Source organism: Gobio gobio (assembly GCF_949357685.1).
Source record: "Gobio gobio genome assembly, chromosome: 4".
In the NCBI taxonomy this organism is placed as follows: domain Eukaryota; kingdom Metazoa; phylum Chordata; class Actinopteri; order Cypriniformes; family Gobionidae; genus Gobio; species Gobio gobio.
Window position 1 is genome coordinate 35730059 of NC_137100.1, and position 59095 is coordinate 35789153.

At 40.8% G+C, this 59095-nt stretch overlaps 3 protein-coding genes across 3 annotated transcripts; 1 reads left to right on the forward strand and 2 right to left on the reverse strand.

Moving 5' to 3' along the window:
- Nucleotides 1-1411: 1411 nt before the first annotated feature.
- Nucleotides 1412-11049, forward strand: ftr84 (finTRIM family, member 84; the record flags this gene model as incomplete). The annotated part of the gene is given in 9 exon segments (XM_079814293.1): nt 1412-1442; nt 1445-1977; nt 2725-2820; nt 3690-3815; nt 8008-8115; nt 8268-8424; nt 9913-9966; nt 10057-10110; nt 10216-11049. Coding segments are annotated over 9 exon segments (1704 nt in total). The 3' UTR covers nt 10761-11049.
- Nucleotides 11050-17868: 6819 nt separating this feature from the next.
- nfkbib (nuclear factor of kappa light polypeptide gene enhancer in B-cells inhibitor, beta) lies at nt 17869-23038 on the reverse strand. Its single transcript, XM_079814480.1, has 6 exons — nt 22198-23038; nt 21991-22108; nt 20368-20572; nt 20146-20234; nt 19771-20007; nt 17869-19685 (listed from the first exon to the last, which is right to left on the reverse strand). Exons 1-6 carry the CDS (start codon nt 22686-22688, stop codon nt 19641-19643), a joined length of 1185 nt encoding a protein of 394 aa, XP_079670606.1. The 5' UTR covers nt 22689-23038; the 3' UTR covers nt 17869-19640.
- Nucleotides 23039-43098: 20060 nt separating this feature from the next.
- On the reverse strand, nt 43099-56110 carry gjd1a (gap junction protein delta 1a). The gene is made up of 2 exons (XM_079815373.1): nt 55201-56110; nt 43099-44854 (listed from the first exon to the last, which is right to left on the reverse strand). The coding sequence occupies exons 1-2, from the start codon at nt 55269-55271 to the stop codon at nt 44026-44028; spliced, it is 900 nt and encodes a 299-aa protein (XP_079671499.1). The 5' UTR covers nt 55272-56110; the 3' UTR covers nt 43099-44025.
- Between the last annotated feature and the right edge of the window lie 2985 nt (nt 56111-59095).

Consider the following 59095-nt stretch of genomic DNA (forward strand, 5'->3'; position numbering starts at 1 on the left):
AAATGTATTCTTTTAAACTGACCAATCAGACCAAAACTCACACATAACATTCAAACTGACCAATCAGACCAAACTTCCCCAACAGTAAAAGGTGTGGCACCCCCTGCAGCCTACAGGCCTCTCTATTGGTCTTTCAGATGGTCCTTTCGGATAAGCAAATGTTGTTGACACCAGTAAAGCAAATTTCTTTGTTGGATTTCAAAATATCAAATATCTTTGATTATTTTCAATCCTTTCAGCTCTAAAAAATGTTTCAAACAAATCCCCAGTAGAGCCATTGATTGCATAGAGTAGGGTGACCAAACGTCCTGTTTTCCCAGGACATTTCCTGTTTTCAAGTCCTGTCCTGGCCCTAATATAACAATTTTCTATCCATACAGAGGGGGCATACTTTAAATGTATTGCAATAATAAGGAGTCTTTGAGTAAACTTCGAATATCATTTGAGTATCTCCATTGCCGGGTCCGAATGTCCTGGATTTTGGTAATCAAAATATGGTCACCCTAGCATATAGCCCCCCATATATTTGGGGGGTGACTCCCAGCTGTTTCTTTGAAACGGGCCTCCGAATTGCAAAGGCCACCCCTAGTTAAGAGCAGAGAAATATGCACACACATCTACCCTGTACTAAATTTCCCTTCATGACACCAAACAGTTTGACCTTGAAATTCTGCCTCTCTCAGATCCAGCAATTGTGTTTGTCCTCTACCTGCATGACACTAGGCTGAGTGTGTACAGTACACACTGTGCTGTCATGTCACAGTAGTTTACTCACAGAATGCAAGCACTGACTAGACAAATTTATTCTAATCGCTTTCCATATTTACAGACAAAACAGTTTCACATTTCGCTGCAGTGCATACATTGGCTGTACACTCTTTTGTGCTCTCTATTTGAGGGAGAGCACATTGGCTGTCTTTTTCTTTTTAGTTTACTTTACCATTTACTTTAAGTCACTTTAACAAAAAATGTAACTTTGTTCTCGTGTCATTCCAATTCTGTATGAGATATACTTTATTCTGTGGAACATAAAAGAAGGTATTTTGAACCAATTTCCCCCCCAAACAATGAAAGTCAATAGATCCAGTGTTGTTTTTGGACCCCATTGACTTTCATTGTATGAACAAAATTCCGCAGAATAAAGAAAAATCATATATGTTTGGAATGACATGAGGGCAAGTAAATGATCATTTTAATTTCTGGGTGTACTATCAGTTTAATGCTTGCTTTAACATTTGCTCTAATTTTGTTCTAAGTGACTTCCTGGAACAGGATACATGTGCCTCTTAAACCCTCATCTAAGCTCACACTGTGTTGTAGTTAAGAAACTCCCCCCTCGGTGCCAATCTATAAATACAGGTGTGTTCCTGTTTCAGTTACTCTTTCAATTCACCTGTCTTTCTTTTAGAAAATGGCAGAATCTGACTACCTGGACTACACCTGCCACTCTGCACAGACACCCAGCGAGACCCCGTCACCATCCCGTGTGGAGACACCTTCTGCTTGGAGTGCATTAAGATCTACTGGGACCATTCTGACCACCTCGGTGTGTATAGTTGTCCGCAGTGCCAGGCGACCTTCACTCCTCGACCCATACTCAGACGTAACGCACCCACACTAGGCAACCCGGAGCCTCGGCCGCCCCCACGTGAGCTCACCCCATTTCCTTACTTCAAGCGTGACGCGCTGTGTGATTTCTGTACCGGTCGGCGGAGCAAAGCGGTGAAGTCGTGTCTGATGTGTCTGGCCTATTACTGCGAGACGCACATCAAGCCTCACTATGAATCAGCCACGTTTAAACGACACAAACTGGTGGACGAGACAGGACACCTAGATCGGAAGATCTGCCCTCAGCATGAAAAAGGCTTAGAGCTTTTCTGCCGCTCAGACCAGATGTGCATCTGTGTGCTGTGTACAGTAAGAGAACACCGCAGCCACAACATAGTCAGTGCAGATGATGAACGCACAGAGAAACAGGTGAGACATGAGGAGATTAGAATTGTCGAGAATAGACCAGGACAAGTTGTCACAGAGGTCATATCTGAGAAACTATCAAGTCCAATTACCCAAATATGTATTTTCTCTCTTAGTAGTTTTAGATGTTGGTTTCAAACATCTAGTTAAAAATGTTAAATTAAATTAGAAAAACTTGTGATTTCGTGAATTTCAGGATTATAGTTTAGTCAACTTTACATTGAAGGACGATTTTAACTGAAAGATTGAACTGTGTTCCCAGGATAAGGATATTTTTCATAACGTCAAAGTCCTTTTTCGTAAAAGTCTGAACTGGTCTGAACTGGTTTATGCATTTATAATTTTTTTTTATTTTTATTAATTCATATTCAAAACAGTGGTTTGGTATTTTTGTTTCATAATGAATGTAATAAATTGTTTCCCGGCAATAACAGTAAAAATGTAAAATCGCTTTTTGAAGATATCATAAATCTTTAAGGTATGTCTTGACTTTAAAAAATTTACCTATCCAGAGGAATTTTCTAAAGTTAAAAAGTCAACTGACAACTAGCCTTACTCTATATGCCTCACTCTGTGGGCTGTCACAGATTTTTTTATGCTCTTATTGATTTCTTTGATGTTAGGACTATTGTATTATTATAACCCTATTGTATTATTTATCTTCCTGGAAAATATGTTGTCTAGCAAACTAGCTGCTGTAATGAATAATCTCAGATCTCTCTGTTTTTGTTGTTTTGTGTGTGATTATAGAAAGTCTTGGTTGCAACCCAGACAGAGGTTCAGCACATTATCCAGGATCGAATGAAAGAACTTCAAGAACTCAGACACAACGTAGATGTTCTCAAGGTTAGTCCAGTCCGGAGAGTCCTAAAGAAGCTTTGGGGTGAAACCCAAAAGCATCGTTAAGACAACCATCACAACTAGCCTAGTTCTGTCGTTACCAACATAGTTCAACGATTTGGCATTTCAACAAACATTCGATTTAGAACTACAGCTCTCAAGTTGTGATAAGAAGCATAATTTCTTGTTAAAATGTCATATGGAGTTAATCAGATTGTGCTCTTGGGCTCAATAAGCAAGCTGACATTAAATTCTATATATTTAATTAAATATATATACGCATGTCAACAATCAGGAGTTTTTTGAAGAGTACGCATGTGTAAAATGTGCAAGGGAGTATGTATGACGTATGACTGAGGGAACCTGCGATGAATCAAACATCAAATAAAGATGACATGAAACAAATAACAGTAAAATAGTCATCAGGTGACAGTCGGAGCTGGGGTTTATGGTAATGGACGTTTAGCTTCCGAAATGCGCGCTGTACGCGGTAGATCAATCACAACAGACTTGGCTATCTGACCAATCAGAGCAGAGAAGGCTCATGGAAAGGAGGGATTTAGAGAGACTGATTCACCCATCGAGTCGTTTGAGAATAATTGAACATTGTGGTGATGTGCAATTTATATTATGAGAAAATGAAACCTTTGATGCATGTACACCCGTTGTTGGAGACCTCCAAAACTAAATTAGGAAACTTTAAAATAGCATAATAGGGGCACTTTAAATGTACAGTAAAAAAAAAAATCTTAAATTTGGAAACAAAATATTTACAGTGTTAGTTAATAAACCTTGTTGAAAGTCTTTTTTTCCCACTTTAAAAAAGTGGATGAAATGGTTGTGTGGATTAATGCTGATTTTTGCACTTTCTCTAGGGAAATGCACAGCGGGCACAGACTGACAGTGATAAAATCTTCAGTGAGATGTTACAGGCGGTAGAGCGATGGCATGCTGAGATAAGCCAGCTCATACAGGCCAATCTACATGCATCCATGGCTCAGGTGCATACACATTACATTCAGATGTGAATTAATTCAAATCAATGATGCATTAATTCCATCCATTTTAAACCCCCAGCAATATGGGGAGCTGTGGTGAGAAAAAAATATTTTGTTTTTCAAGTTTAATTTTAGTGTTGACATGGAAAAAAGACATACAGTCATGTATTGGCATCCTTGGTAATATGAACAAAGAAGGCAGTGAAAATAAAGCTGCATTGTTTATTCTTTTGATCTTTTATTCAAAGAATTCACAAAAATCTAGCCTTTCATTGAAGTAAAATAATAAAAAATATGGGGAAAATATCTTTATGAAATAAATGTTTTTCTCCAGTACACATTGGCCACAATTAATGGCACCCTTTTATTAAATACTTTTTGCAACCTCCTTTTGCCAAGATAACAGCTCTGAGTCTTCTCGTTCAATGCCTGATGAGTTTGGAGAACACTTGACAAGAGATCTGAAACCATTCCTTCATACAGAATCTCTCCAGATCCTTCAGATTCCTAGCTCCATTTTGGTACACTTTCCTCTTCAGTTCAGTTCACTCCACTCAAGGGCTCAGGTCAGGGGACTGGAGGCAGGGCCAAGGCAGAAGCTTAATTTTGTGCTCAGTGACCCATTTTTATGTTGATTTTCACGTTTGTTTTGGATTGCTTTCCTGAAGATCCAACCACAGTCCGTTATAAGATCTCTAGCAGAAGCGGTCAGGTTTAGATGCTTTATCTGTTGGTATTTGCTAGAATCCATGATACCATGTATCTGAACAAGAAGTCCAGGACCTCAAGTACAAAAATAGACTCACAACATGAAAGATCTAGCTGTATATATATAAAGCCTCCAGATGCTTGAGATGCTCCAGATGGGAAATTAAGGATACATTAGATGGATCCTTTGCGGCCTTGCCAACCCCTGATTTCTTTGCGTGCCAGCCACAACAGGATTTTCATTTTAGAGAAATAGCAGAATTACACCTTTAAACAAAAGTATTGGGTTTCAACTTACTCAAATATCTAATGATACAAATGTAAAAATAAAAAAGCAGTAACTTCAGCAGTTCAAAAGTTGACATATCTTACTAAGATGCGATTATATATATAGTTTATAATTTTTATTATATACAGCAATGGACCATGGTGAACATATTTAGAGCCAAGTTTTGTTTTCAGACAGTTTTCAGGCAAAACAGAGATTATAGTTTTTAAATCCTCAGAAGCAGCTAGCTTGCCTCGTGCAAATTTGGGTTATTTGTCTTCATGTGTAAAACCACTAGTAAAAAATGTGGGCGTGTTTTTTGATAGTGCTCTTAAATTTGACAAACAGGTTAATACCATTGTCAAAACCAGTTTTTTTCATCTTCGAGTACTTTCTAAAGTAAAACCATTCCTTTCTGTTAAGGATTTTGAACGGGTGATTCATGCTTTTATTTCTACAAGGCTGGACTACTGTAATTCCCTCTATGGGTATCAATCAAGCATCTTTGAACCGTCTGCAGATGGTACAAAATGCAGCTGCCAGGCTCCTCACCGGTCTTCGTAAACGTGAGCACATTACTCCAGTTCTGAAATCCCTGCATTGGCTCCCCATTCGTTATAGAATTGATTTTAAAGTTTTACTGCTGGTTTTTAAATCATTGAATGGATCAGCTCCGGTATATGTCAGATTTACTATCCATTCAAAATTCTGGAAGGTCTCTTAGGTCAACTAACCAGAGACTGTTAAATGTTCCCCGGTCTAGGCTGAAACTGAGAGGAGACTGTGCCTTTGCCAATGCTGCACCAAAACTTTGGAACAGCTTACCTGTCTCTATTAGAACTGCTTCTACATTGCACGAGTTTAAAGCAAAGCTCAAAACTTATCTTTTTTCTCTGGCTTTTAATTGTAGCTGATTTGTGCTGTGTCTGGTCTGTTTTGTGTTCTAATTTATGTTTTACTTGGTGCTATAATTTGCTGATATTTGATATAATGTACAGCACCTTGGTCAACAATTGTTGTTTTTAATGGTGCTATATAAATAAAGCTGAGTTGAGTTTTGTCTGGTGGAGGAAAATCCACTCATACAATTATCAATCTCATCTGAGATAACGTCACACTGAGTGAGAATGGCTCTAATTTACATGTATTTCCCTTCCCCTGAATTTCCCCCATCCTATTCCACTTCATGCTGGGAGATCACGAAATATACCCAAAATCTATTGGATTTAATGTCAATTCTCACTATACAGTATTATATGTGTTTGATATCGTTTGAAATGTCTCAGTGTGACTGGTACAAAAATCTCGTCCCCACAGAAGTATACAAGAAGGTAATAAGAGTTTTTAGAGCTTAGAGATATTTTGCATATTATGATGGGTGTTGCTTTGGGAGCCATTTGGTCTCTTCTTTCAATCCAGGCTAATGGGAGATTGATTCAATTTAAATTCCCTTTGTTATCAGATGTTTCCATTTGAAAGAGGTTTCGGTCTGGTCGGACTTACTTAAAGCGATGTAGCAATGAGTTCGGGGTGCAATACTGTAACGAGGTTGGCCCATAACGCAGAGTGTAATATTCAGAAGTCAGGTATCAATATCTTATTCTTTGCTACAGAGTATTTAATGTTGTGTATGGATTATCTTTGAATTGATTATGCAATTGGAATTATACATTACCTGACTGTTAATAAATTGTTACATTTTTGATCCTTTCTGAATTACACTGTAATTATTATCTCCAGTACGGAACAGTATAATTGCAACAAAAGGTTAAAACAGAATGATTAAATGTGTGACTAACTATTAAATATAAATGACCAAACAACCAATTGGCATTCTATCCTAAATTCGAGATTATGATAAAATGGAGTCAGATTAAAGATATATTAGTTTTAAATCCATTCTACCCAGCTAAAAAACACAGAACGTGCACCGAACTTCAAACTGCTATCGTTACTGTCGTTGGAACGAATTCAGGAGTCTTACAGTTTAATATAACTTTCAAAAAAGTCTAGTACAAACGTTACTGTCACTCATCAACGGCAGATGTCACAGTTGCTAACCAACAAGAACAGTCCTCTGTAGGCTAGATTATTTAACAATGTTCGGTCCAACCTTCGTGGCCTTTGAAGTCTGCGGCCCTTGAAGGATGCAGCCTTTGAATTGGCACACAGCCTATATAGAAACACGTCCTCTTCCAGGCAGATTTGTAACATATTTACTTGATTGGAACTTCTAAATGATTGCCCTGATGATGGAAATGGGGATTTTCAATAATTTTCTTACAGCCACTTTCAATTTTGTGAAACTCAACAATCTTTTGTTGCACATCAGGGGCCGTATTCACAAAACATTTTATCTTAGCACTAAGAGTTCTCCTAAATAGCAGTAAAAGTTCTTAGTAAAACCTATTCCCAAAGCTGCTGAGACCAACTTTTACTAAGGAATAGAAAGAATAGTTCACTTCAAAATGAAAATTTCCTGATAATTTACTTACCCCCATCTCATCCAAGATCTTTGTCTTTCTTTCTTCAGTCGAAAAGAAAATAAGTTTTTTGAGGAAAACATTCCAGGATTCTTCTTCACATAATGGTTTTCAATTGCAACCAAAATGTTGAAGGTCCAAATCAATGCAGTTTCAAAGCGCTTTGGAGAGACTCTGCATGATCCCAGATGAGGATAGGGTCTTATCTAGCGAAACGATCTGTCATTTAAAAAAAAACAAATTACATATTAATATACTTTTTAACCTAAATGCACATCTTGCGCTGCTCTGCGGCCGCCAGTGATTGCGCAATAACGTTGAGACGTCACACTCGACGTAGGTCGAAAGTACCGCCCCAACCAAACGTGCAAGGACTTATACAAACGCCCTTTACCAAAATACACTCCATCTTCAACTTCAAAATCGTCCGACATCGTTGTTTTACCTTTTTTTTTGTTAAAGGGCGTTTGTATTAGTCTTCGCATGTGTGTTTTGTAAATACGGGGGCGGTGCTTCCGCCTACGTCTAGTGTGACGTTTTCGACAAAATTTATTTATTCACATTTTCACAGATTGCACAGTGGTTCACATACTTTTTCTTGCCACTGTATTTACCAAGGGTGCCAATTATTCTGACAATTACTGTAACTGATCAGTTTCACACATACTGTACTTATAGAGTTGTTACAGTTGCTTTTCCCCACTCTCAGACTGTGATAGCTTTAATGTACTAACAGGCTCAGGGTTACATAGAGAGACTTGAACAAGAGATCATGGAGCTTCAAAGGAGAGATGCTGAACTACGTCAAATACTTGACACTGAGGACAACATTCACTTCCTACAGGTAAAGAACAGCCACTCGAACAGTTTTATTTTTATCATTATGGATTTCTGCCATTGAAAAAAGTTTAAATCAGTGGACTAGCCTGACTGGAAATTTAACTGGCAGCTACTTATCAGCACAGATTTTGTTAAGTGTCTCCATTATTTGTGCAGAATTTTACTACACTATCAGTTGCACCGGAGCCCATGGTGCCCAAAGTGCTGATAAACCCAGAGTTTTCCTTCAGTGAGATCACCAAGACCGTCTCTGACATGAAAGAACACCTGGACGACATCTGCAAAAAAGAGCTGGGAAACATCTCCAAACGAGGTAACCATGAAGACTATAACACTTAACCACTGAGAGGCTAAGGAAAAGACATGGGATCTCTAATGCACAAAATAATAGTAACAGTAGGGTTGGAAAGCATTGCTCTGCATCAGACACAGACTGCAAACAAAATATAATCAGCTCTGCATCCCTGTAGTTCCAGAATAAATCATGGATGTAAATGCAAACAATGAAGCAGACAGTGTCATACACACTATTGTTCAAATGTTTGTGGTTGGTAATATGCCTTAAACGGAGTGTAAATAGTGTGCCTTGTTGGTAAGTGCTATTTGCACTAGCTCCGCCTAACAATGCCTGTTTGGGAAAAACAAGATTAAAAAACCAACAAGCTTATATCAATGTTTTCAGTGGCGTAGTCAGTAAAGCATAAGACTTAAAGATCTAGGTTTTGACGCGATCGACCCGGGTTCGATTCCACCTTTTGCAGAGCACGCTCTTCTCTCTTTTCCTATCACATATCACATCGGAAAGGCATTTACTTTCAATAAAAATTAAGAAATGTTCTAAAAATGGAAATAAAGTGCCTAACGAAATGTTTAATAATAGTAAAAGCATTATTATAAAGTTAGGGATACGTGGCATTAAGGCGGCATATATTTCAATAAATATAATCATTTACATTCTGTTATTATTGCATCCTGTTTATGTACAACAATACTGAGGTGCAAATAGTATGTATCTGTCAAAATAAAGTATAAATAGCATCTAATTACTATTTACACATATTACAAATAACTACTTTTACATGCTGTAAAAAGAATATATCACTATTTTCACTTAGTATGCTATTTCACTTACTTAGTAAATCATCTACAGCTATTTGCACTTAGTTTAAATATCATCTATCGCTAAGAAAATGTTATTTTCACTTAGTGTAAATAGAATCTAGTTGCTATTAACACTTGGTGTAAATAGCATCTATCGCTATTTACACTGATTTGCACTTAAATAGCCACTGCCTTTTTTTTAAATGTGTCCTATGCTCACAAAGGCTGTACTTTTTCTAATCAAAAATACTGTAAAAACTGTAATATTGTTATATTATTATATAATTTAAAATGTTATCTATTTTAATTGGCAAAAACTAGTGCTGACAGACACAGAGAGGAGTAACACACTGATTCGACAACCCCCGACAGACGCGTCTGTTGCTGTTAGTCGGCGTCTGTTGTGTGAATTTGCCTTAAAATATAATTCATTCTCCTTCAGAAATCATTCCTATATGCTGTTTTGGTGCTCAAGAAACAGCTGTATGTTTTTTAAAGATTTTTTTGATGAATAGAAAGTTTAAAAGAACAGCATTATTACTCTCACCATACTCTCATCCGTATAATGTACAATATTAATACAATTTAATTAATAAAAAAAAAAAAAGTCAACTCGACTTTTGATCGTAGTGTAGCCTACATAATGCTATATTTTATGTACTATTCATTCATGATTCATTTTTCATGATTCATTTTTCAGTGAGTGATACTTCAGTCTACATTCTGATTCCGAGGTCTGGAGGACGTTTGAATGGTAAGGGGGTCTACATTCCTGTTTATTAAGAAAAAAGTATGTTACAGGGCACCTCTGATCATTTATGTACCGCTTGTGCAATATTTTCAGCTCCGATAAGAACTGACTTTCCAGAGCCTAAATCAAGACTGGATTTCCTCAGATGTGAGTGTATAGAAAATTAACATGAATTAATCTCTTCACTTTACAGATAACATTTTATTCTTTCAAATGTGGAATGAGCCTATTTTTTCTACAATTTTATTTCAGATTCTTGTAAACTTACATTTGATCTCAACACTGCCTATAAAGAGCTATACCTTTCAGACGGGAATCATCGGGTAATCCGCAAGCGAACAACCCAGTTCTACCCAGATCACCCGGAGCGGTTCGATGGGTTTTGCCAAATACTGTGCAAAGAGCCGCTCAGTGGATTACGCCATTACTGGGAGGCAGAGTGGAACGGTGAATTTTCCATTGGAGTTGCCTACAAAAGCATCAGCCGTAAAGGCAAGAACTCGAACAGTCTTCTGGGATACAACGATAAATCCTGGAGCCTCCTGTGCTCAGACTCTGGATACTCCGCCTGGCACAATAAGATGGATAAAGATCTGCCGGGAGCAGCTCGTGCCACACGGATCGGTGTGTACCTGGATTATGCTGGAGGATCTGTATCCTTTCATACTGTGTCTGAGACAATGGAGCTCATCCACAGATTTCAGGCCAAGTTCTCGGAACCGCTGTATGCTGGGTTTGGTGTTGGATCATCTGTAACCCTGTGCGTGCAGGAGAAGAACTACCGAACATACCGCTAAAGAGTTCTGAGCTGACCTTTGACCCTGAGCTCACAAAGATGTTATCAGGACACATTTTACAATTTAAGAAAGAAAAAAAAAGATTATTTTTTTTTATATTAATGTAAAAGTCTACTATTAGGATCCTTTGCATTATGACTATTTTCAGGAGACTTTACCCTCCAATTCCTATTACAGTAATGCCAAATACTAATTCTTGTATAAAAAAAAAACTTACATAAATATATATATTTAATTTGTGATACTGCCTTTAAAAATTTACTTTAATAATAAACACGCTTTATTATTCCTCACAGCCTCATTTAATTCCTGTCAAAAATATGTTACTACCTTGACTAAAGGTCTATTACAGTAATAAGAATCATGATTACAAAGTTTTCCCCCCTTTGGTTTGGCTGTAAATATATATATACAGTGAGGAAAATAAGTATTTGAACACCCTGCTATTTTGCAAGTTCTCCCACTTAGAAATCATGGAGGGGTCTGAAATTGTCATCGTAGGTGCATGTCCACTGTGAGAGAAATAATCAAAAAAAAAAAAAATCCAGAAATCACAATGTTTGATTTTTTTACTATTTATTTGTATGATACAGCTGCAAATAAGTATTTGAACACCTGTCTATCAGCTAGAATTCTGACCCTCAAAGACCTGTTAGTCTGCCTTTAAAATGTCCACCTCCACTCCATTTATTATCCTAAATTAGATGCACCTGTTTGAGGTTGTTAGCTGCATAAAGACACCTGTCCACCCCATACAATCAGTAAGAATCCAACTACTAACATGGCCAAGACCAAAGAGCTGTCCAAAGACACTAGAGACAAAATTGTACACCTCCACAAGGCTGGAAAGGGCTACGGGGAAATTGCCAAGTAGCTTGGTGAAAAAAGATCCACTGTTGGAGCAATCATTAGAAAATGGAAGAAGCTAAACATGACTGTCAATCTCCCTCAGACTGGGGCTCCATGCAAGATCTCACCTCGTGGTGAGAAATCAGCCCAGAACTACACGGGAGGAGCTGGTCAATGACCTGAAAAGAGCTGGGACCACCATTTCCAAGGTTACTGTTGGTAATACACTAAGACGTCTGTTGTGTCCTGTTAATAACTGTTAGTGAAGACGGAGGGCGCTAGAGTGCACAGTGAGGTGACAGGCGGATGTTATGTGTGCAGGCGAGGAGAAGAATAAAGTTGGACAAACTGTGATACATGTCTCTCGGCTCCTTTCTACTATATCGTTACAAGATACCACATTTTGGCGACGAGGATGGCTATTAATGTGCCTTTACCTACTCCGTTCATGCCTTGCCCAGGCGAACCTGCTATTCCTTTCCCTACATGGCTAAAAATGTTCGAGAACTATATGTTAGTAATCGATGCGAACGGGGAGAAGTGGCCCGAGGCAAGAAAGCGTGCTGTTCTTCTCCATGCACTTGGCCCCGAGGGACAGAGATTGTTTTACGCACTACCAGATACAGGTACTACATATGCTACTGCAGTGGATGGACTTAAAAATCACTTCGTTCCTAAAGTAAATGTGATTGCGGAACGTCACAAATTTCGCCAGAGGGCACAGCGACCAGATGAGTCGATAAATCAGTATCTAGCTTCATTGCGCGAGCTAGCTGCACTGTGTGAGTTTGGTACTATGGAGGAGCAAATGCTTCGAGATCAGCTGATAGAGCGTGTTGCCAATACACGCGTACGAGACAGACTTTTGTTAGAAGCGGATCTAACCCTGGCTAAAGCTACTTCGCTGGCCCTGCAGATGGAGGCGGGGCTACGGAATGCGGGCGTTCTCTCCGACAATACTACAAATGCCGCTACCCCGACGGCTACTAATGCTGCTGCGTCGGTGAGGGCCATACATAAACAGCAAAGGAAGACCCGCCAAAAAGAACAAAAGACACCGGCTTCATCAATGGCGCCTACAATAAGTCGCCGCTCATGTTACCGTTGTGGATCCACTAGCCACCTAGCAAATAAACCGTCATGCCCTGCTACTAAAGTGACGTGCAATTCATGTGGAAAAGTGGGACATTTTTCCAAAGTGTGTCGATCTGGACAAAAAGAGGTGCGTGAAATAGTGATAAATGAACTGACTGTGCTTTATATGACTGATACAGTGCAAGACAAAATTCTCTGCACTGTGCAAGTGAATGCAAATGGTCATTGCCATGACGTTCAGCTAATAGTAGACACTGGTTCATCAGTTTCTATTATTCCAGAGAGCACATACCAGACCCTCTTTCCTACATGTCAACTTTCTGAGCCGGCAGTGAACTTGTTCACATATTCAAGAGAGAAAATACCTGTTAAAGGGTGTATGCATGCCACAGTTAGTCATGATGGACATTCTACTACAGGCTCATTCGTAGTGGTGAAGTCAGGCACTGCTCTATTAGGACTAGATCTAGTTGTGGCATTGCACATGCGTATTGAGGGTACAAAAGTTGTTACAGCGGACAGCTCTGATAGTCCAACTGCACAGAGGACACCTACTGTACCACACACAATACCACTGACTGCACCCGAGATCCAGGTACAGGAGATTGGCTGTGCTAAGGGATTTGTGCACAAAATTCAACTCAAATCAGAGGCTGTGCCGATACAACAAAAACTCAGAAGACTCCCCTTCTCAGTGAGGCAGGCCGTGAGTGATGAGCTCAAAGACCTAAAGGAAAAGGGTGTCATAGAACGCATTGATGCATCTCCATGGGTTTCTCCCATAGTGGTGACGCGGAAAAAAGATGGAGGAAAACTGCGCATGTGTGTGGACCTCCGGGAACCTAACAAAGCCATTGTCAGTGACTGTCATCCGCTACCACATATGGACGAGCTATTCTCTGAACTGAGAGGAGCTACAGTCTTTTCGACCATTGACCTGGCCTCTGCTTACCATCAACTGTTACTGCATCCGGATAGCCGTGATATGACTGCTTTTATTACACACGATGGACTTTTCCGTTTCTGCCGGGTCCCATTTGGCCTTGCTTCAGCTCCATCAGCTTTCCAGAAGATGATGACAACCATACTAGCAGGCATACCAGGAGTACAGGCATACCTGGATGATGTGATTTGCTACGGAACCACTCAACAGCAGCATGATGCCAACCTAAGGAGGGTGCTGCATGCCCTGAACGAGGCTGGACTCAAGCTGAACATGCAGAAGTGTAAGCTCAACCAGACTTCTTTACGGTTCCTAGGCCACACCATATCCAAAGAGGGGCTTCACCCAGATCAAGATCAGATCAAAGCTGTGACCAATGCACCTGCTCCACATGACACATCCTCCCTGCGATCCTTCTTGGGTCTCGCGTCATGGTACTGTAAATTTATTCCTGACTTTTCTACTGTTGTTGAACCTCTACGGCAAACACTCAGGGAGTCTACAGAACGGAAGTTCAAATGGACTGCTGAGGCTGAGCATAGTTTTACGGACATTAAGAGACTGATTGTCGGGAGCCCCGCCCTAGCACTATACGACCCTGAACTGCCTACATATGTAACTACGGATGCCTCTGACTATGGGCTAGGGGGTGTACTTAGCCAAATTCATTCAGATACCACAGAGAGAATCGTAGCGTTTGCATCCAGAACACTTTCTCCTGCTGAAAGGAAATATTCCACTGTCGAACGTGAAGCACTGGCATGCGTTTGGGCAGTAGAAAGGTGGAGAACCTATCTATGGGGACATCACTTTGTGTTACGCACAGACCATCAAGCGCTTACTACCCTGCTCACATCCAAGGGTACTGGCCGTGCTGGACTGCGAATTGCAAGGTGGTCTGCAAGACTGCTTTGCTTTACATATGATGTCGCTTACCGCCCGGGGAAATTGAATGTGACTGCCGACTGCCTGTCCAGGCTTCCACTACCTACCACAGGAGAAGCCGAAGTTGAACCGGACATAGTAGCAACCGTTTTCAGGGAGTCTTTACATGCCATGTCATTGTCGGAGTTCACCGCCGCATGTGACACTTGTCCTGAACTGACTCAGTTGCGATGGCAAATTCAGAAAGGCTGGCCAAAATGCAGAAAGAACGTACCAAACGAGCTGGTTTCATACTTCAGTGTACGAGACGAATTGGCTGTAGACAAAACACTTGTCATGAGAGGTACAGACCGCTTGATAGTGCCTACATCACTGCGATCCAAAGTGATAGACTTGGCACACGAGGGGCACCAGGGAGTGGTGCGTACTAAACAGAGACTGCGTGAGTTGTATTGGTGGCCACAAATGGACAAATATGTACAAAGTAAGATAGCTTCATGTGTGTCATGCCAATACAGTGACAAAACAGTGAAAACGGCACCTGCACCACTTACACCCGTTGAACTGCCAGATGGGCCATGGGAAAAGGTGGCCATTGACATAACCGGTCCTTTCGAACTTGCTACATGGGACTGTCGTTACGCCATCACCCTCACAGATTACTACAGCAAATGGCCAGAAGTAGCTTTTGCCTCTACAGTCACAACAGAGGTGATTACTCGTTTTTTAGCTACAGTGTTCAGTCGTGAAGGAAATCCGACCTGCCTGGTCTCTGACAATGGATGTCAGTTTACTTCTCATGCATTTGCTAATTTTCTGAGAGAGAGAGAGATAAAGCATCTGCGCTCCAGCGTCTACTATCCTAGAGCCAATGGAGCGATTGAGAGATTTAATAGGGTGCTAAAAGAGTGTCTCCAGACTGCAGAAAGAACACACAAGCCGTGGAAACAAGCAGTGACCGAGTTCGTACAGATTTACTGTGCCACACCGCACGCTACGACAGGAGCTACTCCATTCGAGCTGCTGAGAAATAGGAAGATGCGCACTAAATTGAACATCCTTCCTGTCTCACACAAAATTGCATCACACAAACAAGTCAAAGAAACTGTGAAAAAAAATCAACAAAACAGTAAGGAGTATACAGACAGAAAGAGAGGAGCAAAAGTGCCCACCTTCCAAGTGAACGATGCTGTGCGAGTCCGGAGACCGGAACATGTCCAAAAGGGGTCATCCAAATACACAGAACCTTTGACCGTCGTAAAGAAGGTTGGACCAAGTACTTACCTTCTCAGCGATGGTAGGAAATGGAATGCCTCAAAACTGGCACGTTTCCCAAAGGAGACTCTAGCTTGTATCAGTGAGAACAACGAGACTACACTGGATGGATTCACTGTGACTGAGAATGTGCAAGTTGGGCAAGAACCAGGTCCTAGACGCATACCCAGAGTCCGAAACCCACCTCAGTGGTTAGCAGACTTTGAGAGATGATTAGGTTGCAGAACCAATGTGTGAATGATGAATAATATGTGAAAAAAAAAAAAAAAAAATGTTCATACTGTTCTGTATGTGAGAAAATGTCATACTGCTTTGAGGTCTGAGTTATAATAGCTAGATAAGAATAACGTAATTTCACATTAAATTTAAAGTTAGGGTACCAGGTACTATCCTTAAGGTAAGGGTTATTTTACAGCGGTTGCGGGTACTCTGGTTAAGTGACTTCCTTTAAGAAAAGGGGAAATGTTGTGTCCTGTTAATAACTGTTAGTGAAGACGGAGGGCGCTAGAGTGCACAGTGAGGTGACAGGCGGATGTTATGTGTGCAGGCGAGGAGAAGAATAAAGTTGGACAAACTGTGATACATGTCTCTCGGCTCCTTTCTACTATATCGTTACAAGATACCACAACGTCATGGTTTGAAATCATGCATGGCACGGAAGGTTCCCCTGCTTAAACCAGCACATGTCCAGGCCCGTCTTAAGTTTGCCAATGACCATTTGGATGATCCAGAGGAGTCATGGGAGAAAGTCATGTGGTCAGATGAGACCAAAATAGAACTTTTTGGTCATAATTCCACTAAACGTGTTTGGAGGAAGAAGAATGATGAGTACCATCCCAAGAACACCATCCCTACTGTGAAGCATGGGGGTGGTAGCATCATGCTTTGGGGGTGTTTTTCTGCACATGGGACAGGGAGACTGCATTAAGGAGAGGATGACCGGGGCCATGTATTGCGAGATTTTGGGGAACAACCTCCTTCCCTCAGTTAGAGCATTGGAGATGGGTCGAGGCTGGGTCTTCCAACATGACAATGACCCGAAGCACACAGCCAGGATAACCAAAGAGTGGCTCTGTAAGAAGCATATCAAGGTTCTGGCGTGGCCTAGCCAGTCTCCAGACCTAAATCCAATAGAGAATCTTTGGAGGGAGCTCAAACTCCGTGTTTCTCAGCGACAGGCCAGAAACCTGACTGATCTAGAGAAGATCTGTGTGGAGGAGTAGGCCAAAATCCCTCCTGCAGTGTGTGCAAACCTGGTGAAAAACTACAGGAAACGTTTGACCTCTGTAATTGCAAACAAAGGCTACTGTACCAAATATTAACATTGATTTTCTCAGGTGTTCAAATACTTATTTGCAGCTGTATCATACAAATAAATAGTAAAAAAATCATACATTATGATTTCTGGATTTTTTTTTTTTAGATTATGTCTCTCACAGTGGACATGCACCTACGATGACAATTTCAGACCCCTCCATGATTTCTAAGTGGGAGAACTTGCAAAATAGCAGGGTGTTCACATACTTATTTTCCACACTGTATATATGAAGACTTCAGATGCAAAAGTCTCTAAGTCCGTCTGACGTTTTTCTTTAAAATAAGCAATTTTGTCAGGCTTCTATGTATTGGTTTCTACCTAAGTACCGGTACTTCTGAATGGGCTGAGGCTGGGATTTAGTGGGTTTAAAGTGAAGGTATTTTAGGAACATATACTTTATGAGGAGAGCATTCACTCAGTATCGTTATCTAATTTTTGACCAAAGTGGCTTTTAGAGGCTTTTGCATCTGAACTCTTCATATATAAATCTGTTACTTTTTTTTTTTTAAAGTGCAAGTGTATATAAAAAGGAGATCATGAATGTTTAAAAATAACAAAGCAGAGGCTAATCCAGTCAGGATGATCTCTTTTGAATGAAGTGTCATTTCAAAACCTGCAGCCATTCGCACATAATATACATTCTGCATTATTTGGGTTCCGATAAGACAGAACTCACAGAAGATGCAGCTACAGTGTATTTGAGTGATTATGTGCGCAAGACAAATAAAACTAAAATAAACGTCTTCACATCATTCTTGTTTATTGTCCATTTGAATGGTTTCAGTTTTTCAGTCAATTCACCATCACCAAGTAAACTGAAATATGTACAGATGAGAGGAAAGAAACATTCGAATGCAAATCCAGCTTCCCCTAAAATCAATCGTACCTCTCAAGGTTTAAGACATGGCTACACTTGTTTCATTAATCCCTAAATGTTAGTCCCTCCTCTATCTTTATTCTTACATCTAGAAAGACATATTCTTAATGGATGAATAACCATCAACTTTGTAATTTAAAACAGGACAAACTTAATCTGCTCAACAGCATACAGTCAACTCGCAGAGGACAAGTACCAGTCGATCCTGAGCCCTGTTTTCCAAAGGAGTGTCTGTATTAACAGAAGGCACCAATTATCGAGAATTTTGTGCTCACCCCAATAAACAGAATATCTGAAATAGGCCTATAAACAGGTGACTGTATATGTCCACAACCATAATGCCCCAATAGCATGTGTGAGTGAATAGAGATTTTCTCCACTTTTGTAGCAAATGAAAACAGTCTGTCAGACAGAACCAGTTTAATCAGATCTGAATATATATATAATTTTTTATATATTTTTAAATGCTTTAATAAGACAAAAAATAATTGTGTTTAATGTAATTTGGAATGTTTGTTAGTTGCTTCGCAGTTCAAATAATGATAGTGTAACTAAGTGGTTAGTTAAGTATAAACTCTAATTCTATTTCTGTGCATTCAATCCAAAGTTTTGACTTTGTTGCCATTTGTATTGTATAATTCTGTGATATCTGTAATTAGTTTATCCTCTGTCTGACCTACTCTCCGTCTCTGCATTCAGCATATCCAGCTCTTGTCTATCCTATTTCAACCCTAACACCCATTATATGTGAAGAAAGAAGAAGAATAAAAATCCACTGTAAACACACAACAGACAATTGGGAGGTCAACATGGAAACAGTGACACTCCACTCGAAAAACACAGCCAATAGTGGGTTTAACAGTAATAGTAAGTAAACCAGTTTAATAAAAACCATTAATTTTCTCTTCAAGATTTCCTCAGCTAAATCAGGCTAATAATTTATTTTTAAAAATAAAGAAAGCAAGCCACTATTGTCATGTTGTGGACATAATTGATCTACCCACTAGTAGGAGTATCACAGCCATGCTGCTTAGGTGTTTATCATCCAGGGAATTTGGTTCTTAAAGCGATAGCTCACCCTGAAATCAAATAATTTACTCATCCTCATGTCATTCCAAACCTGTGTGACTTTAATTCTTATGTAGAACACAAAAATATATATTTTACCCAAAGATTTGATAGATATCTTGTCCAAACAACATTTGACCTCATTGCCATTTTGTGTGCACAAACAAATCTTCTCCAGAAGAGAGAAAGTCATACAGGTTTGAAACATCATGAGGATGAGTAAATGATGACATAATATTCATCTTTAAGTAAACTATCCCTTTAATTATGCCACACACAAGATGAGCCAGTGAGAGGTTTTACTAAATAAAAAGCTGCCTCCATTATTATAGCTTTGAAAAGGCTTTGCGTGATGTCAGGCTTAAATAACTTAGGTCCATGACTAACAGAATCTAGCTATGTATTCCATTGAACCAGAAGCAGCATACTGACATCATACTGTACCTTAAAGCAAAATACACACACACACACAGACACGCATAATAGCCTCCACCAAATACACTCAGACAGCACAATTGTTCAGCTGGAGTTCAAAGGGTCTAATGGCAGAGTAGTGTCCATGTTTTACAGCTACAGCACTCGCTGTCCATTAATGATGACATCATCAAACTCCTCCTGTAACAGATTATAACAGAAATTATAAGTACATAATCATACTTTTAAGCATTTTTGTTAGTGTGTGTGTCGTTTTGGCTCTAACCTCCTCACTCTCTCTGTACTCCTCCTCTTCCTCATCATCCTGTGTGTATGAGGCCCCATGGGCACTAAGTAGGGCCTGCACCTCTTTGTTGGGTCTGTAAAGGGCGCAGTAGTACGGGGTGTAGCCGGCATACGAGCGCTGATTCACCAATGCGCCAGCACACAATAATAACTGCACTACTGCTGACCTTTGACCTTCCACCGCCCAATGCAATGGAGACCGACCTGACCCCAAATCCTACAAAGCCAGAGTTAATGATTAAAAAAAACAAACAAAAAAACAGCTTTGAACAATGAAATATAATATTCAAGAAGAAGATTATATTCTTTTATAAAAAAAACATGGCAGTATTTCAATCGAATGGTAATTACTCACTCGTTGATTGGCATCTGCTCCTGCCTCCAGCAGCATTTTGATGATGTCACAATTGCCCCTATGTACAGCCAGGTGCAGTGCACTAACACCTTAAAGAGACAGATGAAAGGAGAACGGGATAGTATGGATGGATGGAAAAGACAGATGTAAACTGATAAAATGAATGAGATTAAAATATTAATCACAGTGAAAATATGTCTGCTTGAGTTTTTTGTAGTGTACCTGCATAATTGGTGATACTTAGGTGGTCCGGTGGGGTTCGTGAGCAGCTGGTGAGCTCTCTCACACACTCTGTGCGGCGCTCTCGGACAGCCAGGTGTAAAGGTGTGTTGCCGCCCCTCTCTTGGATCTCCGCACTGGCTCCACTCCACAACAGCGCCCGAACACACTCACTCCGGTCTACGATGACTGCTAAATGTAGAGCGGTCTGAGCAACGAGAGGGTGAAAAAAGTTACATTGGTGGCACATCAGTGTTGCCATGTACACTTTACCATAAGCAAAGACCCTTTCAAGAAAAGTCTGTTCACTCAGCGGCCATTTTTGCAACAGCTCCGGGCAGCTAATCTCTTCTCGTCTGTGCCAGTCTCCTATGCTGTTGACGTAGTAAATACAGTGCAGCGATTTCGAAGCGCTTCATCAGAATGCCGGCTAACACTACGCCAACAGCATAGGAGACTGGCACAGACGAGAAGAGATTGTTGAATAAAATCGCTATTTTTGTTTGTTCATGCGCAAAAAAAAGTATTCTCGTCGCTTCATACAATTAAGGTTGAACCACTGGAGTCACATGGACTATTTTAACGATTAACTTCCTTTCTGGGCCTTGAAAGTGTTAATTAAATTGCAGTCTATGGAGGGATCAGAGAACTCTCCAATTTCATCAAAAATATCTTCATTTGTGTTCCGAAGATGAACGAAGGTCTTACGGGTCTGGAACGACATGAGGCTGAGTAATTAATAACAGAATTTTCATTTTTGGGTTAATCTATCCCTTTAATATGCCGTTGTTATAAAAATGCAACAACAGTTTTTTTTTATTCAGGCAGTTTTTAATGTTTGTCAATTTTTATTTGTTAGAGTTATTTTTTACATGCTATATTCATTACCTATTTGTTTACCTTAACAAAGATTTGACACTTTAGTGATAGTGCACTATATATTTTTCTGACTATTTATTGATGTAGAAATGTTTTGTATGTGAGGGAGGGAAATTGCAAACATTACAGAATTTCTTTTTTTTTTTTTTTTATAAAAGTTTGTTCAGTTCAGTGCTGTTGTTGTCAAAAACAGAATTAAAACAATAAATAAATAAATATTGGTTCTATATATTGGTTATTGGGCACATAAACTTGCAAATAATTGGTATTGGTTATTAAAAAAATCAATATCGGTCGATCTTTAAAACGTTTTTAGGACAGGACGTGATTTTGTCCATCGAGAATGGATTGGATCTTTGTCATTTTCTAATTGCTGCAATCTCATGTGAGTGACAGGTTGCTGAAAGGGAGGGATTATTGTCCTGTCCTCACAGCAACTCATCAGAGAATAAATGTTGTGACAGGGACAGGAAGTTAATGGGGTTTTTTTTTTTATTAAAAATTTAAAAAAAAAAGGTGCAAGGACAAATCATTTACATTCCATAAAAAAAATAAGAATTGTCAAGTATTATTTGATGGTGACTTTGACAGCAAAATGCAATTTAGCATTGTTTAATATCATAATATTTTATGCGACAATAAATCAGATCACTGGAAGTAAAGCGATTCTTCCTGATCCATAGGTACTGTCCTGTCAGAGCAAGATGCCTTTTCTAGAGAGATCTGGCAACACTTGTTTGCGTTTACCTGGCCCAGGTCATTTTGGATGTCCAGGTAAGGAGTCCAGGTCTTGTCCACCACAATTTCTTCAAGCAAGCACTGAACAACACCCCACTGCTCATGAATCAGCGCCAAATGAAGTACCCTGAGAGACAAACAGAACATTTACCGTCTAAATCCAATGTCCTTCCAAACTGACAAACGTATAGGCAACAGACAACTACATAGACTTACGTGTCACCGTCCTCTGACAGAAAGTTGAGCGTGTTGAAGAATTCTTCTCTCCGCTGCCGACCCTCCTCAGTGTCCGAGACCGCCAGTCTGTCTGTACCTGCAGGCTCGCTTAGGATCATGGTGCCGATCCCGTCGGAGAGAGACCCCACCAACGCATCCTCATTAATCGAGTCCCCGATGGCAGAGTCGAGCCTCTCTCCGCCGCCAATCGACACACAATCCATGGTGCCCCTGTGGTCGGACTCGTCCGACGGTGGGATGTCAGGTATGTCAGACACAGATCGATCAGGTGTCCACATCTGCTCGGCCTCTGTGTAAGTGCCGTAGGGACCCTCAAAACCGAGTCCGACACCGCTTAAGGAGTCTAGCCCGCTGTCACACCAGTCCTCCGGGACAGCGTCCACGGCGCCCCGTTTCTCCATAGTGTAGCTCGGTCCAGGCCGTGCATTCTGTCTTCGGGATTCACCGTGAATATCTTGCGTCCCCTCCATTTATATACGAAACATCCGTTAAAATGATGTCAGCTGTAATAAGAGAAACTGCTTTTCTAGACGAACAGTTAACGTTATCTGCTTGCGCCGTTTTCGCCTCTATCCAGGTGGATTGTTTTAGGGGAACAAGATGTGCTCTTTCTGGACAAATTCCCAAACAACAGCGGCAAGCGCTGTCGCACAAGCCTCAGATTCCCTCCATGTCCGGAGCATTATAAAACTACAGATTGCTCACCTTGTGAGCAGCTTACTGTTGCCCAGTTTGTCCAGAAAAGGCCGTGTGGCTGCGTAGGTGTTTTCCTGGGGAATTCCCAAAGCCTCTCTTGTAACCAGACACCATGGGGGAGTGCGCATGCGTAGGGCTCAGTGCGCATGCGCAGCACACGCACACACACACACATACACACATACACATATATAATTAATTGTCAGTTACATTAGTTTCTTTGGGAATTCAACCGCGTTGCGTTTGTTGGGGGAATTTCAAGTGGTTATTAATTTTAACTGTCATTAAATCAAGGCACAGAAACGGCGTGGCCATTTGATCCGTCTTTTAATATTTTGTTTTGTCTTGGGCGTGTTAGATTAATAAAATAACACCTAACATAGACGACAACAACAAGGGAGACCAGGAAATGTTTTACGCTTTGTGTCTCAAACTTTCATGTTCACATTTTTGTCTGCTACAAAATTACAGTAGTTTAAAAAAGTACAAATTATCCATAAATTGTAAATTATTGGCAAGTATGGTGTTGTTAACCACACCGCTACCAGGGTGTGTTTCACGCCAAGAGAAAACATATAAAATGTTGTGATTATATAGGCTAACTATTATATATATTATATTATATTATATTATATTATATTATATTATATTATATTATATTATATTATATTATATTATATTATATATTTATATTATAAAATAAACCACCCCACATGTTAAACAGCCTATATGTAACACTATAGTTTAAATAAAATTGGGAATATATATATATATATATATATATATATATATATATATATATATATATATATATATATATATATATATATATATATATATATATATATATATATATAGGCTATATATATAGGCTATATATATAGGCTATATATATAGTCATAAGTTAACAGTCAGAGTGTGGAGGTTTAACTGTACATTGGAAAGTGTTAACAACACTCGTGATCTGTTCTGTTCAGCCATGTTTTGTTTTTTTTAGCATGAAGCAGATGAGAAGTTTTATATTCTGTAAGTTTATCATTTATATTTTACACAGAGTCTTCTGCTGTCATCTCAAAAGGATGGTGGACATATGATAGTGATTATGCGCAAAAATATGAACACGCTACCATCAGATATTAGGAAAGCTATAGTACACTTAATATTTTTAAAAGTTAGCTAAAAACAAATCTTTTTATCTTGGCATTTAATAGTTAGGCCTACTCCAAATTATGCTTATAATCAATTATGTCCTATTTTTTTATATTTCCTGTCAGATATGTTGTGTAAATCATATGTTTTGTATTTTATTCTGTATGTTGCATTTTACCTTTTTTTTTTAAATTTTTTTATGTATGATGTATGTTTTTATTGAACATGATTTTTTTATGTAAAGCACTGATGTAAATGTAAACAATGTAAAGAACTGCATTATATGCCTGAAAAGTGCTATATAAATAAAGTTTATTATTAAGTTTATTATTATTATTTCATCACTGTAGAGCTAATTTCTAATTAGTTTAACTGATGGTGTTAAAACTCACCGTCTTACAACATTTCCCGGCCTCCACAATCTAGATGTACCTTTGTCAATTTTTTTCTTTTTCATGAAAGCTATGAAAAAACCTCACAGAGCAGGAACTGTTTTTTTAAACATATCAGACACCAGGTGGCAGTGTATCTGTTAATTTCATATTTGTGCCGCTCTCTCTGGTAAACAAAAAAATTAATCCTCACAAATGACAGGATGATGTCATTGTTCATGTTTTTGTGCTCTATTTTATATTTATTAAGGACAAATAATCTTCAATAAAATCTTCAATGAAATCTCTAAATCCCAGTAATATTTAATATATATATATATATAAGAAGCATCTTTGTTAATGTATAATGTGTAACAATATGACTGTTACCAGAAACTGCACCAAAAAAGAAAAGAAAAAAGAAATGGTTCAAGGCAAGGACACTTTTTTTGCTCTGTGTTAACATGTCTTAATCATAAGTGCCACTGAGGGATTGAGGGAAGGATGATTCAGAGTGACTATGAAGCTAAATGGAGTGATGAAAAGAAAGAGTCATTGGATAAAACGAAATGTGTTTTGAAGGTCTCTCCTCTCTCTCTCTCTCTCTCTCTCTCTCTCTCTCTCTCTCTCTCTCTCTCTCTCTCTGTGTGTGTGTGTGTGTGTGTGTGTGTGTGTGTGTGTTTTGTGTTGTGAGGAATAAAGGTCCCCGCTCCCCGCAGAAACAGTAAAACCGCTTACACTGAGAGTAGCCAATGGTCTTCGGAATGAAAATGGCTTAATAAACACAGTGAATAGTGATTAATGAACATCTAAAAAAGTGCAGAATCATGTTTCTGTGAGGTTGAAGGGCAGGATCAGGGGATGGAAAATATAATTAGCTCAGTATAAAAACAATAGAAGTCAATAGAAACTCCCGTTATAGAAAATCAGGCATGCAAGGATCCTAAAAGGTGCTGGGATGAATGGGATGTTGATGGAATTTGAGGGGATTGCTGACAGAGTTTAAGTTTGCCTCTCTCTCTCTCTCTCTCTCTCTCTCTCTCTCTCTCTCTCTCTGTGTGTATCTGCATTGCAGTTTTTTCAGCGGGACAGACTCCTTATGCCTCTGATAAGAAACCCACTCCCATACCCACCAATCTCCTTCAAGAAGAGAGGAAGTGTGTGATGAAATAGAGACAGAGAGGCGTGATAGGCATGTTTTTACTTTGACTTATTATAACTTGTTCCTCCTGCACCTCGCTGTGCTCTACTGCTCTGTCAATCGCTCAATGCCTGTGGTCTCCTCTCTTTGTACTGTAGGCTGTGCTTTGCTCTGTTCACTGTGACGTCCTTTGTGCTGTGGTCTGTGTGATGGATGTTTTCAGTCTCTGTCAAGAGCAATTAGGAAATAAGATTAGCCCTGCAATTAATTTATGCTGCTTTATAGACCTTGATATCAGTATAGGGCTGGGTGCAACTGATATAATATAAAAATTATATTAATTGTTACGTACTGCTCCGAGACTCAAAAGGTTGGAGATCCAAATTCAGCTTTTATTAGAAGGACAATCCAGACATGTAATCCAAAATACAGGCAATAGGTCAATATCCAGGCACCCAGTCCAAACAAGGCAGGGGACAGAGGCAAAAGGGTAATCCAAGAAACAGGCAAGAACCCCCACCCCCCACCCCCCACCCCCCACCCCCCACCCCCCAAAAAAAACCAAGAGACAAGAACCAGGGAAACGCTCAGAGATGCAGTGTAACAACATACAAAAACTTGTAGTGAATGACAGGGTGAACAGGCTAGATGTAGGCAGAAGTAATGAGGTAAATGAGACACAGGTGTAAACAATGAGTGCTGATGAGTCCGGGCAAAGGATTACAGGTAATGTAGTCTTTGATGGAATGACAGTCCAGGGTGGAGTGCCCTCTGGTGGTAATCAGGGGCACTCTCACTGGTGAATCTGACAATAATATAATAAAACACTAACCTAAAGGATTATTAGGAACACCTGTTCAATTTCTCATTAATGCAATTATCTAATCAACCAATCACATGGCAGTTGCTTCAATGCATTTAGGAGTGTGGTCCTGGTCAAGACAATCTCCTGAACTCCAAACTGAATGTCAGAATGGGAAAGAAAGGTGATTTAAGCTATTTGGAGCGTGGCATGGTTGTTGGTGCCAGACGGGCCGGTCTGAGTATTTCACAATCTGCTCAGTTACTGGGATTTTCACGCACAACCATTTCTAGGGTTAATGGTGTGAAAAGGGAAAAACATTCAGTATGTGGCAGTCCTGTGGGCGAAAATGCCTTGTTGATGCTAGAGGTCAGACTAGAATGGGCCGACTGATTCAAGCTGATAGAAGAGCAACTTTGACTGAAATAACCACTCGTTACAACCGAGGTATGCAGCAAAGCATTTGTGAAGCCACAACACGTACAACCTTGAGGCTGATGGGCTACAACAGCAGAAGACCCCACCGGGTACCACTCATCTCCACTACAAATAGGAAAAAAAGGCTACAATTTGCACGAGCTCACCAAAATGTTGCCAGGTCTGATGAGTCTCGATATCTGTTGAGACATTCAGATGGTAGAGTCAGAATTTGGCGTAAACAGAATGAGAACATGGATCCATCATGCCTTGTTACCACTGTGCAGGCTGGTGGTGGTGGTGTAATGGTGTGGAGGATGTTTTCTTGGCACACTTTAGGCCCCTTAGTGCCAATTGGGCATCGTTTAAATGCCACGGCCTACCTGAGCATTGTTTCTGACCATTTCCATCCCTTTATAACAACCATGTACCCATCCTCTGATGGCTACTTCCAGCAGGATAATGCACCATGTCACAAAGCTCGAATCATTTCAAATTGGTTTCTTGAACATGACAATGAGTTCACTGTACTAAAATGGCCCCCACAGTCACCAGATCTCAACCCAATAGAGCATCTTTGGGATGTGGTGGAACGGGAGCTTCGTGCCCTGGATGTGCATTCCACAAATCTCCATCAACTTGAAGATGCTATCCTATCAATATGGGCCAACATTTCTAAAGAATGCTTTCAGCACCTTGTTGAATCAATGCCACGTAGAATTAAGGCAGTTCTGAAGGCGAAAGGGGGTCAAACACAGTATTAGTATGGTGTTCCTAATAATCCTTTAGGTGAGTGTATATGGGTTCAAGTTAATATTGTTTACTTGTATAAGTGATTTTTTTTATGTTTTGTAATTGTAAATAAATGATAAATAATAACATCTGATAATCAAGTCAGATTATATGTGTGTGTGTGTGTCTGTGTGTGTGTATTTAGCCATCAGTATTAGTCTTGGTATCAATGATACTGGCCTTCATTCATAGTACCGTGTAAAAAATGCAATTAAAACAAATATTCCACATTTTTCCACATTAATTTGGAGATTCAGTGTGGATTTGCAATTACAGAAAACTGTACAATTGTTTTTTTAGCAACCCTAACGATGAAAGAAAATCCACGTTATCTCTGTGTATGTATATTGGATGGGTGTTGCTCAGTATTAAGTGTGAGAAAGTGTATGTTTATCTCAGACTTGTACATCTTTCATTCTTAGCCTGCCTGCACTGCCATTTAAAAATGTGTGTGTGGGGGTGGTTGGGGTGTGGATGGAAAAAACAGTGTAAAAACTGGATGCAGATCATTTGATTTTGAAAGTCTGATTTTTGTGTGAAGAGTGAGAAATGGGGTTCAGGTATTATCATGTACTATTTAAATTTGATCAGGATGAGCATGCCGATTATTAAAATGAAAGTGAGGCACTGAAGGAGAATCCCTCTCTAGGTGTGGGGTTGAGCTTTGACGGGGTGGCTGATGGTGAATGCTGAGCTGCAGACCAGATCTGCTGCCACAGCACTTTTCTCTGGTCATTCCTCAAGACACACTCACTCACACACACACGCACACACACACACGCACACACACACACACACACACACACACACACGCACGCACACACACACACACACACACACACACACACACACCGCTTTACACCCTGACTATAAGAGGCTCCTAATCTCAGTAACACTCTCAGAAATGTATTAAGTCTGAACCAGCACTGCAGAGTGCTGCACTGCGCTATATACAATCAACATTAAAGAACAATACACTTGTAAAAATACATCATAGCGCTGTAAGGAAATTGTATCTAGACTGCACAAAAGGACCTCTTGCCTGGTGGAGTGAAGTTTTATGGTGTTTAAAAATAATATTTTAAACTGCTTGGTTTGTTTACACTATAAAAAGCCTCTGGACTTGGAACGATGTGCTAGCTTGTGAATGTTGAGTAGAGGAAAACTAGCCCAGCCCACACAGTCAGAGTCCATCACAGCACTGCAGAGAAGACCCCACAAGTTCATTATGATAAACACCCTCTCTTCAGGAAAACAGCAATCGCTGTTTTATCATCCAGGTGTGTGCACTATCAAATACTCGTCAAATAGATGTTGTTTTCCAGTTTTATATTGTTTTGTACTAAAGCAGCTTTTTTTGGTCAACGTGTGTTTTTAGTAAACGTGCAATATTTCACATGCTGATAGTAATGATAAAGCTTATATTTATCCATGTGAGATAAGGTGAGCTGTATCTGCATTATGTAACTCTATTCCAGCTGCTGTTACCTGAAAGCTCCCATTCTCTAATTCACAAAGACGCCGCCATTTTGTGCTCTCTCTCTCTCCATTTCTCCCTTTCTTTGCTTTCGTATACACACTCGCATATATGTTTGTTGGTGGGGATGTTCTATTAACTTCTATGTTTTTTAATATTTGCTCCGTATAGTGGTGTGCGATATTTACAAAAATGTATATCTATATATTTTCTGGGATTTTGTTGATAATGATTAGATTATATTTTGCTGAGTGTGTGTTTGTGCTGGTACCTTGACTGATTTAGACAGCTCTTGGACAACTTAAACTTTTCATATTCTTAATTTTTTGTACTGTGGTCAGTTCACAGCAGTGACAGAAATTAACTTTTCCATTAAGGACCGATATTTACTACTATAAATGTATTTCCTGGGGCATTTTTATACCTTTTATACGCTATTTTTTCTAACCCGCAATTGTAATTGTTACTCGCAACTCAGGAAGTTTGGATGGACCTCATCCCTTTTTTAATTGCAATTGCAAATAGGCTTTCACTACACACTGTAACTTATATAGACCGCCATTTTGATTTAATGGGGTTTTTAAAAGAATACCCAGCAAGCAATAGCTGTCATTTATTTCACTGTCTCGGTTAACTATAGACCCGATATAGTCTGGCTATTAGACGTCTTATAAATGCAAAATTGCTTGCTGGGACTGTATGTATGTGGTGTTTGCATGTGTGTGTTGTTGATGGGTGTATGGTAGTCTTCGCCTTCTGATCCGTTTCTGAATGTCAGAACATCTTTACTGTCTCTATAATCTTTCTCTAAGTCAATCTCTCTCCCACTATCATTCACATGAGTCATGTAAGGAACTTAACGTCTGGTTCTGCTGCTCAAGTACAGCTAGGCTGAGACTGTCACTCTGCAACTCCTGGTAAATATTTGATGCTGTTTGCTATTATACCAGTCTGAACACACTTTCATCACTCTGGGGTTCTTGTACCAGAGAATACATATTTCTGGAGTTTGCATTCTGAAGCAAACACTGTGTTTTAGGTTGTAATGTGTGTGGAAGAAAGGGATTGTTTATACTTCAGACTTTCAGGAAACCATCTCTAGAGCACACAGGGGAAATCATGAGAAGTCTACATTACTTAAAGCACTGTACCTATGAAGCTGAAGTGACAGTGTGTTAAGCGTCCGTGTGTGTATGCATGACTGTGCGGTTTTGTCTGGGAGTTGGAGCGCAGCAGATTAGCTGTGAGCACTTAAGTCTGCTTTCGTCCTCTGATGTGATTCTTTCTGATTCCCTTTTTTCTTCTTTCTTCCTTCATCTCTCTCTCTCTCTCTCTCTCTCTCTCTCTCTCTCTCTCTCTCTCTCTCTCTCTCTCTCCCTCTCTCTCTCTCTCTCTCTCTCTCTCTCTCTCTGATGAGAGGTTTTGGGCGTCTGAGGGTTCCCACATGAAGAAGGGTGACTTATTGGGCTTTTTTCTGTCTAATACTTTACTTTTTTCTATAATAAAATTTAAATATTTTGAATGTAAAGAAGAATAGTTATATTTATTTCAATTTGTGTGAGGTATACGGGAGTTTTCTTTCGGTTGGGGTCAGGATGTAGGGGTAGCTCCACCTGTTTCCCTTCGTCACGGCGTCAGGTGTGTTCCTGTGACCAGTGTGACTGTGGAGGATGTGTTGATGGCTGTTGGAGAGGAGATTGGGTACGAGAATATTGCATTGGCATCTCGTATGAATAAAGCTGTGTTTCAAGTTACCCATCTGATAAGCAAACACTGGAAGCATGAAGTGCTTTGAGTGTGGGGATATTGGTCATAAGAGTCTAGCATGCCCACATAAAGCTGGGATTAGTGGGGAGAACTCTGGGCAAAGTAGGCCTACTGCAGTCGTCATGGCGAATGCCTCAGAGGACGCGCTGCCTCCAGTTGTGACACTCAAGTAGTTGAACAGACTGAAAGTGTTCTAATTACGGTCAAAATGAGAAAGTGGTTGCTGAAACAGAATCAGTGAGCAGATTGTGAGTGACCAGATATATGGTGAAGTGGCAAGTGCTAATGTTGATACATCAAAGGGTGAAGAAAGTTGTGATACAGAGATGAAAGATGATGATATGCTTTCTGAGATTTCTGATATGGGGTCACAGATAGTGGGAGAGGTGTATACTTTACAAGAGATAAATTACTTCCTTGATACGATATTTGGTAAGACTGTTGATGTGAATTTATTGCGACAGTGTTGATGTTTCAAAGAATGGTCAGCTATGAGACTTTGGATAAGAAGAAGAGATTTCAATTGAAGAAGATGGTTTGTCTGGCTATCACCAGACCAAGCTCAATTTAAGATTTAACACTGGTCTGGGGAGTCTGCTATGTATTTTCTACTGCACAAGAGGCGTGACCAATGAGCATAAATTAAATGACTCTGTACACAATTGGATAGTCCTTCAGCCAATCAGACCACAAGAGGCGTGATAAACGAGCATAATTCAAATGACTCTGTACGCAATTGGATAGTCCTTCAACCAATCAGACCACAAGAGGCGTGATTAACGGGCAACGACCCATCGCTTCTCTATCCGTCATCGTGTTAAACCTGCCAATAGCGTGCCAGGTGGATAAGCCAGTCTGTGATTGGTTCCCGCAAAAGTGTAACAGAAGCAGTAGAAATGCCATCCAGAAGTATGATGATAGAGTGTGTCTTGTAATTGGTGGGGACTGGAATTGCACAACAAATTTTACATTGGACCGAAATGGGGAAGAGCCTCATAGTCAATCAAGTATCACACTGTTAAAAGTTATAATGAATGTCAATTAATAGATGTATGGAGAACGTCTCGGTTACGTATGTAACCCTCGTTCCCTGAAGGAGGGAATGGAGACGCCACGTCGGAGAACCGACGAATAGGATTCTCGCTCGCGAGAGCCAATCTACTTCGAGTGTAACTAAACGAGCCAATGCACATTGGCATGCAATGATTGCACCAGGTGCTCATGCCATGCCGTGCAGGTATAAATGAGACACAGTTGATTGCATCAAATCAGCCTTTTGCTTATGTAGCAAATTAGCTCTATATGAAATATTAATAATAAATAATAACTGGTTATAATTTATTATGAATATTTGGATTAGTTAATATAATTAATTTACTGTCGTAAATTAATTTTACAAACAATGAACCTATTTGTCCCATGAACACTCAGGATCAATTGTTTATTAACTCTAAGAAATGTACATTCCGGGGCATGGGAAATGTCTTTCTTAATTTACGATACTACTAAGAGCAGTAACCAAGATCTAAATGATTAGTGACTCCAGTTATGAGCTTGAGACACGGACAACTTTATGTGTAACATGAAAAAGATTTTATTAACTAGTCTAAACACTTAAACTACTCTAACATACACACACATACATGCATACAGTTTACCAAGGGAAAAAGAGCTGAAGCAGAATACAGGGAAGCAAGAAGTTACAGCATTGTCTGAAATTCAGCAGATCAACAGCCTTGAGCAAACCATCAGTTTAGTTCTAAAATGCCCTTCTTTAAAAGGGGTAAGGATACTTAATGTATCAAATAATGAGACTAAGTTTGATACTTGCATGTCTCGCCCATTTGAATTAAACTGTCCTGATGCAATTTGTTGAGGCTCCAGTTGATCCTTGCTGATGTGGTCTTGATGAGAGAGAACCAGTGGTAGTCAGTGTATCTTTGGTGAATGGAAAGACAAGGCCGCAGCCTGGCACAAGCTTTGGTGGGTCCTTAGAGGCTTCTAGTTTAGCATCATCTTCACGTCAGCATTTCAGAAAAAGAAAAAGCCCCAGCTAAAAGCTGATCAGTTACTTTAAAGCGTGAAGATGGCACACCCCCTGGAGGTGCGAGATCCAATGAAAAGATTTCCCTTTGGAGGGAAATTTTACGACCCTTTGTGTTCTAGCAGGGCATTTGAATATGTACTTTCATTGGTTGTTTAAGAAAAGAATCTTTAAGATTCTTATAATACTAATGCATCCCAAAGTTAGCAACATGTAATGTAAATTAACAAATCGGAGACGAAGATTGGCTTTTTTTAGAGACCAAACATGCCTCACATATAATGTTGGTTACCCATAATATGCAAAGTCTGAAACATTAACCCAATTGAGTTTACAAGAATACAAACGCCACATAAAAGGGAAAATCATGAGATGGGAAAATTGGATACATGTTTACACATTTATCAAGTGGATATATATAGACTATATATATAGGATTAACATGCTTTTTATTCCTCTAACTCTGCAAGAGTTTATGTGAGAGTCACAGCTCTCAGGACATTCTTTTCCGTCGTAAAACCCAGTCTCAGTGTGTGTCCTGTAACAAGACACTGCGTCCTGCCAGGGTATTAGCTTCATTTGGGGAACGTTTGACAGTCCTTATTTGGGAGAGTGAGTTTGCTGGATTATTCATTAAATAAATGAATAATATGTGTGTGTCTGATTGGTCCAGACGCTACACTGAGGAGCCGAGTAGGTAGACAGGCACCCCAGCAGGGTACAGAGGACATGGCGACGGGACGTGGCATCTCTGTTCCCTCCTTCAGGGAACGAGGGTTACATACGTAACCGAGACGTTCCCATTCAGTCGGTCACTCTCGACACCACGTCGGAGTACGAAGGAGTTATGTGGAGTACAATGCTGAGCCGTAGCCCGCAACGGAGGAGGGGGCTCAGTCCCACTGATGGGAAGGCTCTACCAAGGGAAAGACACAGCCTTCCCGTAGGAGCGACCGTGGAAAGATATATGGGATCCCCGCAGGGTCACTCATATAACCCGAGCCCAATACCGGTTCTCACAGATTCAGCGGCAAGGGGCCTGATGCCAGACGCTCCGCCACGTCGGGCACTGAGGGTGATGGAGGACTCACAGAGTTTGCTTCTGGAGAATAAGAGTGCCGGAGCACAGCAAGCCGACAAGAGCCAGGGCCTCTCAGTGCTTCTACCCGTTTGAGGTGAGAACACAGGAGGAGCCTGGCTCTACACGTAGGCTATAGAATCTAGTGAACGTGTTGGGTGTCGCCCGGCCCGCAGATCTACAGATGTCTGACAGCGAGGCGCCACGTGCCAGCGCCCAGGAGGATGCAACACTTCTAGTAGAGTGTGCTCGCACCCTGAGCAGACAGGGCACACCTTGTGCTTGGTAAGCCAAGGTGATGGCATCCACTATCCAGTGGGCCATGCTCTGCTTGGAGACAGCCTTTCCCTTCTGCTGGCCTCCGTGACAGACAAAGAGCTGATCTGAGGTTCTGATGCTTTGAGTTCTGTCCACATAGATCCGCAGAACGCGGACGGGACAGAGCAAAGCTAGGGCTGGGTCTGCCTCCTCCGGGGGCAGCGCTTGCAGGGTCACCACCTGGTCCCTGAAGGGAGTGGTAGGAACCTTGGGCACATAGCCAGGCCGGGGTCTCAGTACCACGTGGGTATCACCCGGCCCCGAACTCTAGGCACGATTCGTTGACCGAAAATGCCTGCAGGTCCCCTACCCTCTTGATGGAGGCTAATGCAGCCAACAGCAAAGTCTTCACAGACAGAATCTTTAGCTCTGCTGTCTGCAAAGGCTCAAATGGGGCATTCTGAAGTGCTCAGAGCACCAGAGCAAGATCCCAAGAGGGTATGGAGGGGGGGCGAGGAGGATTTAACCACCTCGCCCCCATAAGGAACCTGGCGACCAGGTCGTGCTTCCCAACCGTCTTACCTTCTACGTGGTCGTGATAGGCGGATATTGCAGCAACATAGACCTTGAGGGTGGAGGGCGACAGCCTACACTCCAACCCTTGATGCAGGAAGGAAAGCACAGACGCGATCGAACATCTTTGGGGGTCTTCTCAGCGAGAAGAACACCACTCGACGAACAGGTTCCACTTCAAGGCGTAAGCCTGTCTTGTAGACGGTGCTCATGCCGAAGTGATGGTGTTAACTACCTCTTGGGGTAAGTCACCTAGAACCTCCGGTTTCCGTCCAGGGGCCAAACATGAAGCTTCCACAGGTCGCGGGTGCTACAGGGTGCCCCGTCTCTGAGTCAGAAGGTCCTTCCTCAGAGGAATCGGCCAAGGAGGGGCTGTCGCGAGGAGGATAAGTTCTGGGAACCAGGTCCGGTTGGGCCAGTACGGCGCCACCAACAGGACTTGCTCCTCGTCCTCCCTGACCTTGCACAGAGTCTGTGCAAGTAGGCTCACTGGGGGAAACGCATACTTGCACAGCCCCTGGGGCCAGCTGTGCGCAAGGACATCCGTGCCGAGTGTACCCTCGGTCAGCGAATAGAACCACTGGCAGTGGGACGTTTCTGGGGAGGCAAACAGGTTGACCTGTGCCACCCCGAACTGTCTCCAAATGTGCTGAACCACCTGGGGGTGGAGTCGCCACTCCCCTGGGAGCGCAGCTCGTGAAAGCTTGTCGGCCACACGGTTGTGCACACCAGGGACATGAATGGCCCGAAGCGACCTCAGACACTTCTGACTCCAGAGGAGGAGATGGCAGGTGAGTTGCGACATGCGACGGGAGCGCAGACCACCTTGTCGTTTGCGCAACGGTCGCAGTGTTGTCCGTGCGGACCAGTACATATTTGCCCCATAACTGCCCTTTGAGGCAGCTCAGAGCAAGATGCGCTGCTAGCAACTCGAGGCAATTGATATGCCAATGCAGGTGCGGGCCCGTCCAAACCCCTGGTACTGCATGCCCGTTGTACGTGGCTCCCCAGCCCATGGCAGAGGCATCTGTGAAAAACTGTTCCAGGGGCACTCTGGCCCGAATGAACAAGGGGTCTGACCATGGACTGAAGGACTGGCGGCAGGCCGGTGTGATGCTCACCCGGTGAGTGCCGCGTTGCCATGCCCATCTCGGGACTCGGCCGTATAGCCAATGCTGAAGCGGTCTCATATGAAGCAGGCCGAGCGGTGTTACTGCCGCAGCGGCTGCCATATGCCCCAGGAGCCTCTGAAACTGTTTCAGTGGAACCGCCATCCTGCCTTGAAACGTGTTCAGGCAGTTCAGCATCGACTGGACATGCTCCTCTTTGAGGCGCGCTGTCCGCTCAACCGAATCCAGCTCCATACCGAGAAAAGAGATCCTCTGCACGGGGGCGAGTTTGCTCTTCTCCCAGTTGACCCGAAGACCCAACTGGCTGAGGTCCCTGCACCAGGTCCCTGTGTTTGCACAACTGATCCCTGGACTGTGCTAGAATGAGCCAGTCGTCGAGATAGTTAAGGATGCAAACGCCCTGTTCTCTCATGGGCACAAGGGCCCCCTCTGTGACTTTCGTGAAGACATGGGGGGACAGGGACAGCCCGAAGGGCAGGACTTTGTACTGATATGCTCGACCCTCTAACGCAGTGTTTCTCAAACTTTTTCTGCCATTACCCACTTTGGAAGTAGTGAAGGGTTCCGAGCCCCATCTGTCCCCAATCGCCCCAACAAAGTTTTTCCAAACTATCGGTATCTGCATTTATGATGGCCGATAAATGAATATTTGACAAAATTATAAAAACGGATGAAACACCGCTCAACCACATTATGAATGTTGGCGTTTCATAGTTTTATACATTTTATTTATCAGAACTTTAATATATTTTTATGTTCCTTTGTTCTGTTGTGACCATAAAACAAACAAGTTTATTTTTAAACTGCATTATCACATTATTTTAGAGAGGCTGAGGGATCATGAATAACTACAAATAACTAATGTAAGGGAAATCTATATATCTATATATATATGTTTCTCCCGAAACACATGCAAGTAAGTGACCGGGGAACTGGGAGAAGAATAGAGTAAACTTTATAGTTACTTACACTTATGTGTATCTGATATGAATAAAACGTCAGCAAATTATTTTTGAATGGATTGTTATTGCTGCTTCCAGTGACACCAGTGTGTATTTTACAAACTCTAAATGTATTGTTTTAATAGTACTTATGTGTATTTAAATGTTTGAAACCTAAAATAAACATTATGTGGTTGAAAACAATGCATGATATGTCAAGTCACCTTCATTTATATAGCGCTTTTTACAACACGGATTGCTTCAAAGCTTTATAGTGATAATCGGAAATAGGCTACATTTTGCTTTAGAAAGTAGGTTTTTTTATTATTATTATCAAGCACTGATGCCCTAGCACGGCCCGTGTCCGACAACTTATCAAGATTTTGACAATAGTCCGACTGAAGCCCGTGTTATTCTCTATTTTTTATCCTCCCTATTAGGCCTACACATTGTTGCAGCCATTAAAATAGTTCAGTTTTGTTTTTAATGTCAAAGTAGTTATATTTCGTTTAGTTTCTTTATTAAGTTCATTTAGAAAAATGTTTAAAGCATTTTTTGGTTTGTTAAATTAAAGTTTTTTTTTTTTTTTTTTAAGTAACGACCAAGTGGCCGATAGTGAGTTAACCACGTTTGATCAATTTAGCCTCTCAAATCAACACTGGACTTGTCTCTTGCTTATAATAAAATCCATAGATATAAAACATTTCAAGCATCACAATGTTAATTTAAAGGTTAGCCTAAAAAAGGCATCTTTTTTACAAGCTGCTCGCAACGGCGCTCACAAACCAAACGGGCTTATCGGGAAAAAAAACACGCTAAAAAAGCGAACATGCTGTTTGTCTTACCTTACACCTCTCTACAAAATGAATATAAATCCGATCTTCAATTCCCGGCCTGAGCTATATGCACATTTAACGGAGTTCACGTCAACGAAAGCAACAGATATGAGCTGCATTAGGTAGGATGTATCAGCTCATTTCAACATCAAATACCACAATATGAGAAAGCGACCTAAGCACTGGTAAGAGCATTTAGTCTCATTCGTTTTAATGAAGATGATTGTGTTTTTGCCTATTTTCAGTTTCACTTGCGGCAGTTTGCATGTTGGCTTGCTTTAAGCCTTGTTTATACTTTCGCCTGGCTCCGCAGCGCGACCCTCCCCAAACTCATTTACTCATTTGTGGCGATGCGTTGCATAGCACCAACACCGCGCCACTCTAAACACTGTGCGAGCCGTCTTGACAGTCGCGTGTCATGGTCTCGTGTGACATCTCATCTCAGGTGCACCGAAATAAAAATCCAACATGTGGGGCCGCTCAAAAGGGTAATAAAGATGGGCTCAAAAATGACCAAATTTCCTCCCGTTTGTCGCGCCCCACCTGTCATGTTTCAATTCCCCACCAGTGGGGCGCACCCCACACTTTGAGTAACGCTGCTCTAACGCAAAGCGCAGAAATGGCCTGTGTCGAGGAAGAATCGAGACATGAAAGTATGCGTCCTTCAGGTCGATTGCTGCAAACTACAATGAAGTACGGGCTGTAGAAGCCAGTCTTCATATCGGCTGGAGGGACCGGATCTATCGTGTCCTTCGCCAGTAGGACAGCAATCTCAGCACGCAGGACATGGGCATCTGCGGCATTCACAGAGGTGAAGCGGACGCCCTTGAACCTGGGGGGGCGCCGTGTAAACTGAATTGCATAGCCGAGCCTGATGGTCCGAATGAGCCAGCAAGACGGACTGGGGAGCTCTAGCCAGGCTCGCTGAGACCGTACAAGCGGGACCATAGGGACCACCGGTGTACCCACCGTGGGGCAGCGAGGTGGAATGCAGGTACCGTGCTGGGGTGGCTGTCTCATGGAGGCGGCCCGTAGCGAGGTGTGAGTGTGCTGTGCAACACTTACCTGATTCCACAGGTGGGCAGAAGGAACATGAGGAGGCCATCCACTGCTGCCCGCTGGCGAAAGGGGGAGGATGAGTGTGGTCCGGCGTTTGACCGGCCACAACTCTCCGAGTCCCCTGAGAACCCGGAGATGGAGGAAAAGGCTCTTTTATTGAAATTTGGGAATTAAAAATTGAAATGGAGGAACAGAAATAAAACGGAACACAAGATTCTCCTCCCGGCCCTCCTCCGGGGAGGAGCAGTCCTCCCCATCTCCGGGTCGCCCGTCTCAGGGCCGTTTGCCCATGGCCTTGCCACAAAACTGAAACCCAAACTAGACCGAAGTGCTGGGATCCGAACACCACGCCCGCACACAAAACACAAGGACAAAAGAGCACACAGCTCGAGCATGCTCAAAGCTGCGCGCTCACACAAGACAAGACAAACAATACAGGAGTGTCAGGGCTCTGTCACAAAACCATGAATAAACTAGACCGAAGTGACAGAACCCTGACATCGAGAGGTTTACAAACTTAAACCAAACTATTGGAATATATGAAAAAGCCTCTTCTGCTAGAGTTAACTGGTCTCAAAGGGAAGGGTTTATTATTGGTAGGTGGGAAGGTACTGAGTTTCCTCAACTCCCGGCTGGGTTAAGGTGGAGACAGGACAGATTGAAAGCACTAGGAGGTTTTTGGGGGAATGACCAATTTCAAAAGAAAAATTGGGAGGGTCTGCTGGAGAAGGTGTCTGCTAATTGTCGAAATGGAAATGGCTATTGCCACAATTTTCCTATAGGGGGAGAGTTCTGGTTGTCAATTATCTCGCTGCATCAATGTTGTGGCACAGGACTATAACTATGGAGCCTCCTGAGGAACTTATTTCCATGATGCAAAGGACATTTGTAATTTGTTTCTGGAATGGACAGTACTGGATCCGTGCAGCCGCACTTTGTTTACCAGTTCAAGAGGGCGGTCAAGGCTTGGTGGATGTGAGGAGTCAGATCCGGGCCTTTAGGATACAAGCTGTGCAGAGACCAACAACAAAGATGTGGTATGGGCTAAAACTGCAAGTGCGTTTTTGAAGCGGGCAGGAGGACTTGGATTTGATAGACACCTGTTTTTAATGAAACTAGAGGAAGTAAGCCTCCCTCTCTCTCTCTCTCTCTCTCTCTCTCTCTCTCTGGCGAATCTCCTCTTCTCAGATCACTTAGAAATAAAAAAAAAATTTGAGTTTTTTTTGTATGCATGTGTGTTTGCATGTGTGTGAACTCATACGTATAAGTATAAATATACTGATTGATTTCAATATATTGATTTCTCATTTTACTGTGGTTCTCAGTGCATTGATGTTTTCATTAATGGATTTTCAGATCAATTTCATTACATTTAAAGCCGAACATTATACTCCTCATTATGTTCACATGAGTGAAACTCAGGTTTAACAATGTTTAGTTATTGTATATCATTAATTAACAATGTTATATTATTATTGTTGTGTTTGTTGTTGACATTTAATATTTATTAAATATGCAACTCTCTCTCATAACTATTATTAAAATAAATTTCTACTTTTCACCGCATGTGTTTTTGCACTGGTTCACAATATATTATATATTATAATGAAAGAGAGTTTTCGCCAAATTTGCAAAATTACATTGATGACCAGGTCTCCATTGCTTCACCTGCTTACTGTTGCTTTACTGCTTTTCAGTTATAGACCAAAATAGATTTTGCTTCACTGTCAAAGGTCAGCAGGATCAAAGGTTAGATAGGTTCATGTTTTGCTGTGCATCTTTTATTCTCACTTGTTTAGCAGGCAAACACACATACCACTCTCTCTATTTTATTTACAGCACACGCTCTGCCTTTGCCTTTCTCTTTCACTTTCTCTGTATGAGTTAATTTTTAATGCTGAGTCATTTGGCATGTACAGGAGGGTGTGATTGCAGTCTCACTGTTGTAGTGTAAATAATAGATTTTTCTGGTATTATTGAAACTCTTAAGTGTTCCTCAGCACAACTTGGGGCTCACAGCAGCATGCCTTTCTTGGTAAGGACATGAAGTCATAAAAAAATAAACTGATATCAGTGTTGACGCAAAGTAGATTTGATACTAAGAAAACACAGCTTGAAATGAATCTAACAACTATTTCTATAAAAGGATTTCTTCACTGAGTATACACATTGCAGTTTTTTCCCCATTTGGATTTGTTTTACAGTTACAACACAGTTTTAAGAGTTCTGTTAGAATAATTGTGTGTGTGTTTGGATCAGGTTTTTATATGTGGGCACCAAAGGAGGAAAACAGCTTAATAAATGCAATAAATAATGTCTAAATGAAATAAACAAAATGCACAAAGGTTCATATGAGGGTTAGATTTAGAGGTAGTGGAAAGAAAACATGTTTGGATCAATAAAAACAACAAAAGTAAATAGAAAGGCATCACCATGGTAAACGTGTGTGTGTGTGTGTGTGTGTGTGTGTGTGTGTGTGTGTGTGTGTGTGTGTGTGTGTGTGTGTGTGTGTGTGTGTGTGTGTGTGTGTGTGTGTGTGTGTGTGTGTGTGTGTGTGTGTGTGTGTGTGTGTGTGTGTGTGTGTGTGTGTGTGTGTGTGTGTGTGTGTGTTTGTGTGTGTGTGTGTGCGCGCGGTTCAGGTAAACCCTAATTATTTTATTGTTTTTTTTGTCTGAAAGTGTGTGTGTGTGTGTTCATGTTTTCCGGTGGAGACTTTAACCTAAATGCACACAGACTCATGGGGACTTGTGTCACTGTGGGGACCTAAATTGAGCTTATAAATCATACAGAAAGATTTTTTTCTGAAAATGTAAAAATGCCATCTATGAAGAGTCCCCACAAAGATAGTGAACCAGACGTGTGTGAGGGTTTCATAATGTGACGAGAGCCATAGCTTTTTGTGGAAGTCTATAATGATCAAATTATATGAGAAAAGACAGAAATGAAAGAAAGAAAGATAGGTACTTTCATGTTTGTTGTGAATCTGAAGATCTATATTACCCTTAAAATTCTGAGAATGGCTACGATCACCTAAAAGAAAAAAACTATAAATATGATAGAAGACCTATTTCCAAACATTTATTTAACAGTATTAATTGAAATAACTTTGAGGACAGCACTGATCCTGAATAAAACATAGATGCAGAGCAGGATCCTTTGTATTCCATATATGAAGCAGCACTGACAATAGGTGCTATACTTAGCTTGTTTAACAGCTCTGACTCATTCCACATTAGTTAGCAACCATTACACTTGTCTTATCTACACTCATTTTCTTTTAATTTCAAATGTCTTAATTTAGCTGCTTCTCTCTTTGCTGCTAATGATTCAGGTAAGATCATGGATTAATTTGGCTATTCATGGCTAACACTCTCCAACAATAAAATCTTACGTACATTTTGAATTCATAAAAAATCCTGCATATAAAAGCTTGATATGTGCATAAACCCCCAAAATTCCTTGGCTAAGGTGGATTTCTCATGTCAAAATGCACAATGAGCTGATGAAAAACTATATTTTTTGACTGTTTGGCCATGTGTTTCCGTTCATTCTCACAACAAAGATGGTGACAGAAGAGGGTCCTTAAAGTAATAATGTGCATACTATTTAATAAAAACATGTAATGTTGCACAATCTCTTTAGTCAAATTTTCACAAATTCAATTAAAAATGTGAAACATTTGGATGGAAACCCAGCTAGTGTCAGCCTATTTAGTGTGTAATGATTTTCCATCTGGGTCAAGGTAAAACACACACACACACTCTTCCTCTCTGTTCAGAGAACATGCAGGTGATCCAGTGCTGTGTATTGTTTTTTTATTGAGAGTCTGTGATTTATACTTTCACTGCCTTTATCCCAGCAATGATTGCAGTCTGGATAAAAACCTTCCAGCAACATGGCCACTTGGATGGAAATACATGTACGTGTACAATACGTGTCCACACACAAACAAGTCAAGAAGAACTCTTTATGCTACTATATTTCATTTATTTCTTTAATAGTTTATTCATTTATTTTTAATGACATATATTTATAATTCATATATATCTTTATATATTATTGCTGCATTAGAGCCTTACTCAGTATAGACTCTCTCTGTCATTCCCATAGAGCTATAGATCTCCTCCCGCATGCTTCAGAATACACCTCAAAAATACTGGGTGCAAAAAAGAAACAGTCTGTTTCTATACACAGCTCGTAGCACTATCTAGCCATTCTAATGATGCATCATAACATGCCTTTGTCTGGAAATGCCCATAGTATAAAATCACTATTTTACCTGTCCATTACAGAACAAATGCAGATAAACAACACAATTATTGTTTAGTTTTTTTTTCTTTTTTCATTTTGGCAATCAATTATTTTTAAATAATGGCAAAAGCTACACTTCAATGTGTGAAATACATGGATGTTGCATTATCGATATTCTAAGATATGTACAGTAATGATTCGGGGGTTGGTGAAACAGAGTAATTTGGACTGGGGACTGTGGTGTGTCAATGTTGATTTTTGCATGAGGATGGAGTCTCTTATGGCCCTCCAGCAAACGTGGGGGTGGCTTCTCAGAAGATGAATGTCCATGTTTTCTCTTCTTGCCTTGTATACTTAATAGCTATAGCCTATCTATAAAACTATGCAGAAAGAGAAAGAGAAAGAAGAAAGAAAGAAGTAAGAAAGAAAGAAATGAAATGAAAGAAAGCAAGTTGGGGAGAGGCATAGAGGAGTCTGTGCTGAGGTAAATTTTTATACTCTTATGTTTGTCCTCCTTTTTTCTCTTTCTGGCTGTTCAAAACGTGAGGGATGTCTCAGCGTTGACCCTGGAGAAAACTGTTCATATTTTACAATGTTTCTGAGTCACATACTGAGCTGTCCTCTCCTTTATCCCTTTATCTTTTTTCTTTTTCTATCTCTTCTGACATCAAGCAACTCAATTTTGTTTCTTAAATTTCTCTTTTTCTGTTGGAAGACTTTTGTTGTTAAGCGGGGCTCAGGGATATCAGAATGTGTGTGTGTGTGTTAGTGTTTGCGGTGTAAATGTGTTTGTGTACCAAGTATGAGCCCTCGTTCTGATCCCCAGCACTCATAATTGAAGTCTGACAAAGCAGTTTTATTCTCCATAATGTTTAGAATTCCAAGTCTTTTTTTTTTTTCCCAACCCCCCTCTCACCCTGTTCAATCTATGCATAAAATTAGCAGTGTCAAGTCTGCAGCACAGGGTGTGGCCGTCGCCTCATCAGCCACTCCCAACCTCGTCTAAGCCCCTCCCCTATTCGCTGTCAGACATAGGCCGATTCGCTAGACTGGGTGCGGCCCAGGTTAGGCACAGATGAGAGGTGGGACACATCCTTTTTCCGGATCTCACAAATGGACTTTCTGCGAGCCTGGACGCCACGGATCGCCGCCTTAATCTTCCGCCAGCCCAGATGGTTGAGCTCGGCCAAGTTTAGGACCACGCAGATCCCACTAACAGCGAACATAAACACCAGGAAAACTGTCTTCTCCGTGGGACGTGACACGTAGCATTCGACCTCCTTCACGCAGGGGTAGCGATCGCACTCAAACATGGCGGGAACATTGAATCCATACAGGAAGTACTGGCCGGCAAGAAAGCCAATTTCCAGAACATTTCGGAACACCACCTGTATGACGTAGAAACGGGAGATGCCCTCCTGTTGACGCATCTTGGCACTTTTAGAGTATGTGACCCCCTGCGGAATGTTGGGGATGTCTTTCAAATCCAGACATTCACGGTCGTCTTTGCTTTCCGGGTGAACCAGGATACCGTTGATGTTGCGGAGCTTGCGGTTCGATCCATGTCCGTGGTCGATGTACGGCCCGTGTAGGAGGCTGTAACTGCGATCTTTGTGCTTGGCAGACTGGTGCACTGAGTATGTGATAAAACAGAGGCTGGGTGTGCACACCAAGATGATCTGGAAAACCCAGTAACGGATATGGGAGATGGGGAAGGCTTTATCGTAGCAGGCCTGGTTGCAACCTGGCTGCAGCGTGTTACAGATAAACATAATCTGTTCGTCCTCATACACCTTCTCTCCCACTATACCCACGATCAGGATCCGGAATATCACCACTACTGTCAGCAGGATCCTTTGGGGAGAGAAAGAAAGAGACACAAAGAGGCAAGGAAGAGGAAGGCAGTGGTAGAGACAGGATTGAAGAGAGGAAGGAAGAAAAAGCAAGAAGAAAAAAGGATTAGAGTTCTTTTTTTTTCATTTTGAGGAGTGACAAACAATACTGTGTTAAATTGCTAAATCGCACAAATGCAGACACACATGCACAAAACGCATGACAAAATAGTGAGTAATTACTGTAAGAAGCAGAGGTAAACAGGCATTTATCATTTCTAAATTACAACTGATTTAAATTGAAATTTTTCAATTTTAAGTTTAAAAACATTTGTCTATTTCAGCTTGATATAAAAACTTTAAACCATTCCTATATTCTCTAAACAGGTTTTACTTAGACCAGCATTGTAACACTGGTTCAACCAGTGGCGTTAGACTGGGGGCGGGGCTATCTCTTTGTACAACCAATGGAAGATGGGTAACCTGTTTGAAAAAAAAAGTCATATGGTGTGATTGAATTCATGCAGTGTGTTTGAATTCAAGCAGTGCAGCACTGATGCCACGGCCAGATTCACCGGTAACAACAATAACATTTCATGAACACAATGAATTATGTTTATTCTGACAGCTTCAGTTCTGCTAAGGGCAAGCTCACACTACAGGACTACCTGAATTGCTGTGGTGCTCACACTACACAACAAGGTTTCTTCGTCATCTGTTGTTGTCTTGTCATAACAGTGTGAATACTACAGCACGCTGATGAGGTGCACAAACTCCAAGACATTTGGTCAAGGCGAGGCAGTCCCGACCAACATCGAAAATTTATAAATTCATGCAAGAAATTCATGCAAGAGATTACGTGATTTTTCCTTTTATACCATTTCCACTGTGATTGGCTGGATTAATTCCACCTTCCAACTTGCATTGCACACACTACAAGATCACATGGCGGTAATATCAAACAAGTTTGAAAATATCCAACCTGATCTCACGGCAATTTGTACGTATTTTACGAGGTGGCTAATTCGTACTAATTTGTACGACCTCACTCATATTTGACGAGTTGGTCAATTCGTATGATTTCGTACGAATAACCTAACCTCAAACCCCACCCCTAAACCTCCCCATCACTGCAGTATAGACAAATCGTGCAAATTCATACGAGTGAGGTCGTACGAATCGTACGAATTAGCCACTTTGTACAAATACGTGCGAATTGGTCGTGAGATAGCGTTGAAATATCTCAACGTCTGTGAAATGTTTCTTTTGAAACATGTTAACATCTGTTATTTGACAAATACTACATCTTATCCACTTCATCTGCGATAAAGAAACCACACACTGTGCGAAAAAGTGTCCATTTGAAGCTGTCGAAGCAGAACAAACCTAATATTTTGGTGCTACATGCTAGTGGCACAAAAATGACACATTTCATCTTTAAAAATGTACTGAAATACTGCAAATATCTGTGTAGGCCATTCAAGAACACCTTTCACGTTTCAACATTCATTCTCGTGTGGGTGGGTGTGTGTGCAGGCATATGTTCCCATATGATGGTAACTGGGGCATACTGCATCAAGGCCATCAGAGTTTGTGTTGGAACAACTGTCTGTGTATGTATGTATGTATGCATTTATATCCCCATCTTGCAAGTTTAAATAGAGAAACTTACAAACACACACACAAATCTGGACACAAGCACAGACTCATCCGATCGTTGGGACAGATAAGAACAGAGTAGATGTGCGTGATCAAAGTTCAGACACCAGTCACACAATCACACATGTAGCACACTAATGTTACACACAGTGTGAGTGTCCTGATGAGAAGTACAACACCTTGAAGCTTCACGCATAGCCGGGTCTCCTGTGAGTGTGCCATTTAGAGCGAAACATCTCCACCCTTCTCTCTCACGCACACTCTCTCTCTCTCAACAGATGCAGCTTGAGCACACAAATTTTCCTGTGTGTCTAGCTCACATCCTCACACACACCTACACACACACTTGTGCTGAGACCGTCCTTCACTCACAACAACCTTGCTCTAGAACCAGCCATGACGTTATTGCATTGCTAGCTGGTCTTGATGCATGAGCACATACATTTTCTTACACACACACACACACACACACACACACATATTTTGCGTAAGACTTATAATCACGAAGTACTTAATTTAGGCCCTACCAACTGTGTTAGCTACTACCTCAGCAACAATAGCATTTTCTGTTCATCCTTAAAGAATGATTCATATAGCCCTCAGTCCAATCCCTCAGCTTATTTTTAAGCATATTGGATAGTGTAGTTTAGTGGTTGAAGATCTGGGTTGGTAAGAAAAAGGTTGCATGGGACGATGTTTGAATTATAACCCGTATGTGTCCTTGAGCAGGTTTCTCTTCAGAGACTGTCCTTGTAACTTAAAGGAACACGCCACTATTTTTGCCACTCATTTTACAACTCCCCTAGAGTTAAACAGTTGAGTTTTACCATTTTCAAATCAATTCAGTCGATCTCCGGGTCTGGTGATAGCACTTTTAGCATAGCTTAGCATAGATCATTGAATCTGATTAGACCGTTAGCATCTTGCTCCAAAAATGACCAAAGAGTTTCAATATTTTTCCTATTTAAAGGATTAGTTCACCTCAAAATGAAGATTTACTGGTAGTTTACTCACCCCAATGCCATCCAAGATGTCCATGTCTTTCTTTCTTCAGTAGAAAATAAATGTAGTTTTTTGAGGAAAACATTTCAGGATTTTTCTCCACCCAATGGACTTCAATTGCAACCAAAATGTTGAACATCCACATCAACATGCAGTTTCAAAGGGCTTTGAAGTGCCTCAAATTGTACTGCGCGATCCCAGCTGAGGAATAGGGTCTTATCAAGCAAAACGATCATTCATTTAAAAAGAAATTCAAATGTATATGCTTTTTAACCACAATGGATCGTCTTGTGCTGATGGTCTGCAACGAGCCAGGCATTACATGACATACGTTGAAAAGGTCACGCCAAACGTGGGCAAAACAAGCACCGGATCGTGAAGCTGGGATCGCGCAGTACCAATTGAAGCACTTCAAAGCCCTTTGAAACTGCATTGATGTGGACGTTCAACATTTTGGTTGCAATTGAAGTCCATTGTGTGGAGAAAAATCCTGAAATGTTTTCCTCAAAAAACTTAATTTCTTTTCCACTGAAGAAAGAAAGGCATGGACATCTTGGATGGCATTGGGGTGAGTAAATTATCAGGACATTTTCATTTTGAGGTGAACTAATCCTTTAAAACTGGACTCTTCTGTACTTACATTGTGCACTAAGACCAACGGAAAATGAAAAGTTGCGATTTTCTAGGCCGATATGGCTAGGAACTATACTCTCACTCCTGCGTAATAATCAAGAAACTTTGCTGCCGTACCATGGGTGCAGCGGCGCAATTATATTTTCAAAAATAGTGAAGTCTTCCTTTAATGCCATATACTTTTTTTTCTTCAAATCAAGGTTTTTAATGTTGTGATTCATTCTGTAGCAGGTTGATTTGGTTCATGTCTTAGAATTGTTCTTCTGAAATTTTTTGAAATCGCTCTAGAGAAAATGAATGTAAAAAGAACAATTTAAACATAATTTGTGCTCTGAATAGGACAGGCTAATGTTAGCTCAGTGCTGTCTAGTTAGCACTGGTTTTAATGGACATATGGTGAACATTTGCGCTGAGATAAGTAGGACAGTTATGACTCTTGATCAAACTCAGTGACACTTTACTGTAGTATAACAGCAAGACGTGTTCCTCGGTTCAAACAGCAGATGGTGTAACCTTTATATAGCACTTATAATAATTAGACTAGATTACGAAAATCAAACGTATAACTGTATCAATGGCTAACAGCCCTGGTGGGTCTTTAAATTAGCAGCACATCCCCCACTCCCTGCTGCGGTTACTATAGCAACCACATAGTGAACCACTCAGCACTCTGCACTGTACCAGAGAGAGAGAGAGAGAGAGAGAACGATAAGGAGGGAGGGAGGTATGATTGATGGAATATTGGGAAAGAGAGCGAAAGAGAGCAAGTAGGCATACCAAGGGCACAGGGCAGGCACAAACCTGCATAAGAAAGAGAGGAAAAAAGAGTGTGGAATTGAGGGATGATGAAAAACACATAGGGAATGAGAAAGAGAGACATCTCAAGGTGAACTAAAGAGAAAAAGAAAGATTGAACAAGATGAGGAAAGGAAGGAGGGAAGAGAAGACAGACAGATGGGCAGAGGCAGACTAGGGGAGCAACTAGACAAACAGTCAGATACGGAGAGACAGATGGAGTGAGACGACTGAGAGCATGAACCGAGAAACACAGCATCATGAAATAAAACATGAAGGACTCATTTTACAGCACCTGGTGTGTTTGCAGTATGACGCACATTGTGTGTAGCGTGTCAGTTTGCAGCAGAGTAATTTACAGTAAATGGAGCATGTGCTTGAGTGTGTGTGTGGGGTACGTGTTTGGATATAAAACATTGTTCTGACAGAGTGTTTTTTCCTTTTCAGGTTTATATATATATATATAGTACATACACACACACCGATCAGGCATAACATTATGACATTACTTCCTAATATTGTGTTGGTCCCCCTTTTGCTGCCACAATCACTGTTCCTTCCTTAGACCATTTTTGATAGATACTGACCACTGCAGACTGGGAACACCCCACAAGAGCTGCAGTTTTGGAGATGCTCTGACCCAGTTATCTAGCCATCACAATTTGGCCCTTGTCAAACTCGCTCAAATCCTTACTCTTGCCTATTTTTCCTGCTTCTTACACATCAACTTTGAGGACAAAATGTTCACTTACTGCCTAATATATCCCATCCGCTAACAGGTGCCGTAATGAAGAGGTAATCCGTGTTGTTCACTTCACCTGTCATAATGTTATGCCTGATCAGTGTATGTATATATATATATATATATATATATATATATATATATATATATATATATATATATATATATATATAATGACAAAAACACTGAGTAAGAAAATCACTTTTTGCAGCGCACATGCAATCACACAAGTATTATTATCTTTCCCAAGTAGGTCTATACTTAGACACACACACCCACAACACAATAATAATTTATTTTTATGTATCATTAAGAACAAGGAAAGTTTACTAAAACTAACAGTATCTCTCAGGTTATCAATAATTCATGAACTTTGAGGGCTTTTCAGTGTTTTCAGCTCACATTCTCTTTCTCCACATCAAAACACACATTCACAAAAAAAAACAATGTCTCTGGTAAGAAAGCATTTACTTATGTATTTATATCTGACCATCTCAGCTCATAGCTGACCCAGTGCCCCCTGCCTCTCCACAGATAGAGCTCTTAAGTGCCTAAAATGTGTGCAGAACATTTACGCTTTTCACATTTAATTTCATGCAACAATTAATAGAGACAAACACATATGCATGTGAACTGTTATCAAAACGAGGACATCATAGACTTCCTTTGTTTTTATAAAAAAAACGTATTGTTAATTTAAACCTATCTTTTATTTATTTGTTAATTTGTAGGATTAAAAAAACAATATGAATTGATTTGACATATAAGGGCGTTCTCAAATGTCCTCAAAGGCATGTTTTATCATATTTAAATAACTGCTGTAGACACATGTGTCTCCAAAGGATAGCTAAACAAACCCCAAACCACACACACACTCATTCAAACATGGAAACGAGGACACCGGGACAGATATGTGTTTGCAAATGACTATGACTCTAGAGATTTACCTCATATACTCTCTATCTCTTCCACAAACTCTCTCACTCTCTTTCTCCTCCTCTGTTTCTCCTCTGTGTCAATAAAGACTTCCTACTTCAAACAAGATACAACTAGTAATGCCCTACATCCTGAATGAAAAAAATTAAAGAAGACAAGGAACAGAGAAAAAAATAATACATTCCTGAGAGACAAAATCAACTAAATAGAAGAAAGGCTGAGAGAATGTGGGATAATGTTAGCTGTACAGTATGTGTGGACTATAAACTTCAGAAAAACAATTTGTACACAGACTTTATCGAAGCATTCTGATCTACACACTCGAAGGGGCCCATAAGAGAGAATGAAGGGCTGCTCAGTGATAGTGTTACTGTAGCTGAGTCAGTAGAAACAGCAAGGCCATTGCTTAAATTCACAGGGTATTCATTTTTTGGTAACACTTTAGAATACCGTTCCATCATTCATTTTAGGTTATAATTAGAAGTTACGATTAGCTAATAGTGAATAGTTACTGGAATTTTAATATTGCGTTAATCACTTGTTCCTTGTTCATTAATAACCGAATTCCTAAGTGTTACCATGTTATTACGATGTAAAACAACTGTTTTCTATTTTAATATATTTTAAAATGTAATGCATTCCTGTGATGGCAAAGCTGAATTTTCTTCAGTGTCACATGATCCTTCAGAAATCATTCATGCTGATTTGGTAACATTACATTGGCATTTATAATTATCAATGTTGAAAACAGTTGTGCTGCGTAATTTAGTGTAATTTGCAATCTTTAATGAAAAGAAAGTTCAAAAGAAAAGCATGTGTTTGAAATAGATTTTTTGTAACAAAATAAATGTCTATACTGTCCCTTTTGATTAATTGATTGTGTCCTTGCAGAATAAAAGTTTTTGTTTTTTTTAACTCTTACTGACACCAAACTTTTAAATGGTATTATATTTACACAAATACTGAAAGTTTTCATTAAGGAATAGGGTTAATGATAGAGTAATTAATGTAGGAGCTAATGTTAATGTTTTGAGATATGGGGCTTGTTTATTTCACTCTCTCTTTAGCACTGCAATAAAGATTGAGTGATATGAACACATTACTCTCTCTATTTCTATCTTACAGGTGCTGCTCAATCATCTGCATTTGCACAGGGTGTGTGTGTGTGTGTGTGTGTGTGTGTGTGTGTGTGTGTGTGTGTGTGTGTGTGTGTGTGTGTGTGTGTGTGTGTGTGTGTGTGTGTGTGTGTGTGTGTGTGTGTGTGTGTGTGTGTGTGTGTGTGTGTGTGTGTGTGTGTGTGTGTGTGTGTGTGTGTGTGTGTGTGTGTGTGTGTGTGTGTGTGTGTGTGTGTGTGTGTGTGTGTGTGTGTGTGTGTAGCTAGAGATTATGAAAGATTGAGAGACTGATGATTCTATATTTAATCTGTGAAAGAATATTAGTAGATCTCCGCATGGATATAGCCCCTGACTATAGAACTCAGGGATGTGTTATAGTAATGAAATGCAAGGAGAAGTGTGTGTGTGGTTCAGGTATTCTCTATATTGAGGGGCCAAATTCCCTAAAGATAGTTATACACTGTAAAAAAAAAAATCAGGTCTCCAATTGAAAATTTTCTAGTGACTGATCACATCTAATTTTTTTAGTTGGCCAAATTGAATTTCTGTTAATTAAATTGAATCAATTCACAGAAATTCAATTTGGCCAACTGAAAAATTTAGATGTGATCAGTCACTAGAACATTTTCAATTGGAGACCTGAATTTTTTTTGTTTGTGTGCACGTGCGTGTGTGTGTACTGACCCAAATGTTGTCCTGACCACACAGTAAATGGAGAATGGTATAGATTACATTGTTGTGACCATTCAAAACAACGGCGTAAAGAAAATATTGACTGGTTGAAACTACACGTATCATCTATCAATTGCAAGCACACACATACAACCACATAAGTGTTTTTGCTAGGATTAGTTTGGTAAAGACAGATCAAACTGTTCAGCACCATTTATACCCTCTCCCTGCAAGAAAGAGAATAGCGAGAGAGAGAGAGAGAGAGAGAGAGAGAGAGAGTGTGCGTGTGTGTGTGTGTGTGTGTGTGTGTGTGTGTGTGTGTGTGTGTGTGTGTGTGTGTGTGTGTGTGTGTGTGTGTGTGTGTGTGTGTGTGTGTGTGTGTGTGTGTGTGTGTGTGTGTGTGTGTGTGTGTGTGTGTGTGTGTGTGTGTGTGTGTGTCAATACTCATAAAGCCTGAGACTGAACGTGGCTGAGCTGCAGTGTGTTTGTCTTTATGTGTGTTCTGAGGGAGGGAGGGATTGCAGCAGCTGATGAATGATAGTAGAGGCTTTATTCATCTGTTCATTCATTTATTCATTCTGTCGCTATGATTCCGGTCTCAAGTGCTTGATCAGACCTCAAAGAAACAAAGAGAAGAACATGCTGATTACCTCACACGCTCACACTAAGACACACATACATCTGCAGATACGTGTTTTCAACAACACTGCCATGCAGATTCCAAAGCAGCCCCAACATATAAAAAATTTTTGATTTTGTGTTTATGTGCATTGTTTAGATCAAATGTCCCTATGTATAGCAGGTACAGAAATCATATTCATTTTGAGAACACACTCTTAGATGAAAAGATTATATATAGAACCTTAAAGGGTTCAATAGGTGATTCATATTTAGAACCTTTTAGGGGTTCCCATCATGAACTATTTATTTTATACATTTAGTTTGAATTCGTTCATTTTGTTTGAATATATTTTCACTTATATAATTTAACTACATTAAACACTGTATCACTATAAAAAAAATGTAATAATCGGTTAAACATGAAAGTATAATGCAGACATTTCTCCTTATACAGAACCTTTTTGGCATAAAGTGTTCTTTAAAATGGAGTCAAAAACCCTAGAATGCAAAAAATGGCTAAATAAACCCACTATATAATGTCTTTCAAAAAGGTGTCCATAAGGGTTAGGTTTAGGGTAAGAGGATAGAAAACATCAGTAAAAACAAAACAAAAAAACAACAGAAGTTGATGACGAGAATAACAAATGGCTGTATGTCTGTGTGCATGTGTGCATTTCCCTCAAATAAAGTGTTACATAATATATGAAACAATTAGCTAACCTCAGACAACCCCCACATTAAGTATTCATTAAATGAAGGCATGTCTGCTTCCCATGATGTGTCAGATGTGTTGTGATCGATTGAAGTGAAGTGATTGACTGCTGGTTAAAGCGGGACTGATGGATGTGTATTACATCACCTGAGGTGAAATCAGTATTCTTTTAAAGGCTGAAGTTTCATTAAATTAAAAAGACATCTCTTGAGAAGCTAACACATTTGACAAAAATACTGAGTTTTGACTTGAGCTATAACCCCCCCCCCCCCCCCCCCACCCCAAAATACTTATTTAATTGAAAACTATTAAGATAATAAACAGAAATTAATTGAGGTTGACAGCGCAGAAGGAATGCCCAATGAATTGTTATTGGAGTGAGTACAGTGTCTTTTGTGTCCTTGTGCTGTAATTGACTAGATTATATGAAGATTCTTCTCAAAACCACTTAATGTTATTTTCAGTGTGTCTGCTGAAATTAGAAATTAAATACATAAACTTGAGTGTCCTGCACACACCCACTTACATGCCCTCTGTGCCATAACCCACACACACATTCTCTCACAGAAGGGAGAAGGACGTGCCCTTGATGTTGGGCTACCTGCAGTTAAGGTTAATGAGCACAGCAGAGAGTAGTGCTTACTCAATTCTGACACACACACACACACACACACACGTACACAAAGGTGCACACTTTAAGCTCCCAATCGTAACATGCCTTCATGACACACATGGTTAGTGTGGGTGGGTGTTTATGTGTCAATGGCAGTGTAATATTCTTCCTAGACATTTTCAAAATCTCTCTATTAATAACAAATCTCTTGGTCTGAGTCTTTAATGCCCATAATGCAGCCTATTGATTACTGACAATTTACTCTGCATCAAAGCGAGTGGCGGAGAGGAATGTATAGGCTATACAGTCTAAAACTACCAAGATTTTTTTTTTGTATTTGTTTCTCTAAGTCTCTGATGCTCACCAAGGATGCATTTTTTTGATCAGACACATATAGTGAAACAATACTATCGTGAAATAGTATTACAACTTAAAATAAATGTTTTCTATTGTAATGTATTTTGAAATGTAATTTATTCCAGTGATGCGAAGGTGAATTTTCAGCATTTTCTTCAGTGTCACATGATCCTTCAGAAATCTGATTGCTCAAGAAACATTTATTATTATCAATGTTGAAAACAGTTGTTCTGCTTGATGTTTTAATGAAAACAGTGAAACATATTTTTCAGGATTCTTAGAAACTCCAAAAGAAACTCAGAAAGAAAAGCAATTATTTGAAAAAAAAAAAAAGGAACAATGTAAAAGTCTTTACTGTCACTTTTGTTTTGATCATTTTAATGCATCTTTGCTGAATGAAAGAAATTAGATAGATGAACCACAATATATAAAGTGTTATCAGCATTTTTGTACACTCCCCACACAGACACGGTCCCTCTGTGAGGTGTGTGTGCTGCACTACAGCTCTTACCTGCCGATCATAGTAGAGTGCTGCTGTACCGCAGCCTCCAGCAATCTCTCCAGTATAGTCCACTCGCCCATGATGCCGTGCTTTTTGCTCTCACTCTGCCTCTGCCCTTCAGCCTGAAGTGTTACGACCTCTGCCCTTGGCAACTCTTCCAGCGTCCCTCTGTTGACCTTTGAACGGATATCTCGGGCTCCTCTTGAAAGCCGCAGCTGTGTGCGTTTGTGTGTGCGACCGTCCGTGAGTGTGTGTGTGTGTGTCAGGGTAGCGCTCTAGTGCGGAGATGAGCTAGTGTAGCATCTGCAGCAGAAAATCTGATGATGCTGAGACACAGAGACTTCAACCATACTGCATCTCTCAGTCTCACACACACTGTCCACAGCCACTGCTTTATCTCTCTCTCAGTGTGCAGGGCACCCTACCTCTTGCATTTTGCCCTGTGCTACAAATACACACTCTCTACACCTATCTGACCTTTTCTACCCCTTCCTCCACATGCACACTCAACTCAAGCTCACACACACTCACTCATTAGTTGAGCTCAGCGCTAAAAGAACACGCATGCAGCAGCACACGGATGAAGATGCAGCTCTCTGAATCTCATAGCAACGCCTGAGCGCACCTTCACACACACACGCACACACACACACTATCGCCTGTGCTCCAGTGTGTGGCGGCAGCAGCAGCAGCAGACGAGGATCGTCAAGGTTATGTCCGGTTGAGTGATGAGCTTGTGGTCATGTCTGCGGCTCAATCTTCCTCAAACCTCAGCCTCTCTTCTCTCTTTCTCCCTCTCGTTCCCTCGCTCTCTCTATCTCTCTCTCTCTCCACACCTTCCCCGTTCCTTTCGTCTTTGTGCTGCACTGCTGTTGCTGCTGATGATACCTTTCCCTCTGCTCCTCCTCCTCCTCCTCTCTCTCTCTCTCTCTCTCTCTCTCTCTTTCTCTTTCCCTCTGTGACATGCCGTGAGCATGCCACCCACCCTCCCTCCATCCCAGACCTGCTCTCCCCTCCCCTCTTCTTTCTCTCGTTCTCCTCTGCTCTGCTGACTGTTTCACTTGTGCTGCTGTTCAGGTTATCTGTGCTGCAGGAGTGAAACTGGTTTTAACCTTGTGCACTCATCTCTTACACTGTCCCTCATAGTGTACACATGTGCACATTGGTGGTAGTGGGGGGGTGGGGACGGGGACATGTAATTAAAGTTAGGGATAATGTATTGCAAAATGTATTTGAGTTGCAGATGGTTTAATAATTTGTATGTTATGTTAAAGGTTCCACTACACAAAATGTAGGCAACCAGAACATTGTGAAACAGAACAGAGCACAATGTGATACGAAAGACATGACTAGTTCCTTTTTAAGGGTATCCGGAAGAGCGGTTTGTATGTACACCATTGAACGAAGCAGAACATTTGGAAACATCTGACCTCTGAATGCTGGGATTGACCAGTCAGAATACAGCATTTCAATAAACATTATTTTAACATCATATAGTATTATACAATATATATTTTTGAAATCACGGAATCAACACATGATAATACAAAAAAGAGCTCCTTAAAGTTCAACCAAGATATGTTCTTTTATGTTCCACAGAAGAAAAGAAAGTCATGAGAGTGAGTAAATAATGGGAGAATTTTCATTTTTGGGTGAACTATCCCTTTAAGTTAAACATTGCAGGCTATTACTTTTTACAATGTAAAGAGATAGCTATTTATTTAGGGGAGAAACTGCATGATCTAAATAAAGGTATTATCCCATTTCTGGAGCACGCACCCACAAAAAGATTGGCTCCATCACTGCCTGTCATCCACTTATATTTCATTCAGCTCAGTTTTCTTATGTCTCCCATCTCTCTCTCTTTCCTTGTACTGTCCATGCGGCCACATGAATCTGAGTGCTGCATTTATTTGATTAATATTTTGGGTTGATTCCCTCCCCCCTCCCCTCCCCTCCTCCACTCCTCCTCCTCATTTCACCTCCGCCATGTGACTCAGAGACTAGGGGTGTGAAGAGGGAAAGAAAACAATTCAACCAACATTTAAAGGCTTGATGTCCAATCAATTTTGATATAGAGTACTTGAACTGTAATTTAAATTAATGTGTATTTGTACAGTTCTTTGTACCTGCTGTGTGATGACTGATGCAGTTAAACTGTGTGCAGGTGTGTATGTGTATGTGTGTGTGTGTGTGTGTGTGTGTGTGTGTGTGTGTGTGTGTGTGTGTGTGTGTGTGTGTGTGTGTGTGTGTGTGTGTGTGTGTGTGTGTGTGTGTGTGTGTGTGTGTGTGTGTGTGTGTGTGTGTGTGTGTGTGTGTGTGTGTGTGTGTGTGTGTGTGTGTCTCAGTGTCATGGTAACGTTGTGTATAATTACATTAGTCTTGTAGCCTACTGCACAGAGAGAGAATAGTTTGCTATCCACATAAGCAAGCATAAGCCATTAACCTTCCCCGCACACTCACTGCCTGAGTGACTCCGAAATGAAATAGTTAATCACAGAGCGGCGATGTCATTATCAGGGGGGCATTATGGGTAAGGACACACTGACTTTGGCTATGTCAGGTGTTTTTACTCTCATAATGCACACACACATGAACACTCAAGATGTTAACTGTGGAGGTGGAGGAGGGACAGTTTTTGCTTCATGGTCAAACTGTCAGGACTGCTGTTTCAGGGAATGCACACTTTTGGAAATTATGGGTTGTCAGGTTCTGGGCGATGTGTGGGCTCGAAGGCAAGAGGCACAGGTGTGTCATTTGTGACCTAGAACAGCTTTCTCTCTTTTTATCTCTCTCTCAGACACACATACAATTAAATTACATAAACATGAGTGCACATGGGGGTATTCAATCTGGACGCCTGGACTCACGCCTGCTCATACAATCTACACCCACCTAAAGGATTATTAGGAACACCTGTTCAATTTCTCATTAATGCAATTATCTAATCAACTAATCACATGGCAGTTGCTTCAATGCATTTAGGGGTGTGGTCCTGGTCAAGACAATCTCCTGAACTCCAAACTGAATGTCCGAATGGGAAAGAAAGGTGATTTAAGCAATTTTGAGCGTGGCATGGTTGTTGGTGCCAGACGGGCCGGTCTGAGTATTTCACAATCTGCTCAGTTACTGGGATTTTCACGCACAACCATTTCTAGGGTTTACAAAGAATGGTGTGAAAAGGGAAAAACATCCAGTATGCGGCAGTCCTGTGGGCGAAAATGCCTTGATGATGCTAGAGGTCAGAAGAGAACCGGCCGACTGATTCAAGCTGATAGAAGAGCAACTTTGACTGAAATAGCCACCCGTTACCACCGAGGTATGTAGCAAAGCATTTGTGAAGCCACAACACGCACAACCTTGAGGCGGATGGGCTACAACAGCAGAAGACCCCACCGGGTACCACTCATCTCCACTACAAATAGGAAAAAGAGGCTACAATTTGCACAAGCTCACCAAAATTGGACAGTTGAAGACTGGAAAAATGTTGCCTGGTCTGATGAGTCTCGATTCTGCTGAATTTGGCGTAAACAGAATGAGAACATGGATCCATCATGCCTTGTTACCACTGTGCAGGCTGGTGGTGGTGGTGTAATGGTGTGGGGGATGTTTTCTTGGCACACTTTAGGCCCCTTAGTGCCAATTGGGCATCATTTAAATGCCACGGCCTACCTGAGCATTGTTTCTGACCATGTCCATCCCTTTATGACCACCACGTACCCATCCTCTGATGGCTACTTCCAGCAGGATAATGCACCATGTCACAAAGCTCGAATCATTTCAAATTGGTTTCTTGAACATGACAATGAGTTCACTGTACTAAAATGGCCCCCACAGTCACCAGATCTCAACGCAATAGAGCATCTTTGGGATGTGGTGGAACGGGAGCTTCGTGCCCTGGATG

Excerpts from the sequence above, each read along its gene's own strand:
- nfkbib (XM_079814480.1), bottom strand. The coding sequence starts at position 22,688 with ATGGAGGGGACGCAAGATATTCACGGTGAATCCCGAAGACAGAATGCA. Across the intron at positions 20,573-21,990 it reads TCCAAAATGACCTGGGCCAG|ACCGCTCTACATTTAGCAGT; the intron begins GTAAACGCAAAC and ends CTCGTTGCTCAG. Across the intron at positions 19,686-19,770 it reads AGTACAGAGAGAGTGAGGAG|GAGGAGTTTGATGATGTCAT; the intron begins GTTAGAGCCAAA and ends AATCTGTTACAG.
- gjd1a (XM_079815373.1), bottom strand. The coding sequence starts at position 55,271 with ATGGGCGAGTGGACTATACTGGAGAGATTGCTGGAGGCTGCGGTACAG. Across the intron at positions 44,855-55,200 it reads CACTCTACTATGATCGGCAG|GATCCTGCTGACAGTAGTGG; the intron begins GTAAGAGCTGTA and ends CTCTCCCCAAAG.